This window comes from Oreochromis aureus, linkage group 14 (assembly GCF_013358895.1).
Source record: "Oreochromis aureus strain Israel breed Guangdong linkage group 14, ZZ_aureus, whole genome shotgun sequence".
Lineage (NCBI taxonomy): Eukaryota > Metazoa > Chordata > Actinopteri > Cichliformes > Cichlidae > Oreochromis > Oreochromis aureus.
Genome location: NC_052955.1, coordinates 32084376 through 32156464, shown reverse-complemented (window position 1 = coordinate 32156464; position 72089 = coordinate 32084376). Strand labels below are relative to the sequence as shown.

At 46.2% G+C, this 72089-nt stretch overlaps 1 protein-coding gene, 1 long non-coding RNA gene and 1 pseudogene across 2 annotated transcripts; 2 read left to right on the top strand and 1 right to left on the bottom strand.

Moving 5' to 3' along the window:
• The first annotated feature begins 15685 nt into the window (after positions 1–15685).
• LOC120432910 lies at positions 15686–16731 on the top strand. The gene is made up of 3 exons (XR_005608187.1): positions 15686–15776; positions 15854–15924; positions 16677–16731. It is a non-coding gene; the product is annotated as an uncharacterized LOC120432910 (long non-coding RNA).
• Positions 16732–46624: 29893 nt separating this feature from the next.
• LOC120432898 lies at positions 46625–49156 on the bottom strand. The gene is made up of 8 exons (XM_039598260.1): positions 48275–49156; positions 47939–48118; positions 47696–47809; positions 47504–47563; positions 47344–47394; positions 47181–47231; positions 46998–47069; positions 46625–46792 (listed from the first exon to the last, which is right to left on the bottom strand). The coding sequence occupies exons 1-8, from the start codon at positions 48351–48353 to the stop codon at positions 46689–46691; spliced, it is 711 nt and encodes a 236-aa protein (XP_039454194.1). The 5' UTR covers positions 48354–49156; the 3' UTR covers positions 46625–46688.
• Positions 49157–60123: 10967 nt separating this feature from the next.
• Positions 60124–67753, top strand: LOC116332760 (annotated as a pseudogene).
• Positions 67754–72089: the final 4336 nt, after the last annotated feature.

The following is a 72089-nucleotide window of genomic DNA, read 5'->3' as shown; positions in this document are numbered from 1 at the left end:
GTTGACGTTCACGAAGACCAGCAGGCACACCCCGTACTGGAAAAAGAGCTGTGGGCAAAAGGAAAACACCGTGAGTGTTATACATGTCCAAGTCACGGTGTCACGTCACACATACTGTAGCTACGATGTTAGCACATACCGTGGTCAGGCCTTTAAAGACTTTGCACATTGCGTATCCGAATATCCAACGGCCATGTAACACACTTTGGGTAAGCCACACAGGCAGAGTGAGCAGAGTGCATATGTCACAGATCCCCAATTGGGAAAAATACACATCGATGTTAACAGGCCTCTTCCTCCTTCCCTTTCTCGAATGAAGTATCAGCAACATGTACGAGTTCATAAACAAGCCCAGGAACATCACCACCCCATGGATAAGAGGCACGTACACAGCACTGCCGTCTGCTGCGTTTCGGTCACACCTATGTGTACGGTTGAGCAGAGGCCTGACTGTTCCATTGTACAGCACCATGGTACGGTGTGAAATGTTAGCAATCAGCTCCATCTTGTCCAACACAAGCCTACAGTATAGCTGTATTTGCGGTCATGCGTGAAGTCCACTTAAACTGTGCCTCGGGCCGCCAAGTTCGCCGACCTGGCTACATTTCCCAGCCGACCTGGCTACATTTCCCAGCCGACCTGGCTACATTACCCAGCCGACCTGGCTACATTACCCAGCCGACCCGGCTACATTTCCCAGCCGACTTGGCTACATTTCCCAGCCGACCTGGCTACATTACCCAGCCGACCCGGCTACATTTCCCAGCCGACCTGGCTACATTTCCCAGCCGACCCGGCTACATTTCCCAGCCGACCTGGCTACATTTCCCAGCCGACCTGGCTACAGCAAACCGACTGTGATTTACACACAAGTTGCTCCATAATCCAGATATACCAGCGGCTAGTAGACAGCATCAGCCTTATACAGCCGTCGCACGAGTAGCCGATTGAGATACAGTAGCTTTCATCGCGAACATGAGCCTAGAGAAACTCGAAGCGTACAGGCACGACATAGCCGAGTGCTACGAATCGTTATCCGACATAGTTGAGGACGCCTCGGAAGCGTTCCAAGACTACCACTTGGAGTGTAAGTTACTCTCCACCCCGAACCTAGTGAGGAAAACCCGTGCGATCATCGATCACTGTCTGGAGAACGAAGAGCGCGCCGCGGAGTTTCTTCGTATAGTACAGACTAACAACAAGGACTTGTACGAGAGCATGGAAAAGCACGGGGCAAAAGGCCCCCCAGGTACTATAACTTGTAAGATGACACGTTAAACGCTCACTTTCCATCGATGCTAAGTTACCCTGTCTGTTGCTTTCCACTAGAGCGAACCAAAGCCGCTCACACCTTAACGGACGACGTGCAGTCAGCACTGGGAAGCAGGCTGGACCAAGTGTCGAAAGACATCGCCGACTACAGCTTCTTACCCAAAGTCACTGAGATCGTGACGGCTGTGAAACACATGTTCGCAGAACGCGTGATACTGACCGAAGAATACGAAGACTTTTACGTCGTGTTCCGCAAGGCCGATTTAAGGCTGATGGATATTGAGTTTACACGTTATGTGTCGCAGTGGTCTTATCAACATGATAGAGAACACATAATCCTTGCCTGTGACAATGAAATGCTGGACATGATTCGCAAGCTGCTCCATAATCCAGATATACCAGCGGTTACTAAACACAGCATTAGCCTTATACTGCTCTCACACAACATGCACATATACGGCCTGGATTACTGGGAGGCAGGCGTGGTTTGCATGCGGATCGACTGACTGCTGAATGAGTACGGAAACGTGAAAGTGTGTGATGTTTGCTGTTATTAGCTGCCTTTGTATAGCATTTCCAGTGGTGTACGTTGGAATTGATGGTTGTGAAATAAACAGAAATTACACACAAGTCACTGGTCTCAGTTTATTCCTAATTTTATTGTCACACAGATACATACCCCCATGTACATAAACACACACGTTTAATACAAAGCACAACGGAGCCACCTCGAACTTACGCCGTTTCGGCGAAAGTCATAACGCTGTTCTCGTCTACACGGAAACCATAAGCATCGCTCCCTTTAGGATGCGTCAAGCTCCATAGGTCATACACATATTTCATGGTTCTGAAAGTTAGCGCCGATTGCGTCGGAGTCCAACTGGCTTGTGTTTTGTCAGGGATCTTAGCCATGGCAGCCAATGTCTTATAAAGAACGTGGTACTGTTCCACAGACGCGGCGCGATCTTCGTTATCCCACGCAGCCTTTAGATCGTCACACCAGCTCGCAAACCGATCGTTCGTAGCAACCTTCAGAAGCCCCTTGGGTCCGAGTCCCCGGAACGTGCGGGTGTAATCCGTCCCGAACAGGATAAGAAGGACGAGGGGTTTATGTTTTAAACGTTTGTGCTTCGCGACGTCTTGCTTGACGCGAACGTAGAGATGAGAGCCCATTTCGGTCAGTCGCAGATACCTGCCGTGACTGAAGCGAGGCACCTTGCCTTCCATGTACAGCTTGCTAAGTTTCTTCATGTGTTCGTGTACTCGCTTTGAGCTCACGGCATGTGCGTAGTCCTCCACAGTGAGCTCTCCACCGTATCGTTTGTTATTCACAGCAGAGGGTTCAGAGGCCACGGCATCCTGACATGCGGGTAACAACTCAAAAGTGTCAACGAATGCCGATTTCGATTTCCACCCCCGCGGACCCACGGCAAGGCGTGCTAGTATCTTGCGCGCAACTTCGGCTTTATCGGTTGCATTTAACTTGAACGCTCTGGTGAGAAATTCGCCGTACACTGAGCCTCTTATTCCACTCAGATAGAAATACCTAGCTAATTGTTGTGGCAATGTGGAGTCTTGGTCTTTGTTTACAATGAGACTTTCCCACTCTGCGTGCAGGAGCTCGAGCTCTTCCCCGAGGTGATCGTCGTCTTCCCCGATGTCGTACAGCGTACGGAATCTCGGCTTGCAGGCTTCAAAGTCCACGTCAGTTGGCCGTGAACCGCGAACCCCGGGCCCCTGCGTGAGCAGGTCGCCAAACGCGGAGCTGTGCATTGGTCGAGTGCGCTCGTAGCTCGTGTTGGTCAACCACAATGTGAGCCCTTCCCGCCCGCAAGCCGTGAGCACGGCTATCGCGTCTGAGTCTGCCGTGCATACCAAAACAGTGCCCGGAAGAGCGTTGGCTAGTTCTACCATCAGAGTATCAGCTTCTGTGCTCGAGCTCTTCCGACACGCAGCTTTCAGACACACTAGGTGTCCCTCCTGCGGTCGACTGGCAAACGATGCCACGTATACCCCGTGGACTCCGGGCGGTCTGGCTACGGTTCCAATGCCGTTGACTTCGTCGTTCAGATGAAACACCACGCATTTGTCGTTAGATTCGCACAACACGTCACGGAAACCCCAGTCTTGTCCGGTCACCAGAAACACTGCCTTTCTTACCACGTTGGTGTCGCGTAGCAGTTTCAAGGTGAGATAGTCTATAGCATCCGCGTTCCGTCTACAGAACTCCAGGTGGGGTGCAAGTGGGTAGCGGTCTCTGGTTTCCCTAACCGCCGGCTTTTGTGCTCCCCGTCCGTCCTTCACCAGAACCAGACACTCTGCCGTCCATCTGTCTCGATTGTAACGTCCGACCAGTGTTCTTGCCATGTTTTCGATGGACGCTAGTCGATCTTCCTCCACGTAGTCGCTAGCCTTGACCTTAAATCTCATTATCAAATGGTCGACTAGCATCCAGTCGTAGCGTTCCGTAGGTCGCTCTATCACATCGAACGGTGATAGATGTGGATTCGCCAGCATAACGTGCAGTGCCTGATTCTTCAGTCCCATTGTGAGAATTGCTATCAGCTCGTTGGGCCTTGCGTTATTATAACAGCGACACACGCGCGCACTCACGCACACACCCGTCAGTGCTCGGACACGCACTGTGTCCGCTGTTGGTCGTGTCTAAGTTTCTTCTTTGCTTCGTTAAAGCATATGTTCCTGTGGCTTAGATCTACGGGGTTGACTTGTGAGCAAAGGTCTCCTGCGGGCATAGTGTCGCTTCTATTATGTGACCTCATGTGCACACAAGTAGGAGCTAGACAGTTGAGAACCTGTGTGCAGAAACATGTCAGCCAAGGGAATTTACGCCTCATGCTTTTTGATACGGTGGGCTTAGTACAGCTCCGTATTCTAACCAAATTCGTCCCGGGTCTCACTATGACCAAGTAGGCCGTGGAGCGCTCGGCCGCGCTGGGGTAGGTGATGGAAAACATCACCCACGTGAGCCACAGCTGCGTGTTATAACGCCATAGCGTTGCTTTATCTAGAACGTCGCTATGCCTCGTCTTGAGCTCTAGCAACGCCACTGTGTTTGTGACCGTGTCGTACGCAACCATGTCGATTTCGGTGTAGAATCCCCAGTCTCGCTGTATACCCTTACACCCGGCTACACAGCGGTTATGGTACGTGTACCGCTTTTTTGGGCCCGAGCAGCGGTCGGGTGAAGGTATGCCGGCCACTCTTAAACCGCCGCAAATCGGACGCAGGTGCAAGGCCTCTAGTTGCGTGAGGATAAGTTGGGAAACTGGACCAACCTGGGGTTTGGTTTTTTTCCCGTTGAATACATCTTTGCAATCTGCGTCCACCGCCACTCCGATGTGCGTTGACATACGTGTTTTAACCCACACCCGTCTACATGCCGCTACACTAGGGACTTTGTTACACGTAAATATCCGCAGCACACCAGCCCGAAACTCTGAAGCCTTGTAGTCGGAAACGTTCAGTTGTTTGATATAGTCGACGACCCAGTCCAATTTACTTTCGGGGTTGCTGTGTTGGTCTTGCAGCGCTCGTGTGAACACGTCCATGTTTATCAGGTTATGGTTTCCTCGCCTTTTCTGCGGAGCCATAGAGTCCAGCGTTCTCGTTATGCCTTGCACTTTGTACCACCGATGGTCGTTCGTCGACTTGGCGTGCAGGCAGCCTGACACGGCCTTGAATTCGATCGTCGCGTCTCCTAACATCGTCGCGTAGAGCAAACTAACGGCGGTCAGTTCGGCGAAGCGTTGCATATCGGCCGATGTGGTGTACTAATAGTCAGTAGATACAAAAACCCCGCATGTTCGCCAGACACCGTTACATGTGACAACGATGAACCGCAAGAGAATGCCCGCGTTAAAGTCGCTCGTGTCGAACGGCAAAGACATGTTCGTGGCAAAACTCGCGCCCATGTCGGGTGCCGCAACCTCGTCCATGGCGAGATTCACAGGCCGCCTCGGAAGCTCGATTGCTGTCATAACATCTCTCATCGTGGGTTTCCTGACACTACCAAATAACATCATGTATTTCCTCGACCATAAACATTCGTCCAAGCTGACGCACGACGACGACAGTAACCAAGAGCACAGATACGCTTACATTCACGCTGGGATTGCACTGGTCGTCCTAGGGTTCCTTGCTATGGTGGTGAGCATAGTGCTAAGTTACTTCGCCGCAATCAGCAAACGGAAGGTCGATGCTTCGGCTGGCACTTCTAACAACCCTGTCGCACGGAGCACCATGACTGTTTACGCGTGCTTGGGGATGATGAACGTGGAGCTGTTTATGGCCGTGATCGCCGGGTGCATGGAGTTGCTATATCGTCCCCTTACCAGTAACGAGCATAGGTCGCATAACGTTGAATGTGCTATCGCGGTGTTCAACATCATCATATACGTGATGTACGTGGTCACCATGATACTCACGGCGACCGTACTGCGAGGGAAACATGAAAAAGAACACACTGACTCTGACCCTGTGGACATGACGGACGTCGTGACCAACGTGTCAGCGCAGCGAGAATATGTCACTAGGGGTGCAAACCTGTACAATTCACCGACTGGTTATATGATGTAGTGCTATTGTGGTTTCTTTATTTGTTGTGTGGAACTGAGCAATAAAGAGTCACAGGCATATGCACAGCCTCACGCTCTCTTTTTATTGTTGTTGGTTTACACGTGGAACACTTTATACATGAAAAAGGGGTTATAACACATTACTTTTTAACTACCGGCAGACATGCATCACACAGGTTACAGTGACAATGTGCATCGGAACAAGGTTTCTTCAAGGATAGAACGCATGCAGTTGTACAAGGCTCCACGGCCTCTTTTTTATTGTTGGTTTACACTAAGAACAGTTATACAGGACAAGCACTTGAATAACGGCAATCCATACCAATGGCTCGATTACACTTTACCTTTTAACTACCAGCGGACATGTGTCACACTGCGGGCCGAACGTCCAGTAAACAAAGTTAGACTGCCACATTTGTATGCAGGACACACACTGGTGAAGTGACAATCGCTCAATTTGGGTACATTGCTCTATGAGAGAGCAGTGTGTGTATTTTCCCAACAAACGTACTAATTGTGTGAGATACAGATGTAGTATAGCTACTTGGGTTCATGACCTTATGTGAGAAAAGCATACACGGACTTCACATGGATTGGTACGACGGAGTGCATTTAACAGGCAGGGTTTTTACGGCACATGAAAGAGCCTTGCTGGAACAGCACGCTTGTGTGGCGAATGCACAAACTGACAATGGGGAGACGCTATCCGTGAAAGGAGCCGGTGTCAAGAGGTCAATGGACTTGAGGTTAACGCATTATCATCACATGAACGCCTTGGTAGCTTTACTCTCCTGTCACATGGACTCGAAGTGTGAGTCTATCATTCGCTATCCTGAGCGAGAGATACAGAGTGGTGGCCCACAATGACACAAAGACAACACTTTTACCAACTGTATCTTCGTTGTTATTCTTGTGAGATACACACACAGAGGGTGCTGCATATCACAAGCAGTTCCCTCTGTGAGAAGACAAACGGGAAAATGACATTGGGGTCACACTATCCATACACGGAAGGAAGGGGTTGTTGGGGTTGAAACTATAATTGGACCGATTTGATGTATTACCGTGCTCTCTGTGACACCGAATAAACTATTTTCTCGAATCAGCCAGTTGGACTCGAATGACATTTCTTTGTCTGTGCCGTGTTAATAGCACTCACATATATTGCTTAATGTTTGCACTGTGTGTATGTAACATGTCCATATTCCGTGAATACTTCTCTATCCGACACGAAAGACTCCAATAAACGTTATGACTTCTTCGAGTTTGGCGGAGATGTTACTTTTTCATCTACCTCTACACCATTGCAATGGTCTGAACATACAACACGTACATTTTAGATATACTCAACGTTCATACATAAAGGCCCCTGGTGTGTGATGTGTTGTTATCGTTGGACTGCGTGCTGCTTTTACAAAGCACATGCCGCCTTTTAGGTCATTTGTCACGGGCGACCATCACAATGAGAACGTCCCTAAGGCGAGGCCGAGTGTAACCCACATCAGATTTGTGGGTTGTGCTGCTGCATAAGGTTGGAGGTGTAATTTTCCCTCCCTGCCACTAGGAGGCGAGTATGCCTTGAGATGACTTTCTGTTAGTCAACATTTCCTGTTGTGAAAGCCATTACACACGAGGCAACCGCCAAATTAGCTGAAAGATCCTGGTAAGAAAAGCTAAAATAAAAGTTAAACTCGCAATTTATCTTCACATACTAGCTGTTAACAGATGGCTATTTATTAGGATCTGAAATCTGTGAAATACGGCCGTGGGAAGCTGCGTCAGCCAGGCGAGCTATCTCACCACGAGCTCCGGTAAGGGATGCTACATGAATGTTAGCGCCATAAAGACATGTAGTTGACTGCTGTTAACATATTTCCTGTTTAAAAACAACCAGTCGGAGTTGTGATATTTATGTTCAAAGTACTGTAACATCACTGTGGTGCAGACATTTAATTTTAAGTGCTAAAGAATATATTCAAATGTGCTAAGGCCTATAGCGCCCAGCTAACCACTAGTATTAAGCTACTGCTTAGCGATTTCTGTGTATTTCTGTGTGTTCTAACATTACTGTGATTCAGTTGATTTAGTTAGCTTTCCAAAACGTTGGAGAAGCAGTAATGCCGTCATGTAGTGCTGAAATGCACCCTTTTAGTTTTGTTGACTTAGAAGTTAATTCATTTGATAAAGATGCAAAAGGTTCTTAAAATGTGAGGGATCTCATTACTCTGTTGAATGTATTAATGTTTAAAGAAGTTGATATATTTTTCTGAGAAATAATTCAGGTTGAAATATCTGAAAAAGAAGAACAGTTAAAAGCAAGCTGTTAAAAAGATAAATATGGGAGAGTGAATCTTATAAGTTTATTTATTCTTGAAAGGGTAACTACAAGTTATATTTTCTGTTGCATTAAAACCTTGTGTGATGTAACTCAAGTTATTTCATGATGCTTGAGACATTGTATAACTAAAATAATTTGTTATACTTGAGCAATACTTGACTGAAAGATGAGTGATGGAAGGAGCATAGATAAAATAGTAATGTATGCACTCTGCACTGTGTGCATAGATTGGTTTTGACCAGGACTGGATCATTTGAGATCTGAACCCTGTGGGTTCAGTGGCGAGCCAATCCCAAGAGAGTGACTGTAGACGGACCAGAGTGCGGTGTGGCCAGCCGTGGGATCCATCTTCAGCGAACCTCAGGACTATCACTACATCCCTTGACACAGATAAGACTGACACTTTAAAAATCTACCCGGTAGTGTTAGAACCAGTGGACAGAAACACACACACACAAGGAACTCTAATTTCTCTTTCCAAAGAGAAGTGGACTGAGCAACAGGAGCGGAAGCTCTTTAATTGAAACTCTTTGGAGAATTTCCTTAAAGAGGATATTTGGTTTTGATTTTATTTTGGGTCCTTTAATGTGCGTTTGTGCACTGTAGGAAGCCGGCTTTAGACAGGCAGGGTTTGTACACTTTACAACTTTTCAATACAGTTTCTATTTAAATCATATCTTATCTATCATTGTGTGGTTCCTTCTCTGCTGATCCTTTCAAGGCTCCATAGTCGTACTTAGAACCTTCTGATACTAGTCCAAAGTTGTCAAGACAATAATTTAATACCTATCTCATATTATTTAATTGTAATACCTGTTACAAAAGTGGCGAGCCAGCCAGGAGCCTAGTTAAGTGTCAGCAGTGAAACATATCTCATGTTTGGGGAATTGTATGAAAAAAAAGTTGTTAAATGTTTTAGAGTCGTTGCCAAAGATGGAGTTCATAGCTAACTCAGGTATCAAAGTCCCAAATGCAGTGATTGTGAGTGGGTTGCTTGGATCGCCAGAAGATGAGGAGATTATAGACTTTCTGAAGAAATATGGTTCTTTTAGGCTTGTTCCAGTGATGCTGAATCAGAGTTTTATAAAAACCTGATTATTGAGTATCAAGATGGTGCCGCCATTGAAACCTTATCTCCTCTTTTGCCTTACACACATGAACTCAAAGAGAACCCAAGTGTCAGGTATCTCGTTCAAGCTTTGGCTAGCATTTACACTACAAAGGTTGGCTGCAATGTTACCAAAACCTACCTCAATGAGATAAAGAAATTGGCAAAATTAAGTGGGAAAGACTACGAGGAAGTGCTGAGAGACATGATGTCAGAGATCAGTGAGGCAATTGGAACAGACAGCATTGATGAGGCACCTGTAGCCAAACCGTTCGACACATCTCTTGAAACAGTTGAAACCTCAGATCACCGGCTGTTCAGAAGTCCCTCCTTGATGGATTCCGGTCAAGATTGCCCCGAACCAAAGCCACCCACCATCCTGAGGCAAAACCTACCCATCAGGGAGAGTGACCTACACCCACCTGAAGTTCAAAAGGTCATCGTTGAACACATTGTAAGGAAAAGTGACTGTAACACATATCCACATTTTCCTATCAAGCTTCACCCATTTTCAGGTAAAACCCCAAGACCCAGTAATGAGACCGACTACGACACATGGCGATCACATGCTGAGCTTCTCAGGAAAGATTCCACTCTGTCCAATCTTCAGAAGTCTCGAAAAATGGTTGAGAGCTTGCTTTCCCCTGCAGCAGATATTGTCAAAGGCTAAGTCCTGAAGCTACCCCTGAAACTTACCTTCAACTGCTGGATGCAGCCTTTGGAACTGTTGAAGATGGCGAGGAACTTTTCGCCCAGTTTATGAACACTCTTCAGGATCCTGGTGAAAAGGCTTCGTCCTACCTCTGCCGCCTCCAGGCTGTTCTAAACCTTGCTGTTAAGAGGGGCGGAATTGCTGCTGAAGAAGCAGACAAATATATTCTTAAGCAATTCTGCCGCGGTTGTTGGGACAACATCTTGCTCTCTGACCTCAACCTAGAAGAAAAGAAAAGTCACCCTCCAGCATTTGCAGAGCTCCTGTTACAGATCCGTACTGAAGAGGATAGACATGCAGCCAAAGTCACACGCATGAAGAAGCACCTCGGCTCAAATCGACAGCGGGCCGTTACTAGCTCGCAAAGCACATGTGCCTGCAGCCAGCAAGTAGTGATCCCACCCGAGTCCAACACATTGGCGGAACTCAAACAGCAGGTCGCATCTCTCCAGAGCCAGCTTACCGCACTGATGTCAAAGAAACCCCAAAAGACCTCGAAACCCAAGGGGAGCGCTGAGCACACATCCAGCCGACCAGTACCACCTAAGCTTAACTCTAGAGCACCAAGCTGGAAGCCATCCAACCCAAAACAGAACACAAGGCCAAAGGCCTGGTATTGTTTCAAGTGTGGTCAGGATGGCCATATTTCCTCGACTTGCACTAACGAACCAAACCCCACTCTCGTTGATGAAAAAAGAAGTCAGCTAAGAGAAAAGCAGCGTCTTTGGGATGCAACAGACCATCTAACTCCCAATGAAAATTTTTAGATGAAGCCTCAGTTGTAGGGCAAACTGAGGCTGAAGCAGCTCACCAGCGCCCTGTTAATAAAGGCGCTACACCTAAATTAAGTGCTGCTTTGAACCAGTGTAATGTCAGGAAACACCTTTCGAAGGTTTCCCCAAAACTGATAGGTACAAAGAGTACATGCCAAGTGATGATCCAAGATAAACAGTTTAACTGTCTGATGGACACAGGTTCACAAGTGACTACGGTTACCAAGTCCTTCTTTGATCAACATCTGTTTGAAACACAGATAGAGCCACTGTATGATCTATTGGAAGTTGAAGGTGCCAATGGGTTACCCGTACCTTATTTGGGCTACATTAAAATCACCATCACCTTCCCAGAACAATTCCTGGGGAAGGAGTGCGATGTCCCAACCTTGGCCTTAGTGGTCCCAGACAGTGGAACATCTGGCTTTCATGTACTGATTGGTACTAACACCCTTGATGTGGCATATAACATGCACAAAGAGAAAGGTCCAGTGATCCACCACACCTCAGCAGATGGCTACAAGACTGTGCTGAAAGTATTACAGCTGCGACATGAACAATGTCACGACAGTAACATTGGAGTGGTGAGGATGCATGGGAAAGAAACGAAGGTTGTTCTGGCTGGAGAAACTGTTGTATTAGAGGGAACCGTAGCAGTCAAGGGATTCCAGTCGGAGAAGTGTGCCATCGTGGAGTACCCTACATCATCTCTGCCTGGAGGACTTCTAGTAAAGACCTGCCTCCTCAACATACCAACCAGATCCCCATGCAGGCTACCAGTCGTGATTTCTAATGCGTCTGAGCACGACATCACTATTCCGGCCAAGAGCGTGATTGCTGAGCTCAATGCAATCCAGGCTATTCTACCGCACAAACAGAGCGCGACGGAGGGTCAGGAGCCAACCAAGCTACCTGGATCCAAGTCCCTGATCAATCTAAGCTTGTCTTTGACTTTGGGGAATCTCAAATTTCTCCGGAGTGGAGAGACAGAATTGTGGAAAAGCTGAATGGCATGCCTGAAGTCTTTGCCATGAATGATATTGACTTTGGGAGGACAGATAAAGTAAAGCATCACATCAAGCTTTCTGACCAAACACCATTCAAGCACAGGGCCCGGCCAATCCACCCAAACGATGTGGAAGCTGTCAGAAAACATCTTCAAGAACTTCTTGATGCTGGAGTGATTCGTGAGAGCGAGTCTCCATTTTCATCTCCCATTGTTGTGGTCAGGAAGAAAAATGGTCAAGTTTGCCTCTGTATTGATTACAGGAAGTTGAACCTGCAGACAGTGAAGGACGCGTCGCACTCCCAAGGATGGACGACACTTTTGCAGCACTCTCTGGTTCCAGGTGGTTCAGTGTTCTCGACCTCAAGTCTGGTTATTACCAGATTGAGGTTGATGAAGCTGATAAGCCCAAGACTGCCTTTGTCTGCCCGCTTGGTTTCTGGGAGTTTAATCGCATGCCCCAAGGGTGACGAATGCCCCAAGTACCTTCCAGAGGCTGATGGAGAAGTGCATGGGTGACATGAACCTGAAGGAGGTTGTAGTTTTTCTGGATGACCTGATAGTCTTCTCGAGGACTTTAGAAGAACACGAAGCCAGACTCATCAAGGTCCTCAACCGGTTGAAGGAGTGCGGGCTGAAGCTGTCTCCAGAAAATGCAAGTTCTTCCAGTCTTGGTTCGTTATCTGGGGCATGTGGTATCGGAGCGGGGAGTGAAACAGACCCAGAGAAAATAGCAGCGTTAAAGACCTGGCCAGTTCCTCAATGCCTAAAAGAGCTGAGAGCCTTCCTGGGATTCTGCGGGTACTATAGGAAGTTCATCAAAGGCTATTCAAACATAGTAAAGCCTCTGAATGATCTGACATCGGGTACCCACCTGTTCAGAAGCATTCAAGTCAAAAGACAAGAGTGGGCAGTACTACCACCCAAAAGAACCATTTCTGGACCGTTGGACACCTGCCTGCCAGCAGGCCTTTGAAATGATTATAGAAAAACTAACAACATCCCCAGTTCTAGCCTTTGCAGATCCCGTTGCCCCACATCCTACACACGGATGCAAGCTCCACCGGCCTCGGGCGGCCTTGTATCAGGAGCAGGAGGGGCAGCTGCGTGTTGTGGCCTCACGCTAGCAGAGGGCTATCACGTAGTGAATCCCGCTACCCGGCTCACAAGCTCGAGTTCCTGGCATTGAAGTGGTCTGTGACGGAGAAGTTCAGTGACTATCTGTATGGCAATCAGTTTACGGTGGTCACTGACAGCAATCCTCTCACTTATATACTTACTTCTGCCAAACTCGATGCAACCAGCTATAGGTGGCTGGCTGCACTCTCCACCTTCTCTTTTAAGCTCCAGTACCGCCCTGGGAAACAAAATGGAGATGCTGACGCATTGTCGCGGCGCCCTCACGGCAATCTGCGTGACGACCTACCATCTCAGAAAAGTGGGACAGGATACGTCGTTTCACTCAACATCACCTATCTGACCCAGGAGACATTGAAGTGGTTAATCCAGAAGTCGTTCAAGCCATTTGTGAGAGACAACTTATTTATTGTGCCGACAATGCAATGGACTGTGATGGTAGTATCTCCTGGTTGAGAGCCTGGCCATTTCTGCAGATGCAGTGCCTGACAGCTTTGGGCATGAGGACGGGCTTGGAGGACTACCCATCATCCCAAACCTTTCAGAAGAGGACCTCAGAGACAAGCAACGAGCTGATCAGTGCATTAAGCATGTCATTTCCCAGATTGAGCATGGAGTGAAACCACCACCCAGTCTAAGGACTGAGCTTCCAGATCTGCCTCTCTTGTTGAGAGAATTGAACAAGTTTGAGCTCGAAATGGCATCCTCTATAGAACACGCCTAGAAGAGGGACACCCACAACATCAGTTAGTCTTGCCTGAAGAACTTGAGACGTGGTTCTGAGAAGCCTGCACGACGACATGGGTCACACGGAAAGGAACGCACCGTGGATCTTGTCAGAGCCAGATTCTACTGGCCAAGAATGGCTTCGGACATTGAGAAGAAAATAAGAACGTGTACCAGGTGTGTGTGCAGGAAAGCTCTACCTGAGAGAGCTGCACCTCTGGTGAATATAACGATGACGCGACCACTCGAATTAGTATGCATGGACTTTTTGTCTGTCGAACCGGACAGAAGCAACACAAAGGACATCCTCGTGATCACTGATCACTTCACCAAGTATGCTGTAGCTGGACCGACACAAAATCAAAAGGCTCGAACAGTTGCAAAGTGGTTGTGGGACAATTTCATCATCCATTATGGATTCCCAGAGAAACTGCACAGTGACCAAGGTCCTGATTTTGAGTCGCGGTTGATCAAGGAACTCTGTCAGATTGCGGGCATCCGTAAAACGCGAACAACACCATACCACCCAAGGGGCAACCCGGTGGAACGCTTCAACCGCACTCTATTAGACATGCTTGGCACTCTGGGAAGTCAAGAAAATCCCACTGGAAGGACTTTGTAAAGCCGTTGGTCCACGCGTACAACTGTACCAAGAGTGAGGTGACTGGGTTCACACCATATGAACTAATGTTTGGACGCCAGCCAAGGTTGCCTGTCGACCTTGCATTTGGGTTGCCAGTGAAAGAACAGCGACACAAGTCACATTCCCAATACGTACAGGACCTTAAATCTCGTCTTGAGCAGAGCTACGAAGTTGCCACAAGGATTGCTGCCAAGGTAGCTGAGAGGAATAAGATTCGGTTTGATAAGCGAGTGAGTCCTTCTGCTTTAGGCGTTGGTGACAGAGTGCTCGTCAGAAACGTGCGTATTCGAGGAAAGCACAAGCTCGCTGATAAGTGGGAGTCCACAGTCCATGTGGTAGTAAAGAAAGCTGGAGACCTTCCAGTCTATACAGTTAGACCAGAGAGCGGCGAGGGTCCCAAGCGCACTGCATCGCGACCTCTTACTCCCATGCGGTTTCTTGCTGCACCAACGGAGGAGTGCTCAGCCCAAACGAGCTAGAAAGCCTAGGACACGTCAGAATACTCCCAACAGCACAACGGAGCTTGACCAGTCTTCAGATGAGGAGGACATTGTTCCCATTGCTTGGTTCGAAATACAACCACTCTCTGAGATGACTGGGGGTGCTGCAACGCAAAATGCCCCAAGAGACCTAGGTTTCTAGTCACGGCAAGAATAACCTGACATCAGTCTCCGCCCGAGTCAACGGATGTTCCAGAAGTTGCCAATGTTATGCCTGATGTCACATCAATTTACCATGAAACAGATCAATGTGGCGATGAGCAGACTCCAGATGATGGTCAGACCTCACCTCCTGCTGCGGACGTACCAGCACCTGAACTCCATGAATCTGTGGAAGCCAAGATGGATGATAGTGCATCCACTGAATCTGAGGGACAAAGGATGCCGCTGGATGACAGTTCAGGAGAAGAGGAGTTGCTCAATGAGGTCAAGGACTTAAGTGAGGACCAACCTAAAGAAATCCCAGTCCTCCCGGACAGGTTGGAGGATGTGATGAATGATCCTGGAACTGGAGGACAGAAGGAGAGTGGTGAAGTAGAGGAACGTGCTGACACTGATATCCATGTCAGGAGGTCTGAGCGGGATCGTCAACCACCAATGAGGCTCGACTACACTGAATTGGGGAAACCAATTGTCACCGTGGTAAAGTCTTTCTTCCAAGGGTTGACTGATGCGTGGAATGACATGGTAAATGAAGGTGAAACACCTGCTTCTTCTCTTGCCTTTCCCCCCAAGAAACATTTGTATGAACCTTGTCATGCACAGGGACGTGCAAGAGTTCAGGAGGGGAGAGTGTAACCCACATCAGATTTGTGGGTTGTGCTGCTGCATAAGGTTGGAGGTGTAATTTTCCCTCCCTGCCACTAGGAGGCGAGTATGCCTTGAGATGACTTTCTGTTAGTCAACATTTCCTGTTGTGAAAGCCATTACACACGAGGCAACCGCCAAATTAGCTGAAAGATCCTGGTAAGAAAAGCTAAAATAAAAGTTAAACTCGCAATTTATCTTCACATACTAGCTGTTAACAGATGGCTATTTATTAGGATCTGAAATCTGTGAAATACGGCCGTGGGAAGCTGCGTCAGCCAGGCGAGCTATCTCACCACGAGCTCCGGTAAGGATGCTACATGAATGTTAGCGCCATAAAGACATGTAGTTGACTGCTGTTAACATATTTCCTGTTTAAAACAACCAGTCGGAGTTGTGATATTTATGTTCAAAGTACTGTAACATCACTGTGGTGCAGACATTTAATTTTAAGTGCTAAAGAATATATTCAAATGTGCTAAGGCCTATAGCGCCCAGCTAACCACTAGTATTAAGCTACTGCTTAGCGATTTCTGTGTATTTCTGTGTGTTCTAACATTACTGTGATTCAGTTGATTTAGTTAGCTTTCCAAAACGTTGGAGAAGCAGTAATGCCGTCATGTAGTGCTGAAATGCACCCTTTTAGTTTTGTTGACTTAGAAGTTAATTCATTTGATAAAGATGCAAAAGGTTCTTAAAATGTGAGGGATCTCATTACTCTGTTGAATGTATTAATGTTTAAAGAAGTTGATATATTTTTCTGAGAAATAATTCAGGTTGAAATATCTGAAAAAGAAGAACAGTTAAAAGCAAGCTGTTAAAAAGATAAATATGGGAGAGTGAATCTTATAAGTTTATTTATTCTTGAAAGGGTAACTACAAGTTATATTTTCTGTTGCATTAAAACCTTGTGTGATGTAACTCAAGTTATTTCATGATGCTTGAGACATTGTATAACTAAAATAATTTGTTATACTTGAGCAATACTTGACTGAAAGATGAGTGATGGAAGGAGCATAGATAAAATAGTAATGTATGCACTCTGCACTGTGTGCATAGATTGGTTTTTGACCAGGACTGGATCATTTGAGATCTGAACCCTGTGGGTTCAGTGCGAGCCAATCCCAAGAGAGTGACTGTAGACGGACCAGAGTACGGTGTGGCCAGCCGTGGGATCCATCTTCAGCGAACCTCAGGACTATCACTACATCCCTTGACACAGATAAGACTGACACTTTAAAAATCTACCCGGGTAGTGTTAGAACCAGTGGACAGAAACACACACACACAAGGAACTCTAATTTCTCTTTCCAAAGAGAAGTGGACTGAGCAACAGGAGCGGAAGCTCTTTAATTGAAACTCTTTGGAGAATTTCCTTAAAGAGGATATTTGGTTTTGATTTTATTTTGGGTCCTTTAATGTGCGTTTGTGCACTGTAGGAAGCCGGCTTTAGACAGGCAGGGTTTGTACACTTTACAACTTTTCAATACAGTTTCTATTTAAATCATATCTTATCTATCATTGTGTGGTTCCTTCTCTGCTGATCCTTTCAAGGCTCCATAGTCGTACTTAGAACCTTCTGATACTAGTCCAAAGTTGTCAAGACAATAATTTAATACCTATCTCATATTATTTAATTGTAATACCTGTTACACGAGCTTTATGCGAGCAGCCAGGACAGCAGGAAGACTCGAGCAAGAAGAACGATCGGTGTCACACGCGGGTAATCCATAGCCTGAAACGTGAATTGTCAGAGCTTCAAAAAACCTTGGAGTTGGAGCGTACGCAACGCCGGGAGCGAGATATGCGCGAGTCCGACTCAACGTCAAACAGCCCCAATGTGCTGCAACACTCCCACCGACTGGCAGCTGACCTTGAATCGTGTAAGAAGGAACTAGCGGCAACCAGGCAAGCTTTAGACGAGGCGTGCGAAGAACGAGAGACCCTTAGGGTTCAACTCTCCACAGTTCAAACACTATCGTCGGCTCCTGAAAACGCCGAGAACAAAGCGGACCACGACCTGCTTCGCTTAGACTGGGTAGGCAGCCATTATCTAGCGGTGACTCTTCCCGAGGACCACATGTTCAAACCGGGGGAGCCCGTTACTCCGGCAGGGGTCTTGCACAAACTGTACGAGATAAGAATGGGTAGTAGACTGGCCACCGGGTTCACTGTGCTGCTGGAAAATATAAACATTATGCTCTCGCACACGGACCCGCAGTGGTACGCGAAGCACTTTGGGTTTCGATCCGGAACCCGCACCCACGGAAACAACTACGTCTCCGCGGACAGGATAGACGCGGACGAATTTGCGTGGCTGCTGTTTGAGTATGGGGCGCACGCCCCGCTCATCGAAGTGTTAGCCGGGCTTCAGACTGTGTTAAGCAGCACAGGTAAAGGCGGCGTGACAACCATGGCTCTGTGTACAGGCAAGTCCATGTACACAGCGTACGTCGTACTGTTCCGCGACACCGTGTCTAAGGCCTTTGAGCGATTCGAGCGTGTGCTAGACAGGGCTTATAAGGTTCGAAAGGAGCAAGGTGTGTTGTACATGTCTCCGACTGCAGGATTGGTCCGCGATCTCGAAACACAGTCGTCGTCGTCGTCGCAGGTCGTCCGCAGTAGGGCGTTGCGATCAGTCATCGAAGGCATAGAGGCACCTTCTCACGTGAGCAACCCCCCTGCGGATGGTGTAAAACACACAGAGGACCCCTTCAAAGTGAGTGACTCGCTGTCGGATTTTCTACAACGCAAGAGCCGGGTAAACGATCAAGGCAAAGCAGGGCGGGTCCCTACATTTACCAGCCAGCAAGCTCTCGCATATAAGTCTCAACAGCAAAGTGTTGCCCGAGTAGACAAACGGGTGGTGTTCGATTCACCGTGGCCGTAATCGCAACAAAAGTATGTCTGACGATCGAACCGCGGGCACCGCTGCAGGCAAGCTGTCTCGGAAAAGACAGCGCGTGGAATCGGAGCAAAGTGATGTCGATAACAGACGCACGGCCATGTTAGCGCTTTCTAGATATTGCCAAGAAGAATGGGTCAGGGCTATGATACGCTTGCATATGCGTCGAGGACGTGCGCTGACAGTGGCGTTGCTCAGCGGAGATGCCGGGTGTGGCAAGTCGTATGCGATTTCGCTGCTGATAGCACAGCTGAGCAAGATGAACGTGAGTGTAGCCGTTAGCGCCCTGACAAACAAGGCCGCAGGAACCCTAGGGGAAATGTGTTCGATCAAGAACGTGTATACGTTACACAAGCTCATGGGATTTCGAAAAGGACTACTGGATAACAACCTGTCGCTGGAGCGGTTCACCGAGACGTACCGGGAACTGCACTGTGTCGCACTGGCAAAGTTTGCGAAAGTGTACGACTCTAAGCTAATGGAAGACAAACACCTGAACGAACGACACTCGTGTGTCACCGCGAGCCCCAAATTGTGTGCGACCTGCAGCACTTTGTTTCAAAAACTAAGGGTGTCGACCAAGTCTTCTGAGCAGGCTCCCATGCAAGACGCCCCTCCGTTTCTGGGCGTCAATGTTATCGTGGTGGACAAATACGGCCTGATGACCGCGGACCTGCTGGAACGTACGTTACGTTGCATGGAGTTGTTCTACGGACCAGGAAAGGGACCCTTGGTTATTTTCTCGGGGAGCGTTTCACAGCTGCAGCCGGTGGGTTCTTCTACACGGATATGGGAAGACGGCCGATTCGAGGCGTTGTTAGCGCACTGCACGCCACTGTTTGTCAACAGAAGGCAGTTCCAAGACCCCGAGTACGCCGAGGCTGTGACATATCTTCAATTCAACACTGTGACAGAGCAATCAAGACGGATATTCACCAGTCAAGCGACTGTCAGCGAAAGAGACACGATGAACCCCACGTACCATCCGGAGAGGCTGCGTGTATTTCATCAGGATAAACAGCAGAGGAATACACGCGCGCGGCGTACGCCGCGCGTACACGAAAGCGTGCGCGCACCGGAGACAGGTTTCTCAAGGTTACACGTCGCGGTGCCTCGCGCAAAGGCCCTAGCGCCTGGTACGATGTTCTGAAACAGGCCGCTCAGGCCCTGCCGAAACTGTTCTCGCTACCGCCGTACCGGCCGGGTGTTCGGCCTACGGAGAGGGATTATCTCACCGTGGATCGACTCTGGATCGGCTGTAGAGTGAGGCTGATATGGCACATGGATTCGAACGGGATACAAATAGCAAGCGGCCGACGGCCCAGCTCTCTTCTGCCTTCCAAAGAGTCTCTGCGGCAGGCGAACGAGGCAAAAGTCAGCGACACCGAGGGCGTGATAGTCGACATTACATTAAAACCGAGTCAGGGATTCAACGTGTTTCACGTGAGGGGAACGCAGAGCGGCACGGTCTACAGAGTGAGTCCCTCCGAGTGGCACTGTCACACCTGGGTGGTGGCCACCCACCCGCTGGCGTGTTTGTTGGCCATGAACACATACGACTGTCAAGGCTGTACAGTTCACGGTCAGGTGCTGTACCACCCCCCTAAGTACTTTGCGAGCTCGCCTATTAAACCCTCGGTGTATGTGGTGTTGACCAGGGTGGTGAACCGAGAGAACCTACAGATGACAAACTGTAACTTTGCTAACAAGGTCGGACGTGTTGATTTTTACAACGACAACCTGGTGATGTATCGTAAGAGAGTGGAGATGAACTACTCGTGCTGAAAGGGTGCTTGTGTGGGGTTTTTGTTTTTGTTTTTTACAAGGCCGAGATGAATGGAGATTGTTGGCACAGACTGACGTTGGAAGAAATGATACTCCTGACATGTTCAACCGGCTCGCGGGGAAACACTGGCGACGATAACGGGGCTCACACGGACATGCCCTTCGCGGCTAACAATTCACCGCCTAAGCGGTTGGCACAAGATGACTTGGAGACATACATAGTTGCTCGTTGGTGCCCTTGGTTCTCTCGGTCGTTCGGACCTTTGTCCGATTGTGACATGAATACGCTCGCGGTCAAATTGCTCGGATCGTCAAAGTGTCGCACCAGTACAACTGCACTAGAAGTACTTACTGCGGTGGCAATCATATTGACTCGGCCTAACCTTACACAGCGACCGCACAGCTGCGATCGCACTCTGGCTAACAGGTTGTTATTCAAAGATTGAAGTGTTCACGGATAGCGCCAGCAAGCCATGTCGTCCACGCGAGTACATCGACCTATACGGATCTACACGCACGGTCTCACTGAGAGAAAACCCCCCTCCAAGGATGTTCCTTTCGGCAGTTACAAATACAATTCAGCAAACAGTGACTTGCCCGGGGGGTTATTCCACTTTGTTCGCGACGGAGACCTATATGTGCCTACGCTACACGGACTCAACGCCGAATACATTCAAACTCTAAAGGATGTGGCCGTGTGCTCCGCCAACAGTTCCATGGCCAGTAGGCCGTTTCTCAACGCGCCTAACATGTACGAAGTCGAACTGATCAACACGGGCCACGAGCAATTGCAACAAGGCGACCGATTCACCGTACAGCTACCGAATCAACGCGACAGGACCGCTCAGTTAGAAGCGCCCTTGGACCCCGGGTATGATTTACATGTCAATAAGGGCATATGGGGAGGATTGCTGGCCACTAGGCGGGTGAACACCGAAACCGGAGGAGACTGCATAGAAGAGTTGCTACGTGCTATAAAGGACGACGAGGCGTTCGACGTGTTTGAGCTCATGTCGCCTTACACGCCAAATAGCACGCTATCGATGCTTACCCTGGTAGCCAACGGAGGTGGCTACCACCGTGTACCAGAGCCGTGTCGTGCGAATGCAGCCGATGCCGCGAACGGAGAACTCAACCAGTTGAACGTCGAAGCAGTTATCGACAACACTCACGTCAAACAATATTTGAGAACTGTGATACGCCATGCCCTGACCATAGTGGAAAGCGTCCAGGGGTTTGCCTGCAGACAAGTTATTAGAGCTTGTAAAGGATACACAACTAGTCCTATTCATACCGGGGAGAGGTTCTGTGCGCAGCTGAATGTAAACCGTTGGCTTTCATGAAAAACACATTTGTGCGTTACCAATATAAATGTATGTATGTGCATGTGTGTGTGTGTTGATCTCAACAATAAACGACATGAAAACAATCCACATGTGTTGAGTGTACTTTATTCACATTGCAAGATACACACATCCACTTAGCGTGGCAAGTCATTTGAACTGTGCGAGTACTTCTTGATGTAAGTGGGGTCGAGTCGATAAGGGTGGCCGTGAGACAGCCGATCAGCTTGTAGGCTTTTGCGATGGCATTTCGCTTTCTGTTTCAGGCGGTGTTCCACGGACCTGTCCTTTGTCACCACAGTTTCCTCTGGGGGTTCTCGGCGCTCCGAGTTGCCTGGGGTATCCTCTTCGATTGAATCCTCTGGGGGTTCCGTGCTGCTGCTACTGCTCTGCAGATCCCCTCGACGGCCTTGTGTGTCCTCTGTATGTAACGCTTGTAACCACCGAGATGTCAGCGGTTGCGTTGCAAAACCCCGGCGGTGTAATCGCACTTTGTCTTTCGGGGTCTTAGAATGCCAGGGATTTAGGTCCCAGGGTACGGTTTCGTCGTTGTCGTCCAATACGGTGGGCCTGCATCGTAGTCCGGTGAATGCGCCGCAGTTGTGGTAGGAGGATGCGATGCCCAGGTGCCATCTGCCTTTCTGTGTGTCACCGGTCATGATGCTGGTGTCGCTCTGAACGTACGTACGTACAGATAGCACTTACCGAACCACAGTATAGCATTTGCCAATACCAGGGCACGCAGAGTTAATGCTATGAAATCAAACAGCGGCTCCTTGTACCTTTGAATGCCACCGGCCATGGTGCCGGGTGATCTGTAAGCACGTACGTGCAGAAAGTACTCGACACTCATACCAGGGGCCCGCAGAGTTAATGTGGTGAAATCCAAATCCAAGAGCGACTCCGCATTCCTTGTGAGCACAGGCTTCAGATTACACCGTATCCAGGCAGTTTCATTGTAGTAGTACTATCTGCGTGAATCTGATGATCACCACGTACATCGCAATTGCTGGAATGCCGAACAACAGGGCAGATGAATCTGTCACTGGATTAAACGCCAGATGAGCCGTATTGTAGAGCAGTAGGAGCAGCGATAGGATAAACCAACCGACAGGGGCCGGATTGTACTCGTCTCGACTTATTATCGGCATCTCCTTTTGTCTACGGAATACATTGTGCTCACGTCGGTCGTCGAAAGTGGTGTGCAATGCACGATCTTCTCTGCAAAGTGCTAAAACCTCTGCGTTACCCATTGTCGCTACGGCAGAGTATTGCAATTGCCTGATCGTCTCGCTTAGCATCTTAAGTTCCACGGTGCAAAAGGACCACATGGCTTTCAGTTCTGCTAGAAGAAATAGTATCCTATATCCGTAGTACCAGTCGTCCAACGCTGGAGCGGTTGCCAATGTCCACAAGGCATGCACGCTACATAATCCGATGGCGCACATTCGCATTTTTACCTTAACTCCCATTATGGTGTTCTCTTGCCGTTTCTGTGCGTAACGCTCGTTATATGTGCCTAAACAGCCGGACGAATCCAACTGCGTTAATCCACACAAACACGCCGATCGTCCACACGTACAGGTGTGACTCCGCTGCGTCGGCGGGAGTAGATTTGCCTTCGTGGCAGGTCCTCCAATACAGACACGTGCACATGTAGGCCACGAGCAATTGAAAGCATAGTGCAAATGAAGATGTTTTAGATACGCCGAAATCAGGATGCAAGCGGCCTTTACTGTGGTCGTAGTCGTTTCGTCTCGAGGCGCACGTGGCACCGATGTACAAACCCCAAATCAGAGTTGTGCACACCGATAGCGACCAGATCGCCGCTACGCCGCTCAGCAACTCCCAACTGTACAAACGCAGAGTGTGGGCCACTACAGTGATAAGAATAAGACATGTTGAAAGTAACCGTAAGACCATGTACAACTTCAGCTTCCAAAAGCGGACCTGTTCGTTCGTGGTATTTATCCAACATACCACAGGAGGGAGGTATAACGGGTGAATGGCCAACGTCGTCATGTTTTTATTCAGTATGACAGATACCACTAACTCCCGATCGGGCAAATGCGCTCTGGGAAGCATGGTTGTTCTCGCAATGTACGTTTTTGGGGTGTTATCACCGTGAATTAATACCGCATTGACGACAGTCAACAGGCACGCCTTAAGAGTCTAGCGGAATCTGCTGTGTTGCCGGATAACTCAGAGCCGGACAACTCAGAGTCCTGGTAGCGAGATACCGCAGTATCAGCTACAGCCACCATCGTCTGGAATCCGACGTGATCTGAGTAACGCCACACGCAAGATCCGTTGCATCGGAAGGTATGGCCGTGTTCGGTCCCGATGTGCACGTAGTAGCATCGTCCGCTATTCCGAAGGTAATCGCAAAGGAGTTCGTCCTCGTCTACGGCCCACACGAGAGTGAGGGTGACACCCGCGTGGTCTTCTAGAAGAACGCGCTTCCCCGAAGAAGACGATTTGGCCACCAGGTACAATTTTATAGCTGACGGAGCCCCCTTGTCACGGGGCACGGTCGTAGCCTGAACCTCGCCCGTGTGACACATATCGCCGAGGACGGATCCGATCGAACCTACCAGCTGTAGCACCTCTTTCACCAGATGCGGCCTAGCTACAATACAGTGTATTGCAAACCAAAGGTGTTCGCTTGACACCGGAACGTTTTTGTATGCCATGTTCATCACGTTACGCATCACCGCAGCTCTGCGGATCTCGAGAGAGCGAGCTGAGCGGGAAGCGTCGTCGCATCTGATCATTTCGTGGAAGCGACTCAACGATTTGTTCCATTCTGACACCAGAAAGTGTATTGGCATAGCAGGAATGTACAGCTCTTCCATACCGACGTACCCGCACATCAACCTTTTCGCCATCACGCTGCTGGGTTCCGCGACGTTACTGTTGTACAGGTCCACGATACCACAGTGCTGCCCGTCCCCGGGTGTGACCGGCATGAACCTCACACACACGTCTCCAACCTTCGGCCCCGAGGAAACACCGTCCATGATCTGGGACGCGACGTGCTTGAAATGGATGGTTCCCATAGCCAAGTTGTTACAACTGCCGTGTAAACTCACGGTCGGACATATCACGTCGTCGTGCCAGTCGTCTTGAGGAGTTCTCGTGACTTGGGCATTGTTTGACCCTGCGTGCTGAACACCGGGTTTTTTCAGTAGACTACAAAGCGACTTTACGGCCATGTCGCTCTATTCTGTTGTACATATAGTCTGTGCGCACAAACTACTATGGCTTTGCCCTAATGCGTAAACAGTACAGATCATCGTACACTGTCGTAGTACGTGTAGTTAGTTATGTGCAGTTCTACCACCACACCATGCGTTGTGGAAATGAACCTGTGAATTCATGTTGTACAATATGCCGCATAACCGACTGGTCGTTACGTCAAATGAACACGCACACACACACACACACACACACACACACACACACACACAATAATACACAAAGGAGTCGTGTTATTTTGAGTTTTATTCTGCGATCTGTTTTGACATACATGGTGTTAGATAGCCGCTTGGGCCCATTGATATGTGACAACGATTACATTTTACATTTGTCTCACATTGAAACAGAGCAGACTGCCAGCAGTGTGTACTCTCTGTCCATCGGTAAATTGTACTCGCAACACTGTGTGTCACTGTTGTTCACTGCAACGGCGATCGGGGGTAAATGTGCTGTTCGCCAGGGTAATACAGTCCAGATGCCAGACATACACACACACAATAATACACAAAGGAGTCGTGTTCTTTTGAGTTTTATTCTGCGATCTGTTTTAACATACATGGTGTTAGATAGCCGCTTGGGCCCAATGATATGTGACAACGATTACATTTTACATTTGTCTCACATTGAAACAGAGCAGACTGCCAGCAGTGTGTACTCTCTGTCCATCGGTAAATTGTACTCGCAACACTGTGTGTCACTGTTGTTCATTGCAACGGCGATCGGGGGGAAATGTGCTGTTCGCCAGGGTAATACAGTCCAGATGCCAGACATACAGTAGGCGCACGGGTCACAACTGTAGTACATGCAACCGGCTGGTGTTGTGTATATCTAGACGCAAGTGCATCTTCAGCCGATTTCATTTCCATTAGATTTCTCATACATCGCCCCTGAAAGAAGGTGGAGGTGATGGCAAACATAGCATAATCCAAATTCCATTTACGTGCTGCCACAGTTCCCACACCGCCGGCATCCAACCCCACAAAGCGACGTGATTTAGAGTCAAGTTCAAGAAACTCCACGCCGTTGAACATGTACAAATCTACGCCTTCCTCAAAGTGCCACAGACCACGGTTGTCTTTCGATGCTTTACACCCATGGATCCATTGTAATACATGATTGTCACTGGATGATAGGTTCGTCTTCTGAACTAAAATGTCAGTGTTCACTTCGAACCATTGATGCCTCCTTTCTCTTGGTGAGGTGCACCTGTTCCACATAAATTCTATGTCTCGAATCCAGTCGACCTCGGGCCGGTTTACCTTTGTGTCACTGTTGTAAAATGCAATCAAACGGCCGTCTAGAAACCTGCCGGAGGAAAAGTCGTATGCTCCTTCGGGTGGGTGGCTCATGTACGTATACGTATACATGAGGGAGTGCTCGCTAGTGGCTTTAGCAAAAACAGCTAGTGTAGCCAGGATTAATTGGGAGATCATTGTAGCTGAAATACTTTACGTGTTGCCTACAATGAAGTGCGATATACACACACATGCAAAGCCGGCCGACCTGCAGCGCAAAGCTGGCCGACCTGCAGCGCAAGTCCGGCCGACCGGCAGCGCAAAGCCGGCCGACCCGCAGCGCAAGTCCGGCCGACCTGCAACCCCCTTTACGGCAGAGCCGACACATGACAGTCTAGGCGGGCTGGGTTTAGCTAAAACAATACAGTCTACCGGGTTGTACTCTGGGTCTGTCAAACTAGAGTCGGGCTGGTACGGCGGTGACATGAATGTCGGCGGCGAGTGCCCGGAGCTTTACTTTGACATGGACTTTGCGTTCAACAACGCATTTACAGCTAACGGATCTCAGGAGACTCGCTTGTCGTGGTACGCTTGGGCCCAGGGCGACAAATTGATAGTGGACACGCTGTACGTCGACGATGTTGCCGTACCTACCCCGGCCGACGCACAAGCCGCGGACGCAATGCGTGGCACTCGCAAAACCGTAAGCTACAGCGCAAACGATCTGGCGTCCTCAGAGATCACAATAGATGGTAACGTCTACAAGTACAGATCTAACGAACACGGACGATCGTCTACCATGGAACCTAGACTGTGTCCGGTTCTCATGCTGGCCGCGGCGTGCAGCATCGCGAGCGAGTCGGCCGAGACAGACAAGGAGCGTCTCGGTAACATAACAGGCTTTTACCTCACGTCTGCTACTAGGGATTCTGGTCACTTCTACATTGCCGGGAATCTAGTGGGGACCAAAGGACTCCTGAGTGTGAACTACAGAGCTGCTATAGTCAATCCCAACGATCCGACATGGCTTGAACTACCTATGTACACACTATCGGAATGCGCACAGAGGGTCTACGGTGCCGAAGAGTGCCTAGAAAGCCCCGCGTCTGACGTACCTCAGATCGGTCCTCTGGTTTACGCGCAAAGCTACGACTTGGAGGGTCGACTACACGACAACATTCCAGTGTTTATTGCATTTTAATTGCTGCTGGTGGTTTGCGTCTGTGTAACCTTATATCAATGCATATTTGCAGTATTCTCACAGCTATTTTGCAGTTAAATCAGAATCCTGCAGTAGCTACATCACTGTGCACCTACATTTATGATTATAAATGTGTTTTGTGTATCTGAAATAAAAGGAATTGTAAACATTCTGCCACGCTGTTGTTCTTTCCTTGTGCTACCCACCACCTACGCGTACTGGTTCGGCTTGTTGTGTTTACACTGCCTTTCGTGCCCACAAAGTCCATGAAATGTCGACTGAACAAAGTTCAGGAACACATAACACGTACACACAAAAGTGGATATACAACACGGTGTTTAATCACAGATATATATATATACAAAATACACAACATTTGATTTAGCTCTACATGGTCAGTTTGCAGTAACGCAGCTTCATCAAGACACAGTCCTTGATGTCATTGCAATTAATCCTGTGTTGTTGCTTCGAGGTGTAGTGCGTCCCGTAGTCAGCGGACGCTCCGCAAATGACACATCGATAGCGACGGTTGATTTCTACAAAACCGTAGCTGTTCTTCGCCAGTGCCTCAGGGAACGCGATCTGGCCTCTCCTGTAACGCTCGTAGCCTAGAATGAGACGTAGGTTGGCCCACTTCCCTTGGAATCTATCCTCGATGTAAGGACAAAGACATCCCTGGTTGTACACATGGTAGATGTGCTCGCCTAGCAGTGTGTCGTTTTCAACAAAGTCCTTTACTCGTATGCCGCACGCATCGCAGTTGCGCTCTTCCACGGTGCCCGATACGTGATGCATATTGGCAGGGTCCGCCTGGAACGCACAGTCCGTCCAGGTCGCGGATTCACGCGTGGGTTTAAATTCCCCAGTTCGCACGTGGCGGAACACGGGTGTATCGAGAGCTAAGGTTTTAGCCTTTCGGGTCATCATGTCGGCCACGGTGCTGCAATTTAAGTAATGTCTGTTCCCAAAGGTATACTTGGTCGTTTCGGCCATCGAACATATTACACAGTGTCTGCGACCGGCAACGGTGACATAGCCCTGGTTTGAGCACAGGAGATATTGCGGCAGTGCCACGAGGCCCTTGTTGAATCGCACGTTTCCGTGCAAGGCGATCAAGTGGTTCTCTCGGCCTTTGAATTTAGCTTTAATGTATCGACACCGAGCGGACCCCTTCCATATGTGCTCTTCCACGTTCATCGTGCCGCTCTTGTATCCTGCGAGAATCACATCACAGTCGTTACATTTGTACGTGTCGTGGCTGTGGGGCATCGGTGTCATTATGGTACTGTCCGCCAGTATCTGCTCCTCCGATGGACTGTTGTGCCACTGGTTATTGTCCGTGTGCGTTACCACAACGGCTTCTCCTTGTATTATTTGAACACGAGGCGCATGTGGCGCATTGGCAGCATACGCGTGCTCTCCCGCCCGTTTCTCGAAAATCTCCTGTGTGGATAACCCTTGTTCGTCCGACCCGAGGCCAAACGTGTCTTTGTGCAATCCGCAGGCGAACAATGTTGGGGCGAACGTTGGTTGTGACACAAAGGGTCCCCAGGTGAACAATGTTGGGGCGAACGTTGGTTGTGACACAAAGGGTTGCGTTTGAGACTCCAGGCCTGGGATTTCCCTTTCCAGTTGATGTACAGTCGCAATTGCCATAGTCGCACCACTTTCGCCAAGCACGGCGTGTGACTCAGCCTAGCCGCCGACCAAACAACTAGCACTTGGAGACCGTGTCCTGCTTACAACGCTGAGATACCGAAATCCGTTTTAGTGTGTTGCTGGCAGTCTAATAGTGAGGACCTCCGATCGTTCGAGCCGTGATGTTGGGCTTGATGCTGCTCTTCGTGCTTCTTTCGGACACTGCCACTCTGTCGACTGCAAACCGCTACGTGGCTGACGAGGATGGTCAGGTGCTGTTGCCTTGCGTCTACCGCGAGGGTGTGCTGACTCAACCGGTCACTGCTTTCTGGAGGGATAAGGACGATAGGGTCGTGTTGGATATCGTTAACGGGAGCCCTGATAAGATAGACCCTAGGTTCAGGGGCCGGGTAGTGAGTTTCAAAGACGAATACAAGCACGGAAACCTGTCTATTCTGATAACACGACTACGCTTACAGGATGCGGGTCCGTACGACTGTCACATACCAAAAGTCGAGTTCCAGACCAAGATTACCCTGACTATTACACGTAAGGTCTTGGTGCAACCAACAGCTGCGGATACTACCAACTACGCCGCGGACACCAACGAAGCTGCTACATATGCATTATGGAACCTGACGCTATTACTGTGCCTCGGATTGGTTTGGGTTCTATAGAAACCGATGGACCTTGGGCTTAATTTTCGTTTCACAGAGGCCCGCGTCTAATTTACTGTACCCGTGTATACCTTAATTCATGTTAGTGTCTTGGAACAATATACATTGTCTTGTGAACAACACTCGCGCAGATCAGAGGCAATTCGGTCCTCGCCGACCCACAGCACGGTCCTCGCCGACCCACAGGTCGGTCCTCGCCGACTCACAGCACAGTCCTCGCCGACTCACAGGTCGGTCCTCGCCGACCCACAGGTCGGTCCTCGCCGACCTGCGGGTCGGACATCGCCAAACCACAGGCGTTTTGACGATGAAGAATAAAGCCAGCTATTTGGAATGTTATGCAGCTCATCTGTGTGAGTGCTGCTATTATCTGGAAACCATGGACAGTAAGGTCGCGGTACCTGTACAGAGACACTATGGTAATGCGTTCCTCGTTAAAACATGCCCGAGAGGTACGGGGTGTAATACTCCAACATACGATAACATTAGCGTCAAGGGACCCGTGAACATTGGAATCCACCCCAACCTCTGTAAATCGGAAGCCTACCCATGTTCACTCGGGCGTGACCTCACATCATTGCCGACCGACATTGTAGTGTCCACATCCAGTGGGAGTGTGCGTTTGGGAGACACGTACCACATTACGGCAAAAGGCAACGTTGCAGTAGCTGACAACCTGGAGTCACTTGCCAAAGGCCCAGCTGAACGTGATGAACTGCGAGTGCACCTTAAGAAAGACGAACGCTCCTGTGTCGTCTACGCTCCCGGCGATGACCCCGATCAGCGCGACCACGGCGTATGCATTATCGCCTCTAACTTCATAGAACCAAACGGCAGATCGGCGGTGGGAGAACCCGAGGTGATGGAAAGACCTGGGTACACGAAACTGGAACCCCAGCCTGGGCTGAAGATTGAGGTAAATGGCTCCATGACAGTGGACTTTTACATACGTCCCACCACCCCGGATATACAATATCAATATAACAAGTTCTGGTATTCCCTTAACCCTGAGAGTGAACAACGGTTCCGACCTCCAGCTAATGTGGAGACGCGCAGGGCGGGACACACCGGTCAATCGGTCCTTGGGGGGCTGACGATTTGCAGAGGAGACGCGTCTGTGTTCATAACGGCAGCAGGCAGGGTTCACATTAGCGGACCTGTGTGGGTGTACGTTGGTACTCGCACCGATCAGGAGGGCCGTCGGTGCCGTGGAGTCAGAACGGTGGTTGTGTTTGAGTGAATGTCTTCCTTTTGTCAATGTGATCTCCCAAAAATAATATACACTGTTGGTCACGTAAAGACCAAATCTGTTGTTACTACCCCAGACTGTACATAAACCCAAATAAAGTTTCTTGTACGTACTATAAACCGAGTCTGTGAATGTTTTGGTATTATACAGCACATCATACGTAGCTGATGATACAGAATTCAAGCTGATACGTGGTAACCCCTTTGTGGGTTTTTTTTGGTTTATTTGACAAATGGTGATTACAATGTCAACACATACATGTACAAACATCACAATGCAAGCAGACACATATGCCCAGTCTCTCGCTAAAACATAGTAGAATACAGGTGCGCGAGACTATGTCTATGCGTGACACATGTTACACTGAAAGATACAACCTGACCGTTTCTCCGCGTGCACATTCTGAACACACAGGATTAGGACATTCGCAGCTAGCGTGACCGCAAGGCTTGATGTACATCTTAGCCTTAGCACAATCCGAACAGACATCCTGTGACACGCTACTCATACGGACGAACCGATACCACGTCCACCGGATTTTACAGTAGAAACACCTTCGCATCCCTGACACTGTCACGCTTTTCAGGATGCAATTCTCGCATGCAATGTGTCCACAGTTAAACACACACATGTGTGTCCATTCGTAACAACAGGGACACGTGTACAGATCCGTAGCTCTTCCGATTGACACAGGTGGCGTAGAGGACGCTGACGGTTGGGGTTCATTGAAAGATGCGTCGATTGTTGTTGTTGTTGCAACACGGATGGTCCGTCCACGTCGATTACCTCCTGCGGCACGGACGGTCCGTCCGCCCTGTAGCTCCCAGGCTCAGGTCTTTGTACCGCGGCGGGCACTGTAGCAGAAGACCCCCGCCGGGGAGGTAGTCCCATTTCACGTCGGGTGTAATCGTCCATGAGAGGTGTACGCGTGGTCTCCCACGAGTTAGGACGTCCAGTGGGCACGGTTGCATTGTAGCTTTGGATCTGTAAGCCGAATGTAGGCTCAGTGGAAGACCTTTCGGCGTAATCCGTGTCTCTTGGATCGGGGCCGGTGAAGTCTACGGTGTTGATAAAGTAAGCGGCCCCGCGATGAAGTTCGCAGTCTAGAATGTCTTGAAGCGATAACTTTGAACACAACGTCTTGTTATACGGTGGTAACCAGGAGAGGAAGGTTTTTTGTATTTTTTCACAGTAGGCAAATAGCTTCCGTTCGGGCACCAATGCGTGCACCACCGCCAGCGTCTTGGTTCGATCATACTGTCCACATTTCCATTTGCTTACATGGAAACGCTTCATGTACGCGGCCCGGGGTAATGCCCGCTTGGAGTCCGGGGTCGTGGGGCGTACAATACCAGCCACGATGTGCTTATTTGCCAAGGACATGACTGTAGACACAGCGCAACTCTGCTGTCCTCTGCTGTCCTGTTAACAAGCTCCTGCTCCGGGTCGGCCGGCGTTGCGCTGCAGGTCGGCCGGCTTTGCGATGCAGGTCGGTGGATACTCTTCTGCTGTACTACACCCTTCGAGGATATAAGCCTTGTCTTTACACCAACTTACACACACACACGACCGACTGTCAATACAATGCGTTGGTTTACTGCGATTGCTACTCTTGGCCTTGTCCTAATGGGACCTGTGTTGGCTCAGCCCGCTTGGAAATCTCCGTGTCCACCACTAGACTGCAGGCCTCCTGTGGTGTCTCATCTGATCACGGACGGTAGCAGGCGGCTGACAGTGATATACCAGTACGCCGAAGACCATCTGTACTACAAGCCACAGGCTAGAGTGCTATCGGAGGTTATATGCGGAACCGAAGAGCACGTATGTATACCTGAATACGACAAAGACGATGGGACCCAATGGAGTAGCAGTAGCTGGCGTTATGGGGCTATGAAGTGTGATGTGGAACTCACGAGCCCTGATGCGTTACAACACAATTGCAGGGTACATCTTAATATAGCTGGCATACGAGAAACAAACAGCCAGGTCAATCCTCAATGTGGAGTAAAGATGGCCAGCCCCACTCTGTCCGTGAGTTTGGACGAAGTGACTTTGGGTCCATTTTCTACAGTTTGGGCTGTGAACTATACCGCGGAGACTGAATGGACCGTCACCGGTGTCGATGAGCCGAGCCAGGTGCATACCGTCCAATGTGAGAATGGCAAGAGTTGTGTAGCTCACATCCAAGATCTTCCGACCTTAAACTACACCATTAGAGCACGCGTCCGACCGCAACAGAACACCGCAGGCATACTGTGGAGCGAGTGGAGCAGGGTTCTGTCTCGGTCTGCGACCTGTACACACCCTGTACGTTTCCAATGTAACAGGGATGGCCGGAGTGGAATCCACTGTGTGTATCGATGCTCTCCACCCGCACAGGACACTCGTTCGAGACTGCAGGTCACATGCGGGACCGAACGTCGTCGGTGCACGATGAAGTCTACACAGCAAGGTCTAGAGTGCACGGCGACATTTTCAGCTGGAGGACTTCTGGGTACTACGCAGTGTCACGTTGCGGTGCTGTTCGACCACGAAGGAGCGGACGAGGGCATAATCTCCATCTAATGTGCAACTATGATACGTCTATATCAAATCACCCAAGGAGTTCATACAGGCGTGATAACATTTCATTCATATCACCGAGATGCCATGCGTTGTGACAAAAGTTACTAACCATGTGGTTGTGCTACTAAATGAAAATAAAACATGCTCCTGTCAATGCACCTTGTACGATATACTGTGTAACTGTTTGAAATTAAACACTTGGCAATGACCAGAGATTGTTTGTGTCTCCACACACACGAACACAACCGATCGCACATGCGTTCGTTGTCACGCTAGTACACAGTGCACAATCCTGACCGTGGTACCGGTGTCTATGTTGCAGATGGTCACTGACCTCTGACTGTATGCAGCACAAACCAGTAAAACTGGACAATAATTACCTAGAATATATCTCATTGACAGATGGTATTAACCATACTATATGTGAGTATGGGCAAGTCCTGACATGTAAACAGGGCGCTTTATATGCTCATTGTCTGATTTTTGCCACAAGGAGCAATGGCCCTAAAGTGGCGATGTGCGGGTTTGACGTTTGTCGTAGCTCTGGCTTACATGGACCTGTATCAGGGTTAGTAAATTTCACAGAATGTAATGTTCAACCATAAGTGACGTTGTTACTTATTGTACATTTGTTGCTTAGTACAGTCTAGGAGAGTGTCTGTTTTATTACGCTATTACGCTAACCTCACTGCAACCATACACTTCCCTGTAGCTGCATTTACGCCCGGACGCTGCGCTTGCCCCAGGACCCAGGCAGTCAAAGGCAGACTGTCGGATTTCCAAGTCTTCCCACAGCGGGCAACTTGTGATAGAGAGGAGTTGGTGTAAGTTTCCAAGTGCGTGTTTCCACATCTTACAGTTGGAGCTTGATCTGCAAAACTGTGATTTAAGATACTATACGTTTCTTGCCTCAGGGTCACCAGGATAAACCCTGACAATTCTACCCAGCTGTTGTGCATGTCCACTGAGGGGGTTAGAGGCAAGCGGATATTATCGTGCTGGGAAAGATGAGTTAGGTGCACACGCTGAACCTCGCGCGAGTCTGTCCGATGTGCAAAATACATATTGGTAGAATGCTTATCTCATGGACCATTCATATCTGACAGCGTTCCTTCTCGCCGTTTGTTTTTGTAGCATAAACAGAAACGAGAGTCGCAAGTTGGAGTGCCTGCACGCACAGCCGATCCGTAAACCACCCCCACCTACCCCTACAACTCCTGTACCGGGTGAACGGTAAATACCCGAGGCCGATGAAATGAACTACGAGCTGTGTTGAGTTGTACGTTCCCTTGTGTTGTATCCATACCATATCTACAAAGGCATCATATCGCAATGTGCGCGCTGACGGTTCACTGTGTCTGTGACAACTCTTATGTGTAATGACGTCTGTTTTGTGATGTGGACGCTCGCTGAAATAAAACTGTGTACACAACCTTATGCGCAACCAAATGTGTCTATGACTGTGTGTTTCACAACAACATTGAACCACTTACACCTCTGTAATGTCGGCTAAAACCCCACCCGTGGTTAAACTGAATACATAAAACCGAACCCCTGGTTCTACGCTCACCAGCATTCGAACAAGTCACACCGTCACGCAGACATAGGAGTTTTGCAGAGGATAGCAGCATAACACGAATACACCGAGATGAACCCGACCGGACAGCTAGTGCTCTTGGACGGTGCGCACTGGTCAGCGACTTCTAATGCAAAACGCCAGGTCTACTTGGACACGTTCGCAGAGTTTGCCAAGACGGTCGAGCCGTTTACTGTAACTTTCAAGGTCATGATGTCTGACTTTTGTCTGTATAGACACTCGCTGAGTGCTACGGGGAACAACAGCTGGTGTTTGGCTATGCTCCGTTACGTGCACGAACGCCCCATTGACCATGCCGAGTACACCAAGGATTTGTATGTCACCGCCAGGACAATATCAAGGTTTGTTGACAAGTTACACGAGGCTTCGGGCGATCCCAGATGCAAAGGCCACGACAATGCGGGCTTGTCCGAAGACGATTACGAAATGTGGTTCACCCTCGAAATGGACCACGACTTCACGGTGCGAGTCAAGGTAGAGCCTACTGCTAAGTGTCCCAGCGAGACCGCTCGCATCTTGAGAGAAGGCGTTGTGGACATCGACCCAGTCTGGAATATCATGACGGAGGTAACGGGCTACATCTGTCTATACGCTCTGAGCGCAGAGCTAATGGCCTCCGATGCGGCCGACAATGCTGAGAATCAAACTGCCTCCCACAGCACGGACACCGCAGACGGACGAGTCATCGCCGAGGCCGACGACACCAACGTATTGCGGCTGAACCAACCTGCCTGTCAGAGTACCGACAGTGATGACAAGCCAGCCATCGCTGAGCCTGACGACATCAACGTATTGCAGCTGAGGAATCGCGAAGTCCTCAGAATGCCGGCTAACGCGAGACGCGGAGCTCTGCATTAACCTCCTCTCTAGCATAACCTTGTTCACCAAGCATACAAACGACTCACATAAAATGTTGTTGTCTTTGTTTATTGTCAAGAATAAAACAATCATGAACAAAACCATACAGCATTTGTGTTCTTTCAGGCAATGTAACAGCACACATGCACTCATTTCACACATCGGTCGGTATTATCTTGCACGGAATACGTTCAGAAACCGTCTTCTTGTCCTTCTCCTTCGTGTAAAGGATGATCATCAGTCTCTTAAAAATGCTAATGAAATCATAAAACAAGGTCACACAGTGCCAGATGTAGTCCTTGTCCCCGTTCTCTGCTTTCTCGATAATGAGCTGAGTGTCAAACAGGACAAAGCCGCACATGACGAGCAGTCCCAGGTATGTCTCGCTGCGGTCAAACGCGTTCATGGTGAAACCAGAGACTGCGATCGGCTGATACGTCCTATGAAAAAGCCGTCTCCTTTCTCTCTGTTACAAGCCGTTTCCTTTCTCTGCTTTACAGTTAATGAACATATTACATAGACGTTACACGTCCATAGAGCCTGCGCGAAAACGCAGTTATTTCAACTAGGCAGATCTCGGCCGCAGGCGGAAAGGCGTGGCTCGCGGGGGTATGCCATTAGGGCCGTGTGCAACAGGGTAGTGCGTTTTTAAAACGCCCCCCTGAGGCCGTGTATTTTATTACAACGTTGAGAAAGCGTTGTCGTTGAGGCGCCTGTTTCCCTTAACCCTTGTGCGCCCGCCCTCCTGTTCTCGGGGCGTGGGGCGTGGAGACCCCCGAGGGGCGTGTGTGTTATTATGATGATGATGTTGATGATGTTGATGTTGATGTTGATGATGGTGTTGATGATGATGATGATGGTGATAGTGATAGGGTGTGGGGGGGTCGCTAGGACCCCATCGGGCATATGTGTTATGATGATGATAGGGTGTGGTGGGGTCGCTAGGACCCCCTCGGGCATATGTGTTGTTATGACGACGGCGACGATGATGATGATGATGATGATGATGGGGGGTCGCTAGGACCCCCTCGGGGCGCTTGTGTTATTACAAAGTCGGCGGCGTCTGGGAAGCGGCGGTGCGTGAAGCGGCGCAGTTGGGACAGTACGTGACGGCGCAGTTGGTGCACACGTACACTCGGCACTCGTGGCACAGGATCTTGGTCTTGACATCTTTGCTCCTGGGACACACGCGGCACCTTCGCCTCTTGACCGGAGAGGAGTCGCGCAGCGTAGCATCGGCATCGTCGGCCTCATCAGTAGTAGTAGTAGCAGTAGTACCTCGGGCCGCGACACGGCCTCCTCCTCCTCCTCCTCCTCCTCCTCCTCCTCCTCCTCCTCGCGCCAACGCCCTGGCTTCGATCATGGGGCGCGCGAACGCTTTGCCCAGCCGCTCGAGGAAGAGCCTTCGTTTGTTGAGCTTGCCCGCCATCCAGTCGGGGTGAATTTCCCTCCAGAGCACGAACGCATTGTATGCCGCCACGTCCACCATGTTGTGGAAAAGGGCCACGGGCCACCTGCAGGTCTTTCTCCTGCAGCTGTACGTGCTCACGACCTTGTCCAGGTTGTCGACGCCTCCCTTGGTGCGGTTGTAATGCAGCACCAAGGGAGGTTTGCCGCCGCTGCTGTTGCTGTTGCCGTTGCTGCTGCTGCGGCTAGGCCGGGGCTCGGGGCCGGAGCGGCGGTGGTGGTGGTGGTAGCGAGGAGCGGTGGTGAGGAGCAGCACGTTCTTGTTCTTCTTGGCCACGTAGGAGAGGATGATCGTGTCTGGCCCTCTTCCTCCTCCTCCTCCTCCTCCTCCTCCTCTTCTCGGTCCCGCGGAGCCGCCGAGTACTACGGATTCCACGGAGCCCACGGCCCTGTCCTTGACGCAGCGCAGCTCTCTGGGGATCTCGGGTCTGTTCGATCGCAGAGTGCCCAGCACGGTGTGGCCTCTTTCGCGATAGAGCCTGTCGGCGAGCTCGCGCGAGGTGAAAAAGTTGTCGCACGTGACGTTGCGTCCCGGCGCCAGTCCCTCGGTGAGGTCCACGACCACTCGAGTGGCCAGGTGCTTCTCGGGAGGGCCGCGCTTGTCGGGCTTGCCGGTGTAGACTTGCATCTTCCACGCGTAGCTGGAACGCGCGTCGCACGCCACCCATATCTTGATCCCGTACCTGGCCGGTTTGCTGGGCATGTACTGTCTGAACGGACACCTTCCTGATGGCGAGAGAGAGAGAGAGAGAGAGAGAGAGAGAGAGAGAGAGAGAGAGTGGGAAAGTGTGGGAGATTGGGGCAGAAACGGAAGAAGAGACGTCAGTTTGACAGAGAACGCACTTGCAAGCGTGGAAAAAGCACACACGCAGAACCCAACACGAATACAACAAAGCGAGCTAGCGTTGTCGCTGTCCCCCGCTCCTCTTCCTCCTCTCATCTCCCCCAGAGCGATGTGTGGGAAAGTGTGGGAGATTGGGGCAGAAACGGAAGAAGAGACGTGAGTTTGACAGAGAACGCGCTTGCAAGCGTGGAAGATATAAAGAGTCATGTAAAAGCACACACGCAGAACCCAACACGAATACAACAAAGCGAGCTAGCATTGTTGTCGCCGTTCAGGCTCCTCTTCCTCCTCTCGTCCCCCCAGTCACGCACGCACGCACACACACAACACACACAACACGCACCACGTACGTACCTCTGAACGGCACCAGTCTCTCGTCGACGGTGACCTCCGGTCCCGGGCGGTACATGGCGGGCAGCCTCGCGCACCACTCGTCCCACACGGCTCTGATGGGGGCCAGTTTGTCGTAGCCGTGGCCGCCGCCGCCGCCCTCGCCTCGCCCGGCCCGTCTGGTCTCTCTGTCGTCGAAGCGCAGCGCGCTCGAGTAGGCTCGAAAGGTCTTGAGCGGCATCGCGGCCCTGAACACGGACCTGCCGCTCTCGGCGTCCCACAGGCTCTCGCAGGCCTCTCCCCGGGACCTGTACACGCCGGCGAGCACCAGCAGCCCCACGTAGGCCCGGAACTTGACGCGCCCCATGGGCTTCCACCCGTCAATGGCGGGCCTGCGCCTGTCCGCTTCGAGGTTGGTCATGGCGATCACCGAGTCCTCTATCTCTGGCGGAAAGTAGGCCATGAATGAGGAGGCCTTGTTTCGCGCCGCCGCCACGGCCTCTTCGGTGGGGCCTCGTCCTCGCGGGTCGAGGTCGTCGTCGTCGTCGTCTTCTTCTAATTCTTCTTCTAATTCTTCTTCTTCTTCATAGTCTTTGTCTTCTTCTTCATCGTCATCGTCATCATCATCGGCTAGGACGTCTTCTTCTTCTTCATCATCATCATCGGCGAGGACGTCTTCTTCTTCTTCATAGTCTTTGTCTTCTTCGTCATCGTCATAGTCATAAGCATCGGCTACATCTGCGTCACGAGTTTCACCGACAGCGCCGTGGCTGCGATCGCGACCAGGATCATGAACGCCACCTGCAACACGGCCGGCGTCGTCGTCCTCTTGCCGAAGCTCCCACGTCCCCCGCCCCGGTTCAGCGCCCGCTTCTTCCTCTCCCGGTTCAGCGCCTGCTTCTTCCTCTCCCTCTCGACGGTTCGACTCGCCTTGCGAGCCACCGTCCTGGCAGAGTCGCAATGCCATTTCGTAGTCGTGCTCCTCTTCCGCGAAACACCTATGGCCCGCAACCCCATCGTTTTCGTCCTCCTGATCCTCCAAGTACCGCTCCTCGTCTGCGAGCGTTCGAGTGGTCGAGTCGTTATCCACCTCGGCCTCTTGCTCTTCTTCCTCGGCCTCTTCTTCTTCCTCCTCCTCCTCCTCCTCCTCAGAGTTCTCGTGCTGCTGCTGCTGCTGCTCTTGGTCTTCCTCGACCCCTAGACCGCCATAGTGAAACGTGGCCGGTCGAAACAACGGAGCGACCGGAGCCAACCCCGCGTACGCCAAACGCGATGTTGACGGTGATGGTGATGGTGAGCAGGAGGAGGAGGAGGAGGACGACGACGACGACGACACCGCCGGCGAAAGCGATCCGCCCGTGCCGACCTTAGTGCTCTTTGGGTCCCACGGTCTAGTGCGTGACATTGTCTTTGTCTTCTTCTTTCTCGGTGGCACCTCGTTGTTGTCGTTGCACGGCGCGCGCTGGGACACCGCCTCTGTAACCAAACCCCGACACGCTTAGTACCCGCCATCCACGCTCTTATCATTTTGGCGCGCGACACGCTGGGCTTTCGCCGGCGTGTTTCTCGATCCCCTCCGCCTGTCTCTTTCTCTCTCTCTCTCTCTCTCTCTCTCTCTGTGTGCTTTGGCTCCCATTCCCTCGGGGGGGAGGGGGGGATCTCGCGACCCCCGCATATTCCCTCCTACCATCCCCTCCCCGAGGTGGGGGGATCTCGCGACCCCCGCATATTCCTTCCTACCATCCCCTCCCCGAGGTGGGGGATCTCGCGACCCCCGCATATTCCCTCTTCCCTCCCTCCCTCTCTCCCTCTGTCCCACCACCCCCCGGGGTGGGGTGGGGGATATCGCGACCCCTACCGCTTTCCTCTCTCCGCGGGGGGGACCAGCATCCCCCGACCCCGACGCTCCCCCTGGCGGGAGCATCAGGGTTAAAGCACCCGCCTACTTTATAGTAAACACTCACCCGTCTCACTTGAGGGGAGAACACTGGCTGGCTCTGACTCTGGAAAAGGACGGCTCCTCCACTTTTTTTTGACTCTTACGGATTCCCTCCCGACTTTCTTCACTATCCCTCGGTCATCTCAGAGTTTCTGGAAGACCGCTCTGACAAAATACTCTATCATGATCGTCAGCTTCAGCACCCTCTGTCTGTCGTTTGCGGGCAACATTGCATTTTTTATCTATGTCACAAGGCTCAGGGGTTATCCGTTGACAAAATACTCTCTCTGTACTATAACGATGTGTTTAAAAATGATGGCATGGTGTCTGACTTTCTGAAAGGGCGCTGTCCCGCTCGATCTCGCAGAGGTCATCACGGGGCTTGCTCCTTACAAAAGTTTAAAAATGCGTGTATCAAATAAAGAATCGTAAACAATGATCAATTTGTTTGCAGCTTTTTTTTAATTTCATTTGTGAAAAAACATAACAACGACAAAAACACGGTTTTATATAGAGGTCCAGGTTGGGGAAAGCATCTTTTTGAACCGAGAGGGTTTTCTCCCCCTTCGCGCAGGTGTCAGTCCTCCCTCCTCCTCCTCGGATTTAAGACGCGCGTACTGGTCGCGAGCTCTACGGTTATGTATGGAGGATGAGGGGATGTTTGATTCGACCAAAGTAGTTAAAAATGCCGTCCATCCTTTCGGCGCGTTTGGTTTTACTTTTAAAAGAGAGGAGAGGTTTTAAATAGATCGATCATGTGAGAACCCCGCACCGCATTCCCTAAACAAATTCCCCCTCTTTGTCCATCCTCCTCCCCCTCCGCTAATTTCTGCATAATGTAGCGGGCGTTTTTGCGGTCTCGAGGGGGTAGGGATTTTAATACTTCTTCCACCATTTCATCCTCTTCCCCGGGCTGCTCCTGTTGGTGCGGATGCACCTGCTGCTGCAGATGCACCTGTTGCTGCTGCTGATGATGCACCTGCTGCTGCTGCTGAGGCTCCTTGGGCGGCAGGTGGAAAGTCACCCGACTCTCCTCGTCCCGACCCTGTTTATAGAGCGTGAGATATCTCCGCAGCAGAGACTCGTATCTTTTGACTTTTTCGTACAAGTTTAGCCGCGGATCCTCCAGTATAGCTTTCATCTTTTCGTCCAAATCGTCTTTGGCGGCTTCTCTGACTGTGGGCTCGGCGGGTCGGGTCAGTTTTTTCATCTCGTGAGAGGGAACGAGAATCATTTTTTTAAACATCTCAGCGTTTCTGAAATATTCCTCCCAGCAGGTTTCCCAGAATAGGCACGGCGGCGGACAGGAGAGGGAATAGAAACCCTCCCGTCTGTTTCTTTAAAACTTGACGTTTTCGGTTTAAGCTCGTTTTCTTGTCGGCCAGCAGTCTGATGATCTTTTCTGGCGTTTCAGTTTTTGGTATTGAGAAGCGGAAAGAGGTATGTTCCCCTTAAAAGATTTAAAGCTATCTCGCTTTGCGCCTGGAGGAAATCCGGGGAGCTGTGAGCGAGAATGTCTTTGCGTTTCTGCGGCGACGTGTGGTACAGAGCCTGCAGTAAGACGGCGTTCCTTTTTATACGCTGAGACATAGCGAGCTGCTACTTGGATTTGGGCAGGTAGATGACGGGGTGCTGTCCCGGAAGCAGACCGGCGCGCACTCTGTAACGTTCTGGGCAGGAGGGAGTGAGATCGAGGATTAAATACCCGTGGGGCTCCTCCGTGGCGTCTTTGAAACTGTCTGAGAAAAATGTTTTTTGCGAAGGGAAAATTTGACGGGCCAAAATCTCAATCTGCAGCTTGTCTCTGGGGTTTTTAAACAGCACCATATAATTGGAGTTTAAGCTGATGGTGCGGCTGTATTTGCCCTGATGGAAAACGTTCTGGGTCAGCATCATGACGGAGACGTTTTTATGGTGGCGGTATTGAGTGAAAATTTTAACCACTTCCGGGTGATCCGAGGCCTGAAAGATGACGTCATCCAGCACCACCAGAGCGTCTTGGAAATCTTCGAAAGAATCAGGCAGCCCCTCGACAAATTTAATGTTTTTATTGGTCTTTGACAGTTCCTCGTACATGGGTTGAAAAGAAGTATAAATCCACACAATATTTGCGGGCACAGTATTCATGGAGCGTTCACAGTTTTCCAAAACACACTTTACAAAATGAGTTTTCCCACACCCGCTAGGCCCCACAACGAGACAGGAAAAAGGCACTTTCGGTCTGTGATCAAAATCAATTTCCTCCATTTTAGAAGAAAATGAAGATAAACAAACAAAACAAACAAAACAGCACTAGTACCCGAAAGGCAGAGTTGTGCCGTCTGGAAAGAGGCGCCTCTTGTCGTACACCACGCGAAACTTTTTCTGAAATGTTCTGTTTTTATGCACAAACCCTCTCTTATCCCTCTGAATGCCGTGCTGTGGGGTCTAGAGCTCCGCCTCCTTCATACCAGAAAGGTAACTTTCCACCAGCTCGCTCATACTGTCAAAATTGACCCGCTCGCAACATTCTGTCGTCTGCGTTATACCTTTCATTTTTACCACAAGTTTCTTCTTGTTTCTGGTCCTGTAGGCGTAGCTCTTTGGACCTGCGGAGACAAATTCCTGGATGGTGTCCCCGCCTAATTCGTCCGTGAGATCCCCCAGATAATTGCCCAGCTCTAAAGGTTCCTCCCCCTCTTTCACTACATAGATCAGAGAGTCGGTGTCGGTGTACAGAACGTTGCGCTGCAATTTTTCTAAATACTCGTAGAGTTTTAGGCGGGCGTAGGCTGTGGTGAAAGCCGCGATGAAAACGTTATTGGATGCGCCGGGAGGTATCACGCAGCGCTCGTTATAGCTCCACTGAATTAACGCCACGTCCTGTTTTTTGGCCTTTAAAAAAGAGACGTGTTTAAAGTCGTACTGGCCGGAAAAGACGTAGTTAAAAAACTCACTGGGTTTTCTGACCAGAGTGGTCTGAGTCAGGTTGGTTCTCTGAGCAAACTTTCCCCAGAAACTGTTGAGACACAATTTCGATACCTCTCTTTTGGCCGGGTTCACCTCGATTTTTGACGGGTCTAAACGTATGCCCTGATGCCTGTGGTACTCTTCCACGTATTTGCTCCTCTCCTCCTCGGCGCGAGCTTCCGGAGGATAGCTGGAGGCTTCCTGTTTGCCTTTGAGAAAAGTGTTAATATAGCCGATGTCGCTGCTGCGCCGATCAAAGTGCCAGACCTCTGTGATTTTAGCCACCCTGTAACCCAGTTCTAAGGCTTTGTTAAACTCGACGGTGACCCAGACCCTGTGAGAGCTCTGGCCTCGTCGTCGTGAGGGCACGGGCCGCTTTGGTGATTAGTCTCGGCGCAGGTGCGGCAGAGGGAAAATATTAATTTACCTCCGGGGGTTTTGTACGGTAGAACGGGGAAATAGAGCCCACAAGCGGTAAACGGTGGCTCTGATCAGCCCGAAATAACGACGGGGTCTACAAAATTCTCTCTGATGATTTTCGGGTGATGGAGAGGGTAAGCGCTTGCGTTGGCGTAAGGGTACAGGATGTGGCGTCTCGTAATACAGATTTTCTCCGGGCGAGGCGCTGTAACGCAGCCTCAAGGCAAGTCGTCCTCCGTAAAGGCCCGGCGAGGAGACAGAGGTTCCGGAGCTTCGTAGCTTTGCAAAAACTTTTTAACCTCCTCGTTCGATTTTCTCATCTCGCTCCACTCGTGCTCCCACAGCGTGACCGTGCGGACTCTGTAAACGTTTCTCAGCTCCCGGAGCCTCGCCTCGGTAGAGGCGAGCAGGTTCCCGTAAGGAGCGCGGGTCAAAGGGCAGATTTCCTCCGGCCTGTAGCACTTTGGACACCCGTGATAAAAGCACCCCAGAAATTCCCACACCCACTTTTCACCATCAATCAGCGCGTATCCGTCAACATAGTACGGACCTATTTTTTTCTCCCCTCCCGTTGTGAGAGCGTGTTGAATGGGGATTTTCTGAGAGCGAGATACCCACTCCAGCCACTGAATGGACGCGTGCGAATAGGCTTTGGACGTGCGTCCGTAGTTGTCGGGCGAGGGGATGGCCAGAGTGTTTTTGGGAAGGAAATTGGTGAGAAACACTTTCATGCAGGCGGAAGCTATAGTGACGCAGCTGAAAGGGTCGATTTTAGTTTTGCCTATAAACCCGTCTCTGAACTTTATGCACGCCTCCCTCAGGATATTAACGTCGTTTTGACAGTAATACAGCGACTCTTTTTCAAAGTTAAAGACGCCTCGGGAGGCCTCGCCGTGCCAACGCAGAAACTCCTCTCGTTCGGAGAGGGACATGCGCTCTACCCCGTAATCCGAAGGAGGGGTGCAGGCCCAACGTATTTTAAACGGTCCCATGAGCTGAATTTGTGGGGAAAAAAACCCTTGGTTTGTCCTCGAAGCCTAAAGCTTTGGGCATGGCGCTGAGACGCATGGTGAGGAAAGAAAGCGAGTCTATGAATTTGAGAAGGAAATCGGATTCTGCGAAACATATAATTTTACTGCCTTGCATGATGAGCGAGGGCGTCATGCCCTCTCCCACCAGGTGACTTAAAATTATGTAGCTATCAAACCCTTTAGCATTGTGGGCGATGAACGTACTCTCCCTGTATCTTTTCCTTCTGTATCTTTGAACAAACTTTCCAACGCAGTCTACACCGTATGCGTGCCACTCTTCTCCTTCTAGCGATTTTGTGCACACTAGGTAAGGGACGTGCGTCCCCTCCCGGTCTGGGAAGGTTTCAAAGTCATAAAAGATTATGGAAGCGGTATCGAGGGTTTCGTGTTTCAGAGGTTGGGAGAGGAGTTTGCAGTCAGGGCATTTATACATTTGTTGACAAACGCTGAGGCCGGAACTAGAGTGAATTCTGGGCTGTTTGTGCTTCAAGTAACACTCGCGAGTGCGACATGACCTGTTACAATCCGGACAGATTACAGCGTCCAGAAAGTGAGCGGGGCATGCGGGGTCGAAACAGAGATTGCAGCGATTTTGGCAAAAGTGTTTCTCCAGGATATGGTACCCGCGGTGACACTCCTCGCAAATGTACGGGACTCCTAAAAATGTTTTTAGATTTTTTATCCCGTAATAGTGATGCCGGAATAAGAATAAGTACAGCGGGTGAGGAGTGTTTGGGGACTCTGTTTTGATTAGCGAAAGAGTCCTGTCCTCGGGAGGGCGGTAAAACACAACGATTTTACGATTTAGTATTTGCTCAAATTTATCTATGTCGGTGAGGGTTACCTGGGTCCGTTCGCTCAGCCCCGCTAAACGCTGCAGCTCTCTGCCGCGTTCCAGGGCCTGTTTATCTGTGAAATGAGGCTCGGTGAGGTGAGCCAAGTTAATGGCGAAGCAGAGATTATCGTTTTTATTTTTTACCACGTACAGACAGCGCTGCTTTTTGACTATAATTTCATCATCTAACGTTTTGTGAATCTTTTTACGTCCGCCGCCTCTAGGATTTCTGATTACTTGCACAACAATTTCTAGGGGAGAGCCTACCACGATCGCGCCGTTTGATTGTATCAGCCTGGCCAACAGGTTCTCAAAAGCCGGTACAATGTTTTCGCCGCGATCGTCGGCGTTAAAAATGGCGTGATTTCGCGCGTGCTCGCTGATGATCTCCAGTTGAACCCGATCATTACGACTAACTTCCGGTCTGACCCTATCCGCTAGATCTACAAAATTGTCCCTGACGTCGAGGTAAAATTGAGCGAGGTCGGCCGCGTCATCCTGAGAGGGAATGTTAAATACTCTCCATTTCAAAATTATTAAATTGTTCACGGCGAGTCACCGCATCGTTCTGTACCCGAGATCCTCCTCCGTGTTGATGTTCCGCAGGCTGCTCCTCCGCAGGCTGCACCTGCTCCTGCCGCTCCTCCGCAGAGCGCTCCTCCCTCTGCTGGTCATAGAGCTGAAGAGCATTTTCTAACGGCTGCAGAGGGTCAAAGTTCAGTCGGTCGGCACGCCATACGTTTTCAATGTTTTGAAGGAGGGCCTGCAAAGCGTTTTCTAAAGGCTGTAGGGGGTCGATCGGTGCTGCTATATGATCATCGTCTCTGTTCAATTCTGCCACGGCTTCCAACAAAGCGTCAGGAATGCTGCGTTCTTCCGACATGATTTTCTTTATTTCTTAATTCACAGACTTTTACATGTGTATGCTTTTACTTTGCATCCCTTTTACAGATCCTTGTGTCGATATATCGATGCAAATGCATGGACGGTTATGGCGTACATGAATTTGAGGTCTCCGAGGATCCTCCTCTTATGAAGTCGCCGTCGGGCTGTAAGAAAAGACAAACAAAATGTATTTTTTACTCCTTCGAAAGGACGATCGTGTTTTGCACAAACGTTTTATTTATTCTTGCTGTATAAAGTTGAGAGTAAAAAAAACCACACATTTTTTAAATTTTTTATTTTATAGAGCGGAGAACTTTATTAATACAACATAATTATTTCTTAGGACCGATTCATCCCCCTGTCAATTACCTCTCAGTCTCCTGAGAGGAGGAGCTCTGGATGGTTCCTCCGCCTGATTTTCTGTATCGGTCGGTATATTCTCTGTCGAGAAAAACAAGAGAAAAAAGTTTAAGAAAACACATTGTACCTCTCCGGGTCAGCATGCGCGGCATATCCTTCATATTTTAAAAAAGAAAAAAAACTTTTATTTACCTCGCTCCTCCGCCCGATTGTCTGTAGCGGGGGTTTGAATGGGTATATTCTCTGTCAAGAAATAAAACAAAGAGAAAAAAGTTTAAGAAAACAAATTGTCTCTCTCCGGGTCAGCATGCGCAGGTTATCCTTCATATTTTAAAAAAGAAAAACTTTTACTTACCTCGCTCCTCCGTCCGATTGTCTGTAGCGGGGGTTTGAATAGGTATATTCTCTGTCGAGAAAAACAAAAGGGAAAAAGTTTAAGAAAACAAATTGCGTCTCTCTGGGACAGCGTGCGCGAGTTATCCTTCGTATTTTAAAAAAGAAAAACTTTTATTTACCTCGCTCCTCCGCCCAATTGTCTGTAGCAGGGGTTTGAATAGGTATATTCTCAATCTCGGCTGTGGAGAAATAAAACAAAGAGAAAAAAGATTAAAAAACTTTCTAGCACACGTTATACCACTCCAAGTCGGGAGGGCCGGTATAGCATGCTCGGCTTTTCGAATACGTTATTTTGTAGAAATATTGTTTACCTTCGGATTTAAAAGGTATTTTCCTGCAGTTCTCCTGGTATGCGGTGACGAAAATAACGTCGTCTTCTTGTTCTTCTTTTCGCTGCGGCGGGGTCTGTATATTCTCGATTACCGCTGTCACGAAATAAAGCAAAAAGCTTTAAAAATCCGCTCCGGGTCGGGAGGGGCGGTATAGCGTGCTCGGATTACTCCGTCACATCCTGTTATTCAACAAAATGGCGAATAATACAACATATTGTTTACCTTCGGTTTTAAAACTTATTTTCCTGCAGTTCTCCTGGTGTGCGGAGACGAAAATAACGTCGTCTTCTCGCCGCGGTCTTTCGCTGATCGGCAGCGGAGGTTCTGCGGGGAGGATGGCGTCTAAATCGCCTCGGAAAACGGCCGGATTTATGCTGCTCCTCACCGTGCTATCGATAGCGTCTGTAAGTAACAGAGTTTCATTAAAAACAAGTCTATCTAAACTTATTTTAAAAATGATATATCCTGATTTAAACGCACCGTAGTCCACTTGCGTGAAATCAAATTATTGACTTCTGTGTTGATATATAATTTAAAATCGTAAAGAAAAAAACTTACCGTGGTGAGGCAGGAAAAGTTCTGGCGAGCTGGCCCTGGCGCTCTGATCGACGGCGTTGTTTGGACGGAATGCTGACATAATATTCACGGACTCTTCCTCGCGATTGGTAGAACCGTCACAGTAGGGTCTGAGCAGATAACGGTTCTTTTGAGCCCCCTCTCGTTTCTTCTCTCATTTTATCCTCGTCTAGCAAGGCATCTGTTTTTCGCATCTTTCTCCTGACAATATCGACAGTTAGAGAGTGTTTTTTATTGTTTTTTTGTTTTTTTTTTCTCTCACCCTTCGGTTCTCTGTTTTGTGTGTGTGTGTGCGCGCAGACGGGAGAGGGGGGAAAGAAAGTTGAGGTGTCCGATTTCCTTTTTTTGGGTGCCTTCTTGTGAGGGTTGTCTGTTTTCCACATTCTCCGACGGTAAAATACGACTTAGAGGTGAATATTTGTTTTACTTTATGGGCAACAGTTGTCCGCGCTTGTTCTTGCTCGTGACAAAACTCGCCTCCTGTTGACAAAACTCGCCTCATGGTGTAAACTTGACACTGAGAAAATAACTCTTTCCCACAGAGGGGGTGCTTTAATAAACTTATTCGAATATGAGCTTTTTTCCCACTAAGGGTTATTTTATGGGGAGATGTACGAAATTATTTACCGAGTTACAAGCAATGAGAGATGATAATATTGGCTGTTGACTCCTTAGTGTGCGTAGTACAAGATGATTTTCTGTCTATTGAGAAAAACCTGCTGTAAAAGTAGCTAAAAATAATGAAGAAAAACTCTCTACTTTGGTCTGACAAGGAGCGGGCTGCACAAAACATACCTCATATAGATGTTTTAATAATAATATTTTTTGAGCGTGTTATAGGCTATAAGCATTGAGAAAAACCGATATCTGCTGTGTCACGCCTCCTTGACCCGCGGGGTGGGTGGGAGTGTGTGTGTGTGTGTGTGTGAAACAAGACCTCCTGCCTCGGCAATTATCTTTTATGGCTTGTTTTTCAGCCCCTTGTAAAAGGGACTCTCAAAAAGAAAAGTAGCGCATCCGAGGGTGTTTTTAATTAAGTAAGTTTCCAAAGTATTCACTAAGGGATATATATATATATATTTTTAACACATACAAGGATGTAGCTAGGTGTTTTAATAATAATATTTTTTGGGCACGCTATAGGTTATAAGCATTGAGAAAAACTGATATCCGCTGTCTCACTCCTCCTCCTTGACCCGCGGGGTGGGGTGTGTGTGCGCGCGTGTGTGAGTGAAACAAGATCGCCTGCCTCGGTAATTATCTTTTATGGTTTTTTTTTTAGTCCCTTGTAAAGGGACTCTCAAAAGAAAAGTAGCACATCCGAGGGTGTTTTAATTGTTTAAGTAAGTTTCCAAAGTATTCACTAAGGATATATATATATATATATATATATATATATATATATATATATATATATATATATATATATATATATATATATAACACATACAAGGATGTAGCTTGCCTCCACCCCCACTCTATGCAATCCGTTACTAGTCGGATAATCTTAAAGGTTTTTATTGCGCATGTCATATAAGAAAGCAAAATAAAGCCGTTATTGAAGAAATAGCTCTTTACTGAGAAAATTGTCATAATATTTAAACAGAATTCAAACTATGAGTTTGTGGAAAACTAACTGCCGCTCTGTCTCTCTATACAGCACTGACTCAACAGCCGCGTCACCCTTCAGGATCCCCCCTCCCTATCTGATTTCCCTCATGCTTATGGAACATGATGCAACAGGTCTGAAAATGACTAGACACTTCCGGAGTATTTCTGGTAGAGTCAAAAGGTCTGGATTGAGGCCTTCAATAGTAAATATGCTGTATTTGAATATGTCATACTCAAAGATGTAGCCCCACTTTCCACAGCCCTCAATAGGCAGAGTCCATTCTCCCCGCAAGCTCCTCGGAGCCGGTATCTGGCTGCGGAACATGAAGACCTCCTTATTTCTCCCTTCTTTCCGCGGAGCATTGGCTGCTTCCGATCTGTTACTGTAGATGGTGACGGGGGTGTTGCTGATAATCGACGAAGACCACTCACCGCTGCTGCCTCCCATGCTTACGGCCTCGGGAGAGCAGATCTCTTCCCCGTCCAAGTACAGAGGAACGCAGGGCTGCAGAATGAAAGGATCCATCTTGCGTCTGTGCATAGGATAGTGCGCGCCCTCCTCTCTGTTTTTATTCTCCTCCCTCCGCAGACCCCCCTCCCTCTAAAAACTTTTTTTAAATTTTTTTCTCACAACAGGTGGTGCGATTATGGATCATATTACACACTTCCTGTGGGGGAGGGGAGGGGTCAGAAGGTCAAGGCTAGGGTCATCAATCAAATTTTGACACAAGGTGCGGATGCAATTCGTCACGCTTAGGGATCATATTACACACTTCCTGTGGGGGAGGGGAGGGGTCAAAAGGTCAAGGCTAGGGTCATCAATCAAATTTTGACACAAGGTGCGGATGCAATTCGTCACGCTTAGGGATCATATTACACACTTCCTGTGGGGGAGGGGAGGGGTCAAAAGGTCAAGGCTAGGGTCATCAATCAAATTGAGACATAAGCTGGGGTGTTATTTTTTTCATGTGACATGGAAGTTTTCCATTTAAATAAAGCCTGCAGACAAGCGGTGAGCGGTAGCTAACATTCTTTAAAAAGGAGGAAACCCAGCATCTGGTGATGTCCATGAGTTCAAGACTTCAGGCTGTCATTGCCAGCAAAGCATTTTCAACCAAGTATTAGAAATGAACATTTTATTTTCAGTTCTTTAACTTGTCGAATTACTTTTCACCCCCTGAAATGAAGGGATTGTGTTTGTTATGCAATCTTTTTGTTCAACCCACTTAATTAACATATTGAAAGTCTGCACTTCAACTGCATCTGAGTTCTTTCATTTAAAATTTATTGCTGCTGTAGAGGTTGAACATGGGGTACCAGTGAGTAGTTTTGCAAAGAAATTGATCCTGCTAAGACAAGAATGTGGCAATTTAGATAGTTGATCAATGAGCATATGTTGCGACTGTATCATATCCACAAGCTAGCGATGTCAAAAGAAGGCAAGAGTATGTTGATGTGGGCGTGGAAAGAAATAAATGCATATAAAGTAGTAAGTGCTGGGAGCAAGGCTGTGAATGATGGCTTCTTCATCATAATTATGTGTGACAAGGAAAACACACTGCCTGTTTTGCAGGAAGGTGTATATAGTATATTTAAAAAAAAAAAACAGACTTAATTATATTAATAAACTATTGTTTATTGTGTGCATCAGTTCTTAATTAAGAGGCAAAAAAATGAGTCCAGTTTTGTCCCATAGCGATTGACAAGTTCAAAGTTCAGTGAAAGTATTACATGGTTATTACAGAGTGATAATTATGGGTTACAGAATTTTACAGACTTACTGAAATGCTACTTGCTGCCAGTGTTGGTCAAGTTACTTGAAAAAAGTAATCAGTAACTAATTACTGATTACTTCCCCCCAAAAGTAATCCTGTTACTTTACTGATTACTGATTTTCAAAAGTAATTAATTACTTAGTTACTTAGTTAATTTTTAAAAACACGATTTAAAACCTGAATAGGTGATAAAGCGATAGATCTTTCAGCCCAATTCTACTTTTTCTGCATAATCTATCATACAAAATGTAATCAAATGGAAAAGTCTCTTTTTAAAACTTGTTTTATTAGTTTTAATCTTTTAACTTTATGCGTCAAGCAAACATTAAATTATATGTAACATTCTCTGACTGGAAGAAATTTGTTTAACATTTCAACCTATTTTCTGCACATTCCAGCTCATAAAATAAAATATTTTTTGTGTTTACACTCACTCTTTCAAATAAATGCAAGTAAAACACAGCAGAAAATAAATAAAATCAAAGACTGCCAAGAAACGTGGTCTGTGTCAGACCGAACATGAAGTGGCAAATTAGCAACAGACACATAAACAGCTAATACTTTATGTTTTGTCTTTGCAGAGCCTAAAGGATTAACAACTTCAAAGGCGTCTTGATATAGCAGTAGTTTGAGACATGACGGATTTGTGTCAAAAAAATTATTGCTTTTGAATATCCTACCATCACTAATGTCACACAGTACATCTGATGAAGAGCCAGCTGACTGCTCACCTGTTACACATTTCTGCCACAAATCAGAGTTTAACAAACATTTCAAAGTCTCTCTTAGAGGTACATAGTATGCAAACTGATCAGTTCTATTCTGGCTTTGTCCTAAAAATTTTTTCTTGGGCTCCACATAGTTAAACATTTCTTTGGAGGACTGTACTCTGGAGTATGTTGTCCTCATTGGCCCTTTATGACATGCGGAAAACAGATCGGATCCCTTGACCGCCTCACAGAGCTTGGCAATACCCTCGTCAGACAATGTTGTGTTAGTTTTTAGGAGTGTAGTGAGGTTATCCAATGTATATGACTGACCCAATTCATGTATGTTTTGTATTTCCTCTACAATGGTCTGGATGGTAGAAGCAGGTAGCAGAAACTGTCCTTGCAATTTCAAGTAGAATAAACTTATATTTCTTAGGAAAAGATCTCTAAAATCTTCAGATAATTCAGAATCCACCTCTATTGGGACCGTCTCTGTGCCTGCTTCAGAGATGTCAGGTCCACAATTAAGTAATTCTGCTTCAACAGTGGGACATGACTGAGGTGCACAATCCTTGTACCAATCACTGATGCCTCCATCTGCAAAGTTTTTATGTTTCCGTGACATGTGGGCGGTAAATGAAGATTTGACTGTGAAAACACTTGTGCACCCTCTTAGTGGACAAGTAACCTCACGTCCTTCCTCAAAATGGTCCTTCAAGTGAGCTATTAGAACTTTCGAGTCTGTAAACTGACGTTCGCACAATGCCACTGCGCATTTAAAAGTGCTAAGCGTAATCTTGTCGGTAACAGGAGTGGGAGAAATGTGCTTTCGATAAAAATGTGCCTTGAAAGCCCCATACTTGCAAAATGTCTGCCTGCAGTCGGCTCCAAAACACTTAAATGTGCATCGCGGCTCATTTCGATGAAGTTTGCAATGAAGCACATAACCCTTCAGTGTCCTCACGGACTTGCCACAAAAATCACAACGTGGCATTGTCTTTAGCTGTTTCTCTCGTCAATTAAACTGGTGTTTGTTTCGCAGTAAATCTAGCTAAAATCTTCAACATGCTGCATTAGCACGAACTTTCCAGAAAAGTAAATATGGCAAAGCCTGTGACTGAGGAATGCTTTCGACGCAACAAGAAGACTGGCCATGCGAACTATGGTTAAAGTTGAATTTCATGTTTAATGGTACACTTACAATGAAATAGAAAGTTGCCAGTTCTGCGACGGTTGCTCTTGGCGCTCTCTTGCTGAGCTGAATCCAGTCTGGAAGGTTAGAAGTGGCGCTATCTTCTTCTTTGTTGGTTTGGCAGATTACACGCTTCCAAGTAGTATTGCTGCCCTCTGCTGTTGCAGTAACTCACAGTCAGACACAGTTATCTGTCTGACAACAACCCTCCTCATCTGAGTTTGTTTTTTTTTTTTTCTAATAGATGTAACGGTTCAGTCACGTGACATTGTTTCCAAAATGTACATATAAATGTGACTTTTCAAAGACAGTGATTGTTAGCTTTGCTCTTGACCTTACAAACTAAACCCATTATGTTGTTAACATTATTTCGTTATTTTTATGGTATTTATTTCATTTTTATAATTAAGTTTAGCAGGTGGTATCACACTAAAATACTTTTCAGTCACTTACTTTTTCTAAAACAAGGATCGTTATTTTGTTATTAATCTATTCCTTGCAGTTAAGCCCACCACTGACTTGATGCAACGTTAACAAGTTAATGCACTATGGACCATTATTATTACTACTGAAATGTACTGTATCTCTGTAAATGTAATTATAATTACATTTAATTATCTTTAAAGTATACTCTAAAGAAGCAGTTGCCACAGATTGAACAGTGGCAAATCCATGATTTAAATCTCCTGTTCCACCACATCCTAAAGGTGCCCTTGGTTTGGGATCTGGTGAATGTGGAGGCTGATGGAGTTTAGTGAACTCATTGTGATGTTTAAGAACTCAGTTTGACATGATCACAGTTTTGTGATATGGTGCAACATCCTGCTGAAAGTAGTCATCAGAAGATGGGTACACGGTGGTCATAAACAGATGGACATGAATGGTGGAAGAGAGGAGTAAGCAATGAACTATTAAGAAAATTATGTTCAATGATCAAACCAAGTTAACTGATGTATTCCTGAGATTCTAAATCTGAACGTTGTTTTCTGAATTGTGTTAAAAAACACTCCATTGACTTATATCACAAAAATATATAAAATACCCATACCACATCAAATGGTGTGAATATTCTCATCAACAATATATCAAAATACAGAGAGCATTGGCAAAAGATTTTTCCAAAACAATTATTAATTTTGAAACCTCTTATACATTTCTGTTACTAATCGTTATATTACACAAAGTTTATTGGTGACAGGATGAGGATAGATAAAGATAATTTTTCATCTGTAGAAATGTACATCTTAGAGCTGTAAAAATGATATGTTTCGGTTATTGATACACAGTTTTAAGCTATAAATGTAAATGTACGTCACTGTGAAACTACTAATTATGGTATTTTTAGTGTAATTGGTTCTACAATTGAAGATTTATGGTGGCCCCTACAGACAAAGCACATACAAACTCCAGAAAGCACGAACAAATTCCAAAGCACGTACAAACTCCAAAACACACGTACAAACTCCAAAACATCTACAAACACCAAAGCATGTACTAACTCCAAAATACGTACAAACTGCAAAGTACGTGCTTTGGAATTTGTACGTGTTTTGGAGTCTGTACGTGCTTCAGAATTTGTATGTGCTTTGGAGTTTGTACGTGCTTTGCAGTTTGTACGTGCTTCAGAATTTGTACGTGCTTCGGAATTTGTACGTGTTTTGGAGTTTGTACGTGCTTTGCAGTTTGTACGTGCTTCAGAATTTGTACGTGCTTCGGAATTTATACGTGCTTCGGAGTTTTGTTTTTGAGTTTGTACGTGCTTTGCAATTTGTACGTGCTTCAGAATTTGTACGTGCTTCGGAGTTTGTACGTGTTTTGGAGTTTGTACGTGCTTTGCAATTTGTACGTGCTTCGGAATTTATACGTGCTTCGGAATTTGTACGTGTTTTGGAGTTTGTACGTGCTTTGGAGTTTGTACGTGCTTTTGCAGTTTGTAACGTGCTTCAGTTTGAATTTGAATTTGTACGTCTTGAATTTGTAATGTGTTTTGGAGTTTGTACGTGCTTGAATTTATATACGTGCTTCGAGTTAAATTTTTGAGTTTGTACGTGCTTTGCAATTTGTACGTGCTTCAGAATTTGTACGTGCTTCGGAGTTTGTACGTGTTTTTGAGTTTGTACGTGGTTTGCAATTTATACGTGCTTGAATTTATACGTGCTTGGAGTTTGTAACGTGTTTTGGAGTTTGTGCATGCTTTGCAGTTTATGCGTGCTTCAGAATTTGTACGTGCTTGAATTTGTACGTGTTTTGGAGTTTGTACGTGCTTCAGAATTTGTACGTGTTTTGGAGTTTGTACGTGCTTTGCAGTTTGTACGTGCTTCAGAATTTGTACGTGCTTCGGAATTTGTACGTGTTTTGGAGTTTGTACATGCTTTGCAGTTTGTACGTGCTTCAGAATTTGTACGTGCTTTGGAATTTGTACGTGTTTTGGAGTTTGTACGTGCTTTGCAGTTTGTACGTGCTTCAGAATTTGTACGTGTTTTTGAGTTTGTACGTGCTTCTCCAAACTCCAAAGCACGTACAAACTCAAAATTACATCCAAACTGCAAAGTACGTGCTTTAGAATTTGTATGCGTGCTTTGCAGTTTGTACGTGCTTCATAATTTGTACATGCTTCGGAATTTGTACGTGTTTTGGAGTTTGTACGTGCTTTGCAGTTTGTACGTGCTTCAGAATTTGTACGTGCTTCGGAATTTGTACGTGCTTTGGAGTTTGTACGTGCTTTGGAATTTATACGTGCTTCGGAGTTTGTACGTGTTTTGGAGTTTGTGCATGCTTTGCAGTTTGTACGTGCTTCAGAATTTGTACGTGCTTCGGAATTTGTACGTGTTTTGGAGTTTGTACGTGCTTCAGAATTTGTACGTGTTTTGGAGTTTGTACGTGCTTTGCAGTTTGTACGTGCTTCAGAATTTGTACGTGTTTTTGAGTTTGTACGTGCTTCTCCAAACTCCAAAGCACGTACAAACTCAAAAACACATCCAAACTGCAAAGTACGTGCTTTAGAATTTGTACGTGCTTTGCAGTTTGTACGTGCTTCATAATTTGTACATGCTTCGGAATTTGTACGTGTTTTGGAGTTTGTACGTGCTTTGCAATTTGTACGTGCTTCAGAATTTGTACGTGCTTCGGAATTTATACGTGCTTCGGAGTTTTGTTTTTGAGTTTGTACGTGTTTTGGAGTTTGTACGTGCTTTGCAATTTGTAATGTGCTTCAGAATTTGTACGTGCTTCGAATTTATACGCGCTTGGAGTTTTGTTTTTGAGTTTGTACGTGCTTTGCAATTTGTACGTGCTTCAGAATTTGTACGTGCTTCGGAATTTGTAAGTGTTTTGGAGTTTGTACGTGCTTTGCGGTTTGTATGTGCTTCAGAATTTGTACGTGCTTCGGAATTTGTACGTGTTTTGGAGTTTGTACGTGCTTTGCAGTTTGTACGTGCTTCAGAATTTGTACGTGCTTCGGAATTTATACGTGCTTCGGAGTTTTGTTTTTGAGTTTGTACGTGCTTTGCAATTTGTACGTGCTTCAGAATTTGTACGTGCTTCGGAATTTGTACGTGTTTTGGAGTTTGTACGTGCTTTGGAGTTTGCATGTGCTTTGTCTCTAGGGGCCACTGTAGCAGATGTCCTTTTGCCATTAATTATGCCAGAATTTTAGTTTTCATTGTGAATACTTGTGTTTTATACTAGGAGAGACTGTAGCTAAAAAGTATATACATATTTTTTATTTGCAGTAACTGACCATATTTACTACTAAGATATACTGTTTTATTAAGCAGCTTGAGCTTCTTAATTTTTTTTTTTTTTACCGTAGTTTTCACAATAATTCTAACAATGTTTTGACTTTTTGGTACAGTTAGAAGTACGGTATGTTTTTGGTGATTAATATACAGTTGTAGATTGTAAATTCAAATGATTATAGCAGAAAAGACTGTTATTCATACAGAATTATTACGTAAATTATAGGGTGATTAATTGTGTGTGCTGTAAGTGGAAAAAGGCAGTAAGACACAAGAAAATCCTTAAAAACATCCTACAAGAGACAAATCTCCATCAGAAACATTGACCACTCTCACAGGAGATGACCCTCAAAAATTGCCCAGATCTTAAGATGTAAGAAGAGATTTAAAACATGAGTAGCAACAGAGCACAGCCGTAAATAAAGATTTGATGGAAAGTAAACAAGTGTTGTAAATGAATCCAACAAGCAGAGCAGTATTATTTCTAATATATTCACATATTTTATCGTTTAACATATGAGAATCAGATGTGTAACCTGCTCATCCTTGAAGCACTGACACGGCCTACAAGGTTGCCGAGGTCTTGTGAGAGCTCATTTGTTTTACCCATCACGAGATGTTTCTTGTGTGACACATTGGTAATGAGACACCTTTTCAGAGGCCATCAGTTGGGACTGAAGCAACTGATATTAATTTGCACTAAGTGTCAGAACTGCTTTAAAAATACTGATAGATATTCTTCTTTCCATGCCCTTTTGCACTTCCCTTTCTTCATGCGTTTTCCCCCTGTGTCATTTCTCATTTTTACACATAATTTATGGACATGTTCGTCTTGATTTCTTAGTATTTTTGGATTTGATGAGTTATTAATGATTTCTGGTTAGAGCTTCATGTCAGTAACACCTTTAGAAATACATTAACTTAGAAAATTGGTGACATGTTTAATACTTATTTTAGCTACTGTGTGTATGTGAGAGAAAAAGACTCTTCACCACCACCTGGTGGTTGCAGGAAATTCTGAGCAATGATTTTGTGGAGAAGTAAAATAGAATCAAAGGCTTTACACTGCTGCGTCTCCATTTCAGACGCATTAGTTACATTTGTAAGTGTGAAAATTTGACGATATACTATAAAAAAGTTCAAATGGTTTCTTTCGGTGAATTATTTGGAAAACGGATAAAACATTTGAGGTACTGCAGACATCAAATAAGGATATACTGGAATGAATAAGTTTCATGATTTGGATAATGCAAAAAATGATATTCAGGGATTTATTTACATTTTGCATCTTTTTCCTGATTTTAACTCTCTTTTCCTGATTTTAACTCTCTTTTACAAAATTGTTTTGGCTTTATGATTGAATTAAGATTTTTTTTTGCTTCAGCTTGTCTGTAAATCCACTTCAAAGACACTGTTTTTAAATCATGATTATAACTTTGTCTTGTGTCACACAGTTTTATACCTTCGCGAATAAAATTTTTCAGATTCCTGTGAGATCAGTAAAGGTGAGTAGTTTTACTGGAGCATGTGCAAACATAAACTGAATAATAGTGTATAAAACAAAACAGAGTTTGTGCCACCTTTATTCTTCAGTGGAGCCTGAACTCCCTTAGAAGCTTTCTTGTAATTTCTTTCTTTATTTAAAATTCAGGAATAGTTCTCCGCCTGGCTTGACTAACCAACAAGCAAATAGCATTCCTGGGAAAATGGTCGGGTACTAGGATTTATTTCTACAAGCATTCTGGAAAACTATTGCTTAAAGCCACTTTGAAAAATTGGAGAAAAGTCCGTCTTCTTTAAAGCCAATTTTTCAATTAGTCATTTTTTTAACCAATAAATTGGCACTTTTGAAGTTCCTCCATGGGTTTAGTGGTTAACACATATTCTCAGCGAGAAAGTGGTTGCTTGTTTAATTCCAGACAGACATAAATTCTGCATTCGGGTTTCATCAGGAAGGACATTTGCAGAATAAGCCCTTAAGGAAAGGGAGCAGCTGGAATAAGATTTTAGTTAGAACTCTTTTGTTTTTGGATTGTGTGTTTCTTTGAGTTTCTGTCTTAGTTTTTGCTATTTTCCATAGATTTTATTAATGACAGGTAGTATTTTGTTACTTCCCTGACGTTAGTCTAACTTTTTAAAAAAAAAAAATGTGATAGTCTTCAGAAGTTTCAACACTTTCTTGTCTTGACTTTGATTTGTAATCTTGGTCACTTTTCAGTCATTTTGATCATTTTAATGAATTATGGGATAGTATTACTACCTTTCATTTAATTGATTGTAGAATATTCTAGTGGTTCAATATTCCAGCTTCTGTCTTCCATACGGAAGGCAGAAGCTGGAATATTGAACCACTCATAAATCCTACCCTTGATATTTTGTTGCTTTTTTTAATTTTAAAACCTGAGCTTTTAAAACCTACTGAGAATATTTTGGCCAGTTATTGAATTTAACCAAAATTCTGATACCAAGTAAAATTTAAAAAAAATAAGAATAATCAAGATATATATTTTCCAACCATAAAATGGAAGAAATCGTGCTACTCTTTGAACTAGATAAATACAAGTTTTTATTTATTTATAGACTGTGACTCAGAGGGGATTGTGCAGGGACTGTCTACAAAGTGCACGGTTGAAAAGAGAAAGAAAGATATCTTAATCTAACTAATGCAATAGGTGTTTTTTAAAATAACTTCCTGCGCTTCTGTAGGTTATATCACAAACTTTAGTTCAGGTGTTTTGTAAAAAGACCTGAGATTGCATCCTTAGCCGTGTCATATTCACTTTCTGTATTCATTCTCTTAGTTTGCCTTTGTATGACATTAATGTGTAAATGTATCAGTACCAGTAAACAAAAATCTATCATTTGTCTGTATATAGGTACAAATACGGGATTCTGCGGTCTGCTAACTGCCCAGAAGGACCCAGGTAAAAAAAAAAAAAAACATCCGCTCCTGCATCTCTGATGGCATGAAGGTGGATTCAGATTTGGTGCATCAGAAAACGAAAAATTAGAAAAGTAGGAAAAAAGTGGAAGAAGTATTGATTTAGATCCTACCCCTTTCGTAATTCATTCATAATGTACCATCTGTAAGTTTGGATGTTTTGATTCTATATCTCTGTCAGTTCCTCTGAAGAGCATTGAGGTGGAGCTGGAGGTGAGGGACCATGTGGCTACAGTGGTCTCCACTCTGAACTACGAGAACAAGGAGGACAAACTATTAGAGGCTGTTTTTGTCTTCCCTCTGCCTGGAGATGCTGCTGTCTGTCATTTCAGTGCTCAGGTTGGACAGACACAGATTGTAGCTGAGCTGAAGGAGAAACAGGAGGTGAGCTGGACAGTAAATATAACCTGATTATAAGTGAGCTTCAAAATAAACACAGTGAACGTCACTGACATGTGTCAGCTGTGCTTCAGGCTCGTCAGGAGTATGATGATGCTCTGAGCTCCGGTCAGCAGGCCTTCCTATTGGAGGAGAGTGATGAGAGTCCAGATGTTATATTCTCTCTGCATGTGGGCAGTCTGCCTCCAGGAGAGAGCGCCTCCATCAGGTTGGAGTATGTCACTGAGCTGGCTGTGCAGGCTGATGATGGTCTGAGGTTCTGTCTGCCTGCTGTGCTCAACCCTCCAACTTCAGAATACTTGGACCAGAAACGCTTCAACTATATCAGTGAAAGTCTTGAACCACCTTCCAACCTCCACACCTCTGGCAGAACACAAAATGTAAAAAAAAAGAAAAGTGTCTTCCAATTTTGCCAGTTACTGTAAGGCGTGAACACAGAACCAGATATGCAACTGTTGCCACATACAGGAAAACGCATACAGTGAGAAAGATCTGGAAGATAATTAGGTCAAGTTTCAACTTGATTTTCTGGAAGAAAAAGGATTCACTTCTCATCACATTGTGATTGTCAAATATAATATGCTGTGAAAAAGAAATGTTTCAGTCCAGTGAAAAGCTTTAGTGCATCGTCAGAGAAATTGCAAAAAGCCCGAATGCTGTATCTCAGACTCTACAGGCCTCAGCTAGCATATCAAATGTTAGATTTCAAGGTATTGGAATAAGACTGAACAAGTGTGGCTTCTTTTTGTTAGGATGCCTGGGTCGTTGACCCAGGGTTTTGAGTTTATTATATTATTTATCATTTCTAGTCTGTGGTTTCTTTGTTAGAGTTCTGTGTTATGGTTTATGTCTCTGTGTTCTCTTGTTACTCTGTTTCCCCTGTCAGCTGTATCCCTTTGTCAAATTCGCGTCTCTGTGTTATGTTTCCTGTTTTACTTTGAAAGTCCTGTCTCATGTAAATATACTCTGATGCATATAAAACTGTAGTTTGAAGTCTGGGCGATGAGATCTGATACTGTCGGCGTACAGTGTTCAGCTCCCACGCTGCGTGTTTCATTAAAATCTTCGTTGACTCCACCTGACTGGGTCAGTGTGTTATTCGATCCCACATCTCTCTCTCTCAAAATGAACCTTAACAAGTTTCTCTTATTTTGCCAAAAGTTCATAAAGAGGTTTATATACTTAACACTTATTAATTCTCGCTGACATAAAATTTTCCCTAAAAGATTTTTTGTTTTTTCTGAAGAAGGAATAGGCAAGAACTGGTTTGGTTTTCCTCATCATACCGATATGGTTCATTATTCCATCCGTAGGTCATAAAAGTCAAATTATTCTTGTTTTCTGTCACTTTTTTCATTGTTTAGAATTAAAACAGCTGTAAAGTAGTTTTGTTTTGATGCTTATTTTCCTAATTTTATCTGTACCATCATGTGGACCAGAGACTCTTTACAGACCAAATGATTTGAGTGTATCATGCCTCATTAATTACAGCATTTCGAACCTGATGTTGTGTGCAGGTAGTGAAGGTGCAGGTGTCCAGGTGACTTCTGTTCCAGCCTCTCTGGTGCCCTACAGTCTGTCTTTTTCTGCCCGAGTGTCCTCTCCTCGTCCAGTCTCTAAAGTAGAGTCCAACTGTTCCCTGGACCCTCTGCAGTACCTCAACACTGATCAAACCCAGGCCACGGTAGGTAGAGTGCTGATGTGTCTGCTGTGTGTGGTTGTTACTTATTACTGAGGAATAAATATGAATGTGTTTGTGGTGTGCAGGTCAAGCTGGCTGCAGGACACAAGTTTGACAGAGATGTTGAACTGCTGATTTATTACAAAGACGCCCACCAGCCCACTGCTGTGGTGGAGGCAGGACAGGCCTCTGCTGAGCCGGGTGAGTGAAAATATGTGAAGTCATTAGTTTGCAAATAAAAATTATTGATCCCTGTTCTTTAACCTAAAATTTAATTGTGTTGGAGCTATTATAAAATGTAAACTTGGCATTTTTCTGTTCTTTTCATGTGTTTCAGGCTCTCTGATGGGTGATCCAGTGGTGATGGTGAGTCTGTACCCTGAGTTCCCCCAGTCTGTGATGTCTTCAATGGCTTCATGTGGAGAGTTTGTGTTCTTAGTGGATCGATCGGGAAGTATGGACTGTCCTACGAATGACACTGAGCAGCAGGAAACTCGGATCAGTAGTGCCAGGGTATTTATGATGTGGTGTTATAGTTATGAAATATTTCCTCAAATCTTTCCTCAAATTGTTCCTCTCACACAGTGGCCTCACCATCTTTCTCTCTTTCCTTCAGGATACTCTGCTGCTCCTGTTGAATAGCTTACCAATGGGCTGCTATTTCAGCATTTACAGTTTTGGGTCTAGTTATGAACAAATCTTCCCATGAGTTGTATTCATATGATCAGTGATATTACTGTAAATGTCTGATAAGATATCTTCCCTGCTGTTAGACAACATGTTGCCTTTGGATGATTCTGCAAAACTCCAGCTTATGTTTGATCTCACTTGTGTGTTTCTCATGGCAGTAAGAGTGTAGAGTATGGTGAGAAGACCATGGAGGAGGCTCTGAAGAAAGTTGAGCAGATGGAGGCTGATCATGGAGGAACAGAGATCCTGGAGCCCCTCAAACATATTTACAGCCAACCCTGCATTCAAAATCAGCCTAGACAGGTAACACACACACACACACACACACACACACACAGATTGCCTTAATGATGTCATCCTTAGTCCTTCCTTTTTTCTCATTCATTACTCCAACATGTAAGTTGACCATGAACCAAGCCCTGTATCAGTCTCATATAATCTGCTAATACACACGAGTTGATCTGTTGAGTGACTCCTACTGTTCCTCTCACTCTTGCTTAAAGCTTCTTCTTTTCTTTTTTTTTACTGGTTAAAACACAGCTCTGATCTCATCAACAGGATGGCCAAGGAAGGAGGAGGTCACGCTCAGTTCATCACAGGGACTGACAGGATGCAACCAAAAGTAAGACAATAAGTCATAAGAATTACAGCAAAAAATGATTTGTGTTTTTGAAAAAAAATGGATAGAATATATGATTTCAGTTTTTGTACTCATCAGGTGATGCAGTCGCTGCATTTTTCTCTGCAACCAGCAGTGGAAGATGTTTCTGTTACATGGGATTTACCAAAGGGATCCACTATCACTGTCCTCTCTCCACCAATCACATCATTTTTCCAGGGTCAAAGGTCACTAATTTATGCCCAGCTCACTGGACAGGTAGGAGCAGCATCTTCTCACAGTGTAGATCTCTGTGTTTATGCTTGTCATGTTTAGAAAAGGAGAAAATGGTTTGACACTGTAATTCTGTGTCAGAGCTCAGAGGCAGCAGAGGGCTGTGTGACGCTGAAGTACAGCCTGGCAGGTCATCGCTCTGAGAATCAGCTGCACTTCAGTCTCTGCAGAGGACTCTGGGTAAATGAGCTGTTAATCCACTGGTACAATTACATATATACTTTACAAAAGTTTACTTTGTATGTCTGTATGATCTAAAACATGGTAATTGTGACCATGTCACCATACCAATATTTTCTCTTGTCTGTAGCTTAATAGTCCACAGGTTAGCTGCTCGGACTCTTATTTGCTTGCTAGAGATGGAAGCAGAAAACAATGAGGAAAAAGAAGAAGTAAAAAAGAAGGTGGTGCAGCTGAGTGTCCAATCGGGAGTGAGCAGTTCTTTCACTGCTTTCATTGTTGTCAATACAGACAACAACAAGGAGATTCAAGGACCTGTTCTCCACCGAGATATTCCAAGTAACAAGAATAATTAGCAATCCTATCTACTTCATATTGTTCTTGGGGCATTCTTATCTTATCTTATCTTATCTTATCTTATCTTATCAGTGGCTGGTCTAATGAGATGTGCTGCTACCCCTTGCTGTTATAGTTCCTCTTTTTCGTCCGGTGAGTTACAAGGTTTGTTACCTTTGCAAACACAGTGTGAGTACTTCTACAAACACAGGTGTGTGTGTGTGTGTGCGTGTGTGTGTGTGCGTGCGTGAGAAAAAGAATAATTAGTTATAAGGACAAATTAATTAGAGACCACTTCAATGGACTTTTTAAATACCTTTTGTATACAATAATACAAAAAAAGTGAGAGACGTCCGACAATCATATGACCCCCTATGAGGAAGCGTTTTGGTGACTGTGGGAAGGAAAACTCCTTTTAATAGGAAGAAATTTCCAGCAGAACCAAGCTCAGGGAAAAACATCCATCTGCTGCGAGGGGTTGGGATGAGGGTAGGAAGACAGGACCAAGATATGCCGTGGAAGAGAGCCAGAGATTCAATTCAATTCAAATCAATTTTATTTATATAGCGCCAAATCACAACAGCAGTCGCCTCAAGGTGCTTGAAGAATAATTAAACGCAGAGAGGTGTATAAACACATAGGACGTGAAAAAGGTGGCTGAAGAAGTATCATGGGAATCCCTCAGCAGTCTAGACCTATTGCAGCATACTTAAAGAGGTTGCTGCTGTCTCGAAGCCTACAGCAGTGAGTACGAGTTGTGTTACCATTACAAACTCAGTAAAAGTACACATGCACACATGCTCAGACACAAAATATACAAAAAATTCACCTCTTGCCCCTGCGGGCAGTCTGTCCTTCAAGCTCGCGTCCTCTACCAGAGGCCTGGGAGCTTGAAAGTAACGTATTTTTTTTGGACTATAAGGCGAACCGGATTATAAGACGCATTAAGTAATTCTGTGTTTATATTATACTAACATAGCTGTGTCACTAGTGATCACTTAGCACATCATTATATACCAGCTAGTCCAACTTCAGTAACCCTTCAAACGTCACTGCTGTTTAGTTTTCTGTCTTCATTTATGTTGGAAGTGACAGCAGAGCTGTACGTTTGAATGTTTCAGAAATCTGTCAGAAAATGGTATATCATCTTTAGGTGGAGCTAACTTCTTGCTAACTGATAACTCAGTTAAATTTCATAAATTCTGTTTTCATGGATGCCTGGATGTTAAACTTAATTGTTACATCTGGTAAAGCAGCAACGCTGATCATTTTATTACAGATGAAAGCCTTCAGACAGTTTTTAGCTCTCAGTGATCCCGCAGTGTTTGACTTTTGGACCTGAAGCTGATGAAGTTTTGGACCCAGATTACTCCACGAGGCTCCTGCCTACGGTAGCCGTAATACTCCAACAATCCATCAAGCCGTGCCGCTTCGTCGCTCACCAAAGTTGTAGTAAAACATGTTTTGACAGATTTTTGTTTTTTTTGTATATCTTTTGTATACAGTAATACAAAAAAGAGAGAAATCCAACAATCATATGACCTCCTATGAGCAAGCGCTTTGATGACTGTGGGAAGAAAAACTCCCTTTTAGCAGGAAGAAATCTCCAGCAGAACCAAGCTCAGGGAGGGGCGGGGCCATCTGCTGCGAGGGGTTGGGATGAGGGCAGGAAGACAGGACAGAGACACACTGTGGAAGAGAGCCAGAGAGGAAGAATAATTCAATGCAGAGAGGTGTATAAACACATAGGGAGTGAAGAAGGTGACTGAAGAAGAAATACTCAATGCATCATAGGAATCTCGCAGCAGTCTAGACATATTGCAGCATAACTAAGGAAGGAATAAGGGTCACCTGATCCAGCCCTAACTATATGCTTTATCAAAAAGGGAAGTTTTAAACATAGTCTTAAAAGTACAAAGGGTGTCTGTCACCCAAATCCAAACTGGGAGCTGGTTCCACAGGAGTTAAACACAAGTACAGCTCAGTCAGAGAGCGGCTGACACGATGCTATAAAGTCTTTAAGATAAGGTGGAGCTCGATTATTCAACACCTTGTATGTGAGGAGCAGGATTTTAAATTAGATTCTGGATGAATCTTCTAGGAATGCAATCTAAATAATTCAGTAGTACAGTATCAACTTACAGTAATAACATTTGGCATCACATGGCAGCTTCGAGTAAAGAAATCATCATCAAATATCCATAAAATTATGAAATACATCTAGTTGTAAAAGCTGCTCTTTTGTTAAGTGTTACTCTTTTAATTGCAACACATGGATACTAACCAAGTCATTAGAACTATTTTCTTAATAACTCATTAATAGCTTAATATTTTGTTCATTTAAGACGATTTTACTAAATAAATTAAACTCATAGCAGGAGAGTTGTCAGCATAAAAAATGTTATGATTGTACTTTGATTTTCAAATTTCCTCTTCACAACTGCTGAATGAAGAATTTCCGCATGCTAAGAAGCCACCCAGAGACCCTTTGCTGCAGTTAGTCTCCCTCCAGAAGGCGTCTGGCTGCTGGCTGCTTGATGCAGCTCTGGCTGCTGCACTGGGAAAGACCAACGAGGAGGTGGAAAAGTCAAAGCCTGAAAAGGTGGGTAAGAATAATGAGACACAGTAATAGTGGGTGTTTGTAACGTATTCATTAAAATGGTTTCAAAAGTGAATTTTCAAAATGACACACTCATGTTAACGAACATCTGCATGCTGCCTCACTTAATTTAATATTTAACTACATGACTGCTGATTCTATACACTAGGCCAGCAGTGAAGTGTGGGCCACCATTCTGGCTCTGATCTGGCTTCATGGTTTCAAGATGGATGCAAAGGACGAGTGGGAGCTTCTGGCTGCAAAGGCTGTATCATGGCTCAGTGCGCAAAAAGGTAGCAAACACAAAAATAAGCATTCAGTTTGTGATGGTTATACTGAGTTGCTACAGTCGTTAAGATTAATGCTAATTGGTTATTTTGTTTTGTGTTTCCTTTTTTTCCAGCACCATCTGTGACCGAGTGTGTGGAAGCCAGAAATATATTGTTGGGTTGCAGTGTGCAAAAAAACTGCCCTTGGCCTCTGAGGTTTTTATTAAGCTAATAACGTCTTTACGATTCATGCACAGAAGCAGATTTACTTCATCCTTCATCCACATTAATCTTTGCATCGTCCAACTTTATTATCTAATGTGCCTTATTTTATGCTGCATGTGTCCAAAGTCAGCTTTGTAGGAGGACCAGAGATTATTGCTTTTGTATTCTCATTTTAATGTTGCTGTTTGCTTGAAAGCATCAAATATTAAACAAATAAAAACACACATGAGTTTGGACCCATCATTCCTTCTAATGAGTCACCATGAAAAAAAATAATTTAATTTTAAAATATTTAAAAAGACCAACTCACCTGGCCAGTTTTGTCTTTCAACACATTTTATTCAAACTTGGTTGAGGAAAATATGCAGCTTGAATTCAAAGTCATAGTAAAGCAAAGTTTCCCCTATTCCAATGCAAATCTTTCATTCTTTAATTTATGTCATGCAAGTAAACAGCTGGACATAATGTCCACTAACAAGTGAGACCTCATCATCAGCCATGTCTCAGAGCGAGTGAAATCAAGGCCAGCAGAGGGAATGCAGAGCTAGATTTGTTCTGCAGTCATGAGCCATCCATCACATGCTCTTAATACAACCACAAACAAACTATAATTTGTTCACCTGAGTAATGGCTGCTACAACAAAGCTATTTTTAAACCTCCATGTTTGACATTTTGAAACCAGAAACCTTTGCCCAGAAGGTAGAAACTGAAACTCACTATGCAACAGTTGTGAGCCATCAAGACAAATTAAACCAGCAAACTGCTGTAACTGTCTGGTGTACAGGGATGCTCGGCTCAGCTGTGGATCAGCCTGCTCGACCACTTAATAATTTAATCGAGTGAGTTTCTGTTTTTTACAGATAAGTATCCAAACAATGACCGTAAATAAAGATCAAAAGGATTCAATGAAAGCACAATAAAAAAAACTCATCACGGTTGTATCAATGTGGAAATGAGATCAGAACATGATTTCTTAACGGAGGGCTGCAGGCCTGGTATGGGACAAAAAAATCAGCCCTGATATTTTAGGTCCAGGCGGTACCATGTTCAGTCCAACATGAACAAAACAAAAAACAGATGTAACACTTGTAATGTGATCATCAAAGAATATGATTTTTAGCAGTGATACCTGTTCAGTGATACCATAGCAGTGATACCTGTTCTTACACAGGTACACCTACTCTTTCTTATGGGACTTTACTGTCCCAATCACACAAGAAGATCTTGGTTTAAAGTACATTTTTTGCCATCCCGTAATCTCAAGAATGTTTATGTTAGATTCTGTTTTTAATCAGGTTGTGATCTTAGAGTCAATCTCATAGCACTTGGCCTGTGCTTCAAGGATTCTTATAGTTAGTATGACTCCGGGGTTTTGACTCATTTAAGTCGGTGTTTTGCAGGGAGGAGAAATGAGAGGCAGAGATGAGAGGCATGTAAGACTGCAAGTTTGCTTCTTGGTCCCAACTCTGGATAGTCATGTTTTTAATATGTGCTTAATAAATTTGGCCAGATTTCTAGAAATGAGAGCTGCTCCATCTAAGGAATCTTGTCTCTCCTAACAAGACCGGGTTTCCTCTGGAAAGTTTTCCAATTATCTATGAAGCCCACATCATTTTTTGGACACCACTCAGCCAGCAAGGAGAACATGCGGCTAAACATGTCACTCCTGGTCTGACTGGGGAGGTGACCAGTGAAAACTACAGACTCCAATATTGTTTCCAAAGTTCCACACCGATTCAATAATCATTTCGATGACCTCCAATCGATGTAACCGGGTATCATTACTGCCGATGTGAATTATAATTTTACTGAATTTACGTTTACCCTGAGTCAGCAGTTTTAAATTTCCCTCAATGTCACCTTCTCTGGCCCCTGGAGGACAATTGGCCATGGTTGCTGGTGTCTCTAACTTCACATGTCTCAGAACAGAATCACCAATTACCAGAGTTTGATCTGGGGAAAAGCAGTTAGACACATTTGATAGGAAAATATATTTAGATTTTTTAAAGAAGTATAAAAGTTAAGTTCACTTAGTTAGATTATACAATTTAAATAAATAAATGTGGTGAATAATTGTTTAAATTATGTATCTTCAGTTGCTGCAACTCTGTTATTAGTACATTCAAATGATGATGCATTACTACCACCTACTGGTAGAATATGGCGATGAAGCTCATCAGCTATTATTTGAAATAAAAACTCACAAAGTGTTGATTTTTAACAGAAAAAAGTATCACTGCTTAACCTTGAATGTTTTTAGGTTTTTATTTCCCATCTCTGCTGATATCAGATATCTGATGTCCACAAAATAATAATATAAAAAAACATCTGACATCAAGTCAGTATCTGATTGGTGCTCTTATAAAAACCTTTCACTAAATATTAAAAAGCCAAAAGAAGTCATTGATTTCAGGCGACAGAGAGGGGCGCTCAGGCCACTGGAATCTGGAGGTGAGGAGGATGAGGGGGTCCTAGCTTTATATTTCTGGGAGTCACCATCAATAAGGTCGTTAAATGGACAACGAACGGCGCTCCTCGTATAAAACAGGCACAACAGAGACTTTATTTCTTCAGAATACTGAAGAAGGCCCACCTGTCTGCAAATCTATTAGAGCATTTCTACTCTCAATATAAAGCATCCTGTTGTACTGTATAACTGTCTGGTTTGGGAACAGCTCAGCAGCAGACAGAGAAACTCTCCAGTTTCTCCCCCTCTGCTAAACGGCACAGGTTACTGAATTTACCCACTGCCAGATGAAAGAACAGCTTCTATCCAACAGCTATCACTCAACTGAACCTTTTATCCCACACAGGATAAACCTTCTGTCATGTCAGGTTCCGTGAAGCACCAGGAGTACAAACACTTCCCTTGACATATGGTATTTATCATGACCGAGGCTCAAATTGGACCCAGAGAGCAGACCCAGAAAAGCAATAAGAATATTAAAATGTATATTTTCAACACACAAGAAAAGATTAAACAGGACAGAGGACTAAAAGAGACTGGCTTAAACTGAAAAACATGGAAAGTGGAATGGATCTCGGCAGCAGGCAACTTTGACCGTACAGCAACAGGACTGATGATGTTTTCAATCTAAGGACCTGAGAATCAGGGAGCCGGTTTCTTAGACATGCACTTCAAAGCAACGTCCCTAGAGGACAGCCAGAACCTCTGACCTACTGTGAAACAGAGCCGAGGACCCCCTTTTGTCAGCAAGGCGGTGGTTGTGTTGAGCAATGTGAAGGAGGGCTGATTTCGTCTGCCTCCAAACCCTGCAGCAGTGATCGAGGTGCACAGGAGGTACAGCGATCCCCCTCTAGAGTCAATTTGAGGTGTGGTGCTTGCATTTAGAAGGTTTTGCTGTGAATAGACAACATGGGGTCAAAAGAGCTCTCCATGCAGGTGAAACAAGCCATGCTTAAGAAGCCAAAACAGAAAAACCCAAAAGAGAAACGGCTACAATATTAGGAGTGGCAATTTCTACACTTTGGTATTCCTGAGAGGCAGTGTGGGCATGGCTGCCAGTGGCCCAGAGACTTAGTGTTTATTGATGATGATGTGACACAGGACAGGACAGAAGCAGCTAAATTAATTCTGAGGTGTTCAGAGACATACTATCTGCTCAAATCTAGCTAAATGCAGTCAAATTGATTGGGTGGGGTTTCATAATTTAGAGGGGCAATGTCGCGACTTTCATCCATAAATAAAGCCGCGACTGGCTGAGTTGGTTGTGTCCCTGTGACGCGCCTCCAATAATCCATAATGAGTCATACTTGTACTTTGCGCATTTATTTTAAGAACAAAACAAAAACAGACATTAGCGCTTTCAATCAATTTACTAATAGCGTATGGATTAACTGGTGTGCCAAAAAATGACGGTCAACAGAAAAGTTTGCCCACAAACCACTCACCCAACACACCTGCTGCGAACACCGAGATCAGGTAAATAGACTGTGACCACACCTCCATGCAATCACCTGAGATGCAGGTAAAGCTGTACACCTGTGCCACCATAACAAATAAACAAAACATAAACATTGACTTTGGCTCTTACAGGCAATGACCCAAAACATATAGGCAAAGCAACCTGGCAGTTTATTAAAGCAATGAAGTGGAATATTCTTGAATTACCAAGTCAGTCACCTGATCTTAACCTGATTGAGCATGCGTTTCACCTGCTGAAGACTAAACTGTGGACAGAAATGCCCTCAAACAAACAGCAACTGAAAGCCGCTGCAGTAAAGGCCTGGCAAAGCATTAAAAAAAGGAGGAAACTCAGCATCTAGTGAAATCTATGAGTTCAAGACTTCAGGCTGTTGTTGCCAGCAATGGTATTTCAATGAAGTATTAGAAAAGAACATTGTTTTATTAATTTTGTCCAAATACTTTTGAGCCCCTGAAATGATGTGTTTGTGTTAAAAAGTCCTTGGTTCCTCATATATTTATGTAATCTTTTAGTTCACTAAACTAAAATAAAGCTGAGAGTCTGCACTTCAACTGCATCTGAGATGTTTCATTTAAAATTCATTGTGGTAACATACAGAACAAAATTAGAAAA

Excerpts from the sequence above, each read along its gene's own strand:
- LOC120432898 (XM_039598260.1), bottom strand. The coding sequence starts at position 48,353 with ATGTCAGCATTCCGTCCAAACAACGCCGTCGATCAGAGCGCCAGGGCC. Across the intron at positions 47,070-47,180 it reads CAATCGGGCGGAGGAGCGAG|AGAATATACCGACCGATACA; the intron begins GTAAATAAAAGT and ends TTTTCTCGACAG. Across the intron at positions 46,793-46,997 it reads TCCTCTCAGGAGACTGAGAG|CCCGACGGCGACTTCATAAG; the intron begins GTAATTGACAGG and ends CTTTTCTTACAG.